Source organism: Eumetopias jubatus, unplaced genomic scaffold (genome assembly GCF_037043125.1).
Source record: "Eumetopias jubatus isolate StellerSeaLion01/CBP00866 unplaced genomic scaffold, mEumJub1_p1.0 scaffold_4, whole genome shotgun sequence".
In the NCBI taxonomy this organism is placed as follows: domain Eukaryota; kingdom Metazoa; phylum Chordata; class Mammalia; order Carnivora; family Otariidae; genus Eumetopias; species Eumetopias jubatus.
This window is the reverse complement of record NW_028274810.1, coordinates 78,184,219-78,254,586: the sequence shown is the minus strand read 5'-3', so window position 1 is coordinate 78,254,586 and position 70,368 is coordinate 78,184,219. Positions and strand designations below refer to the sequence as shown.

The window sequence follows — 70,368 nt, the reverse complement described above, 5'->3', positions numbered from 1 at the left end:
CAGTCATGATTAATTAAGTCATTGGCTGCTGGTGATTAACTCAGTCTCTAGCCCTCCTCCCCTCTCTGAGGTTTGAGGTAAGGCTGAAAGTTCTAAGCCCCCATCCTGAAGCCATCTAGGGGCCTTCAGCCCTCAGTCATCTCCATTAGCATTCCAAAAAATTTTTTGTTTTTTAAAGTTTTATTTATTCATTTGAGACACAGAGAGAGAGAGCGAGAGCATGAGCAGGGGCAGAGGGAGAGGGAGAAACAGCTCCCCGCTGAGCCAGGAGCCTGATGTGGGGCTCGATCCCAGGACCCCGGGATCATGACCTGAGCTGAAGGCAGATGCTTAACCATCTGAGCCACCCAGGCACTCAAGCATTCAAAAATTTCTTTTGTATGCAGTGTATGCCAGTCATTTTATCACTCTGGAGATTCCAAGGGTTTTAGGAACTGTGTGCCAGAGCAGGGGACAAAGACCAAATATATATTTCCCACTATACCACTGTGCTGTATTTACGAAAATCACCCCTTGACACAGTAATGCCGCTTCTGGGACACTATCATATAGAAATAAAAAGTCCATTACAAACAAGCTAGTGTACAAGGAAGCTTACTGCAACACTGTTTATAGTGGCGAAAATGGAGACAGTGTGAATACTCACCAAGAGGGGAGGCACAACCAGATTGCTGGGTATTTTCAGCTTTTGAAAAGAATGTGAGATTATAACAATGGCTAACAGTCCTTACTAGAAGCCAGGCACTGTTCTATACAATTTAAATAGATCTTACCTATAACCCTCAGAAACCTCTACCACTATGATGACCATTTGACAGAGAAGGGAACTGAGGAGGCTGGAGTTTAAGAAACCTGCCCAAGGTCACACATCTAATAAGGGAAAGAGTCAGGATTCACATTCAAAGATAGTTTGGCTCCAAAGCCCACGCTCTTCATCACTACTCTATACACTTCTCTCTGGATGCACTCAACCTGCAGGAGCATATGTGATAAGTGAAAAAGCAGATAATATGTACTGTTAGATCCAATTTCTTTCTTAAAAAAAAAAAAATCCCTTTATGACATAACTAAAATTCCAAGCGAAAAAAAATCCCCAACTCTGTGTGTCTGCGTGTGTGTGTGTCCAGGAGGATGTGTTAGGATATCAAGCTGTTAATGTTGGTTACCCTCAGAACGTTGGGGCTGAAGTAGAACACAAGGTAATTAACCTGTCTCATATTCACCTCTAAATAGTTTGACTTAGTACAATCAGAATATAATACTTTTCTAATAAAAAAAAAAAAACTCTAGCAAAATATAAGAAGATGCGTCTAAAATGGAGAAGTATGATTAGGACAGCCTTCTCTGATAGCCCGTCCTGTTCTTATGTAGGTAAAAATGTCATCTCTAAAACTGCAAATGGTGGAGGCACTGGTTAGGGAGGGAACAGGCTGACGGAGCATGAGGTTACAAAAGCTTTGGATCATAGACAGGGTGACAGAAGGGGCACAGGACTGAGTAGCGGCTGGGCACAGGAAGAGCAGATGAACCAAAAAGGTGGGAGACAAGTAAGAAAGGTAAGTTAGACACAGCAAATTCTGCCTGCATTGCAATTCTATTAAATGGCATTAATGAACCAAACCAACATATTTCCTCATTTTGGACCAGCGGCTATGGGAGTACTGAGTAAATGGATGAGTCCGTCATATTCTATAAGCACCCATGAGCAAACACACACAAAAGAGTGTAAATCAAATCAAAGCCCTATGAAGGGAGAATCCACCGCGCTACTTCTCTGAAGCGGTAACATCCCAGGCAGTAACAGATGTCCCAAAGGACGGATATGGATATTAAGTATCACGGGAGCTAGAGAAGAAAGAGTGGATTATTCAGGAGAAGCTTCACTGAGGAGGTGGAATTTAAGCTGGACCTTGAAAAATGAGAAGCCAAAATAGGTACAAAAGATAGCACAAGCAAAAGCGCAGAGAGAAAACACAAGGTACATTTGGGACAAATGAATCAAACAACATCTCTTAAGCAGATGGCTTGAGAAATGACAGTATGACAGCATAAGGAGAGCCGTGAGTGTCAGATTAAGGGATCTGACCTACGGAGACAGTGTGAGATGGTTAAAAGATGACTTGTTGCTTAACCTTTCAGACCCTGTTTCTCCATCTGTAAAATGGGAAATCTTTCTCTATGCTGAATATCCCTTATAGACAAGGCATTGGGGTCAACACTGGAGCTACGGCAATGTTTCCCACTTTCAAGGAGCCTATAATCTATACCTATCCCTCAAGAAGTAGCTTTAAGGAATAAATGAGATAAATGCAGGTGGCTGAGTAGTATCTAGAACACAGCAAGTGTTCAAGTCTCAATATCCTTGAGATCTACAAACATGCAAATCAAATTCTAAACAATAGACAATTTGCCGTAAAATAGTTGCTAACAGGACATAAGGCAAAGTCATCGAGTATTTCTAAACAGAGAAGTGACATCAAACAATGAATGTTTCCTGAGCTCTCTGTACAAGCCCATGTTTTAGGATTATTGGGCTAGAAGTGGTTTATAAGAAGGACTGTAGCCAGGGAGACTAAACACTGTTAAAATACAAAGTTGGACCACAAAGTAGGAATAAATGACTTTTTTTTTTTTTTTAGATTTTATTTATTTATTTGAGAGAGAGAGAGCACAAGAGGAGGGAGGGTCAGAGGGAGAAGCAGGCTCCCTGATGCAGGGCTCGATCCTGAGATTCCAGGATCATGACCCGAGCTGAAAGCAGACACTTAACTGACTGAGCCACCCAGGCACCCTAATAATTGTCTCTTCTTGGTTCATGAAAGCAGGAGAGGAGTGAGAGCAAAAGAGGTGGGTTACAACACCCCAAAGGGCAGCAGCGAGTCAGTCAACCCTATGATGCTATCACCAGGAAAAGATACCTAAGTTCATTTCTCACTGACATATAAGTAAGAAACTTGTTTTTAGAGTAAAGAATGCCAGATTTTTATTAAGTATAATACACCGACAAATGAGACACTCTACTCATTTAAACAAAAAACACCTACTGAATCGTGCCAAAGCACTAACTTTGATCAGCACAAAAACTTTAAAGGAGGAAAGAAAGATATCCAACAATGCTTCATGCAGCCATTTACTTATCCACTGGAATGATATAAATGCTGAGGAAAGATCTGTTTGATGAAAGCTTCAGGTGAGTCTGATAAAACAAACAGCAGAAACTAGGCTGATCCTTTAAAGGAAACTGGATAAAATCTGCCTGTTTGTTTTTATTCTTCTTACAAAAACACACAATGCTTCACTAATTTGCATAAAATTCCCCTTTGGGGACCGTGCTAATCCACTCTATCATTCTAGTTTGGGTACATAAGCCTTTAGCAGAAAGTAATGCATTTTTAAAGAAAATTTTCAGAATGGTTTGAACTCCAAAATCCTTGAGATCTAAGAATGTGTCACTCAAAATTCTGAGAGAAAAGAATGTGTACTTCATCACCATCAAAAATGAAGAAACAGGGGGCGCGTGGGTGGCTCAGTCGTTAAGCGTCTGCCTTCAGCTCAGGTCATGATCCCGGGGTCCTGGGATCCAGCCCCACATCAGGCTCCCTGCTCAGCGGGAAGCCTGATTCTCCCTCTCCCACTCCCCCTGCTTGTGTTCCCTCTCTCGTTGTATCTCTCTCTGTCAAATAAATAAGTAAAATCTTTAAAAAAAAAAAAAAATCAAGAACCAGGAGTCATTCTGCAAGATTTGTTATACAGAAATTCTGAGACACTGGAGAGATTCTGTACAAAGGAAAAAGAGCAAAAGGTGAAGCAGACCATTCCTCTGATGGAATTAAAGCTTGGTTTGAATCAGCTGGGTCTTTCAGGGGCCCTCAACTTGGTTTAATGGGGTCTAAACACCCAGCAGAAGAAAACATTAAGTCTTTCGAAGATGGCACCTTCATCTTCCCCCTCAAATTATTCTATAAATACTTGAGGTTACAATGAGCAGTACACAGTCAAAAAAACCAGGCACACAGGGAAATTAGACTTCATGAGTAATAACCAGCAGAAGCAACACAAACACATCTTTAAGGACTTCAGAGGTTGAAATTAAACACAGAATATACAACAACTGGGCTTACTCTGCTTAAAGAAATAAAGTTTAATAATAATTGCAGAGAAAGCTACTGAAAAATTACATAGATTTTAGAAATAATTAAGTGGAATTTCTGGAAATTAAAAATGTAAAAAAATTTAAAAAATCAAGGAAAGGTTTACCAGCAAGTCAGACTCAACTGAAAAGAGATTTAGTGAACTGTCGGGTGGCCTAGAGGCAAAGACAGAAGACATGGAAGGGCTAATAAAAGACATAAAGAATACAATGAGAAAGTTTAACATACATGTAAGCAGAGTAGGAGAAGAGATGGGACAGAGCTCAGAGCAAATGAGGTATCTTAAGAGGTAATAGCTGGGAATTTTCCAGAACTGATGAAAATTACTAAGCCACCATTTCAAGAAGTCCAATGAAACCCAACCCAGATAATTACAAAGAAATTCATACTTAGACACATTATAGTTGACTGCAAAAAACCAAGATGAAAATAAACTCTTAAAAATAGCAGGAAGAGGGGTGCCTAGGTAGCTCAGTCAGTTAAGCATCTGCCTTCAGCTCAGGTCATGATCCCAGGGTCCTGGGATCGAGCCCCACATGGGGAAACCTCTGCTCAGCAGGGAACCTGCTTCTCCCTCTCCCTCTGTTTGCCGCTCTACCTACTTGTGCTCTCTGTCAAATAAATAAATAAAATCTTAAAAAAAAAAAATAGCAGGAAGGGGGGGGCGCCCAGGATGCTCAGTCAGTTAAGCAACCAACCCCTGATTTTGGCTCAGGTCATGATCTCAGAGTCCTGAGATGGAGCCCCACATTGGACTCTGCACTCAGCAGGGAGTCTACTTGAGAGTCTCTCTCCCTCTGCACCCTCCTCTAAAAAAAGAACAGCAGGAGGAAATGGTAATGACAGGTGGTAAGACAGAACAGACAGAACGCAACAGAATTACTTTAAAGGGGCTCTGACCATTTGAATTGATAAACTTCACTATTTATGTAATTCTCTATTCTAAAAAGAATTCAAAGCAGTTTACCAAGATTCATATAATAAAATCCAATAAAATAAATTTAAAATGAGACAAGTAAAACAAAGAGGAATAGAAAAGTAAGCTGGATAAAAAATAAATAAATAAATAAATAAATAAATAAATAAAAAAGAAAAGTAAGCTGGATGCAACATTAAGAGTCATTCCCAAAATGCACGCTATAAATACTTGCTTCCTAGAGGAGAACCACTAAACATTTTAGCACCTATACAAAGAAACAGTCCATTATCAGATATTCAGTAAAAACCAACTAGCTGTTCAAGGAAAACAACTATTCCTTTTTTTAAGATTTATTTATTTGAGAGAGAAGGAGAGAGAGTGTGCATGTGTGCAAGCGGGGGCAGGGGAGGGGCAGAGGGAGAGAAACAGATTCCCAGCTGAGTGGAGCGCCCAACATGGGGCTCAATCTACTACCCTGAGATCATGACCTGAGCCAAAATCAAGAGCCAGAGGCTCAACCAACAGAGCCACCCAGGCTCCCCTCAGGAAAAACAACTATTCCTAAAAATCATAATAATTAGTAATGATAGTAAACATTTACAACATTCTCTTACAATAAATACAGTAGCACATTTAACAGGACCAGAATATAATTCATCAAATACAACTTTATAGGGAAGACCAAGAAATATCAATATGACAAATTCCAGGGACGTGACTCAATTCAAGGGGAAGATCTCGGGAATGGATGGCCTACACCTGCTTCAAAAAACCTTTAATACATAAGTGCTTGTCTCAGCCAAGCTTCTGCAAGCTGTGGCTTTAAGACTCCTTGCCTCACGGGTACCTAGGTGCAGCCATTCTGTGTGGGTAGTTAAGTACAAAGCCAGATGCTGAACCATCCACCAAGCCAGGAGGAGGATTATAGGCTTTTGTGAAAACTGAGGAGTCAGACATCATTCCATCTCAACTCACAGAAGTGAGGTCCAGGGTGTTCCTTAACCAGTCTTATGACCTCAGAAAGCAGATAATACTAGCTCTACATTCTACAAGTGGCAATTAATTGAAAAGAAATAAGATTTAACTTACTTAAGCCATAGTAAAAGAAAAATCAAAAGGACTTGGTATAATTGATTAGGTTGGCAGAAAGGAGTCAAAGATGCCTACAGAGTTTCGAATGAGGGAGAAAAGAAGTACTATAACAGAAAAACTGAGCAGACAAGTTTTGAAGGAAACAAAACAGTTTAGTTTTAGATAAAATGTCTGAGCTTGAATATCTGAGCGGAAATGACTAGAAGACATTTTCTAGATATTTCGAAATCTGTACACAGAGATAATAATCAAAGTCACTAAGTAGTTCTAACTCCCAAACTACCAAAATCCCTCTTCCTCAAATCACTGGCCCAGCGCAAACACAAAAACTGGATCCCACAAGATATACCAACTGAAAGAAGTACACAGCCACAATACAAAAAGCAGGTTATGTTTCAGAGTGACCCAGTGCACAGGAAGAGTGTCCAATACAGACAGCTATGTAAAGTCTGACTCAGAAAGATAAATGTACAGATCTATATCCCATCACTAGACATTAGAATAGAATTAGACTATATGGCTTACCTACAGATAATGATACAATTTCCTTACAAAGTAAATACTATCTACTCTGTGTTTTATATTTAAGAATACACAAGTACATTCTGTTCACAGGATCAGATTTTCCTAAGAATTATTAAATTGGAGACATGGAGATTTACCAGATATGTCTGAAATTTTCCATGATAAAAGGTTTTCTTTTTAAATTAAAAAAAAACCCTCCCTGACACTTATCAGCAATGAAGACATATCTTTGTGTCTTTGAGCAGCTAGAGTCAACCTCTGCATGACAGAAGAGGCAGGGAGGACATGGTAGTTTTTCCCTCAAAAAAAAAAAAAGAGGAAAAAAAGACATGATTAAGGAGACTCAAAAGGGTTCCTAACTTCTAGGTAGGATAGGAGTTAAATATAAGGGCTACTGTAGCTTAAAAATAAAGTAATAAAAAAGTAAAAAAAATAAACTTACTCTTTTCAATGAGCTGATCCTGAACTCCTGCCAATGCACTTACTGCCTAAAAGAAAAAAAACACCTATTACTAGAAAAATTATCACAGACCTCCGGAGAGCACTCAGACAGCAGGGAAAGAGAAAACTCGCAGAAATTTAACTGAGGAGTTCCTCCACGATGGGCCACAGAAAGATTCCCCCCACCTCACTTACAGCTGCTGAAGTAACTGAGGATTTACTGAAGAGCCGCTCAGCTTCCTTAAACTTCCGGTTCCTTCGATCGTTTTTGCTATTGGAGTTTCTAAAACACACACAAGAAACTCATAAGCACCAAGCTGTATCTATGGCTCAAGCTGAGGATGGCCCAGGACACATGTAAGGAACTCTCTCTCATTGTCTCTCTTTTTTAAATTACCAACTTTCACACGAAAATACCTCCATACCATTTGGATTGACCAAAACGACCTTTACGCTGAATGCCTACACAGATAGCAACGGTTTCCAACACATGGCAGGTGCTCCACTATGGGACATTAGTTAGTTCACAGTCACTGTCATTTTAATATATATTTATTTTGATATTTTTAAAAACAACTAGCACAGACTAGTGATATGAAATGTTTCTGTCAAGCAAGCTTAACTGAAAAAATTTAATGAACACGGGGCGTCTGGGTGGCTCAGTGGAGCATGCGACTCTTGATCTTGGGGTTGTGAGTCTGAGCCCCAAACTGGGTTTAGAGATTACTTAAAAAAATAAAATCTTTAGGGGCGCCTGGGTGGCTCAGTTGTTAAGCGTCTGCCTTCGGCTCAGGTCATAATCCCAGGGTCCTGGGATCGAGCCCCGCATCAGGCTCCCTGCTCTGTGGGAAGTCTGCTTCTCCCTCTCCCATTCCCCCTGCTTGTGTTTCCTCTCTTGCTGTATCTCTCTCTGTCAAATAAATAAATAAAATCTTTAAAAAAATGAATAAAATAAAATCTTTAAAAAAAAATTAAAGAACAAACCAGGGTTCCTTAAGGAAATGGCTGGTATTAGTTCTGGGATAAGAAAAGGACAAGGTGAGTCTAAGACACCTTGTTGGGACAGAAAGCAACAAAATGCTGGAAGACTGAAGGGTCAAGTCAAAAAGACAAAGGAATCAGCACAAGGAGGCTCCCTCTGTCCACATATGGGGCAAACCAAGCACTGAACATGATAATGATGGGTGTGTTTGCTTGGTCACTAAGCTGTATGTTTATGATGTATGCACTTCTCTGTATATATTTCAATAAGGTCATAGTAAAAAATAAGCCTCTACAATAAAAAAGTGACAGCATTAGATTCCAACACACTGATTTTTTTTTTTTTTTAAATCCATTGGTCTCTAATATAGTAAAGAGAGGGCCAGAGGGCACCTGGGTGGCTCAGTCGTCAAGCTTCTGCCTTCGGCTCAGGTCATGATCCCAGGGTCCTGGGATCGAGCCCCACATCGGGCTCCCTGCTCAGCGGGAAGCCTGCTTCTCCCTCTCCCACTCCCCCTGCTTGTGTTCCTGCTCTCACTGTCTCTCTCTGTGTCAAATAAATAAATAAAATCTTAAAAAAAAAAGAGAGAGAGAGAGAGAGAGAGGGCCAGAGAGAACGAGAGAGAGAGAAGATATGAAGGGAAAATTCTTCTTTCCAAATGCCAGTAATCCACATACAGGGATCAGAATCAGCAGTATATTAAGAGAGTCAGGTAAAAATCAACAATGGATATTAAAACCACTAAATAGAAATTTGGAGGAGCAATATATTCACACTGTCTAAAAGTATAGCCTCCAATTACAATGAGAAAAAAATGAATTTTTACAAGGGAGAAATCATATGCTCAAACTTCGTACCAATAATGGAACAATATGACATATGTGCCTCCCAGTATAATAGAGGTAAACAACACACCAGGCATACAAATCACTTATGTAAAATTTTTTCCAAAAATCCTTAAAGGATCTCTCATGAGGTCACAAAAAGAAAAATATGGAATTGAGGCATTCTGCAAGACAACGTCATGAACAACTTCACCACCAAAAAGGGTAGGAGACTCTCCTAAAAGAAGAGAGGAAAGAGACTTAACAGCCAAATACAATACATGAACACTGAATGGATCAAAACAAGGCAGCAAAGCATGTTGGGGACAACTAGGGGAATTTGAAATAAAGACTATAGTAGATGATACTATTAGTGTAATGCTAATTCTCTATGTGTGATAATTGTGGCTAGGTAAGAAAAATATCCGTAGGAGGTAACTGCTGACATAATTATGGGCAAAGTGTCATGCTATCTACTTAAATGATTAGCAAAAAAAAAAAAAAAGTGGGGGAAAGGGAAGATATAGCGATAAAGGGGTAGCAGGCGGAAGATCTTTGTGGTGATAAAATACTGTATCTTGATTGCAGTGGTGCTTAAAGGAATCTACACACAGTGACAGAACTACACATACACATTGTACCAATGTCAGTTTCCTGAGTTTGATATTCTACTATAGTTACATAAAATCCAACTATTGGGGAAGACTGGGTGAAGGGTACATGGAACCTCTCTAATTTGCTGCAACTTTCTATGTATCTGTAATTATATCAAAATTAAAAAAAAAAATTTAGAGAGGAGGGGGAGGGGCAGAGAGACAGAGAGAATCTTAAGCAGGCTCCACACCCAGCACAGAGCCCAACATGGGGCTCAATCCCACGATCCTGAGATCATAACCTGAGCCGGATGCTTAACTGACTGAGCCACCCAGGCGCCTCTAAAAATTTTAAGTACAGATATAGGTGTGTATATATTTATATACATTAGAGAGAAAGCAAATGTAGCTACATGGTAACAACTGATGAATGCAAGGGAAGGGTATCAAGTGTGCACAGTACTATTTCAACTTGAAGCGTTACAAATTTGAAAATTTTCAAAAAGCTTAGATAGTTTTCAAGAATAGTTATTACCAAATAAATTGTGGTATGGTTAGCACACAGGTGTGGCAAATATTGTAAAGGTCAAACTCACGACTAATTAAAAAATGGAAAACACTAACAAAGTGGTATGTCAGGTATTGTCATTTGCTGCACTTTAACGCCTCACGCAACCCTGTACCACCAGCCCGACTTTCCCTATTTCCCCGACGTAGGATTTGCCCACGATTACTCAGTGAGGCAGAGGCTGAGCCAGAGTCCAAGTGGAACCCCAGACGGCTTTCCACACCACCACTTTACTACTGCCTCCCTGCAAAGTTGCTAGCAAGAACATAGATAGTCCAAAAAACAATTACTAGGGCACAATACCAACACCACAGGCTTCTGACACTCACTTCTGGTTGGTCAGATACCGATCCCAGCCACGAATAATATTGCCATACATCTGAGTGTCTTCCAGGTAGCTTCCTTCAAAAGCATAGATCTGTCTCTCCAAGTTTGCCAGTGTTTCCTGCGAGATGAAAAATAAGGAAATGGGTAATGTGTTTTAAATGCAAACGTTAATTCTGACTAAACCAAACTCTGAATATTAGCCTTACACATTCAAGCTCCACTACATAAGCCACCGTGGTTGCAAAGACAAGACATGGGGAGAGGAAGGCTGTTTTCAGACTAAGACGTCTAGACCATAGACCTGTCTTGTTGGAGCCCTTTGAGAACAGAAGGGAATGTATAGAGCCTGTCTCCAGAAAAATGTGCAAAATTTTGCATATGCTTCAGACGGCTGGTGGCAACCCAGCTGTCAAGAACCCCCGCTCAGGCAGAACGTGAGCAGTCTCCACTCGCACGCACAAAGGTACCGCTACTGGGGAGAGGAAAGGGTGAGCAGCCTTCCAGCGCCAACTCGCTCCCCTCCCCGCAGGCTCTGAGAGAACGCCCGGCACCAGGCTGTCAGTTGCCATGGAAACCTGGGAGGGCAGCTTCGGGTGAGATGGCCCTCCCCGGTGCCCAAACCTAAACACGGGGGGGAGGGGGCGGCCACCAGGGTGTCTGGAACCCTGGGTGCATGTCACAGTTCTCAATTCCCTGCACTGAGTCCTTTCCCCTCGCCTGTCACCTTCTAGATGTTCCCCAAAACATCACAGCCATGCCCGTCAAAAGCCCCATCCAACACATCTCCTAGTCCTCAAAAGGACATGCGCCCCTCCATCCTCCAAAGGCCAGACTGGATGACTGGGTCCCCCTCCCACACTCGCCTCCTACCCCACCCCCTCCAAGCCCACTGGCAAAGCCCGAACCGGTCTCCTACGGCCCCCCAGACACGCCCGAACCCACCCCTCAAAGACCAAAGACCTGCCCGCCCTCACCCAGCCAGCAAAGGCCAAGGACACAACCGCCCCTAACCCCAAAGCTCACAGACATTCGCCTCCCTCGAGCTCCCACACAGAAGCCCCCACCCCAGGCGCCATCCCGCCTCCACTCCCCCGTCGGCCCCTTCCCCCTCCCCCGCTCCATGCCCCGCCCCCCCGGCCCCGGCTACCCGGCTCCGGAGTCGCGCAGCCGGGAAGCCGTGGCGCCGGCGGGCCGCGGAACGCGCAGCCGGCCTCAGGCCGCCGCGTTGCGCCGCGGGAGTAACGGCCTGGCGCAATCGGGCCGGGGCCTGGAGGCGGGGGCGGGCGCGGAGCCACCACCGAGCGCCCCCGCTGCCGGCCCCTCACCGCCAGCTCCTGCTTCCGCTTCACGAGCTCCGCCAGCTCCCGCCGGGTGTCCGGGATCTGCGGCGGCGCCGCCTTGTTGTGCATCGCCATGTTGGGCTGAGGCGGGCGGCGGCGGCGCCAGGCTGGGGGCGGTCCCTGCGCGCCGCCGCCCGCCAGGGGGCGCCCGCGCCGCACTGCGCCTGCGCGCGCGGTTTCCGGAGGCGCGCGCCGCCGCGCCGCGCTCGGGGTCCTCGGGCTCGCGAGCGCCCCGCCTGGACGGACCGGTGAAGGGCCCCACTGTGGGTCCTAGCAGCCTTTGGTCCCTCCGCGGCCGGCTGTGCGTCACAGACACTACAAATTCACCTTGTCCAAAACCAGCCTCCTCCCAAGTCACCTCAGTGAATGACTTGCACTGTCCGCCGAATTGCCCGAGTCAGAAACGTGAATATCATCGTCGCTCTCCTCTCCCCCACAAAACCTGAAGACTCGCCTCCGGAAGAGCCCTCAGTCCACTCGCTTTTGTCGGCCACCTCCCCTTCGTCCAGGCCCTCCCCATTTTTGGCTCCATTATTCCCACAGCCGCCTCTTTCCACCCTTAGCTCTATTTGATCCTTATCCATAGTGGTGCCAGGATGGTTGGTGTTTGGAAAGCACATATGGTGTCACTCCCCTGGTTAAAACCTTTCGATGGCTTCCCATTGCCCTTTAGAGAGACAAGTTTGTGTAGCGGTTAAGGTCACAAACCGAGGCCAGAACTACCTTGTTCAAAATCCTACCTCTACCATTGCTACGCCGCCGTGCCATTTTGCACAAGTAAATTTCACTGGTCTCAACTTCCTCATCTTTAAAATGGAGGTAATAATAGTACTTACCCCGTACAACTGTCCTGAGTAAATCACTTCACGTTGGGGCTTGGCAAGTAATAAGGATTATACAAATACTCGTTTTTATCATTAAGTCCAACATCGTTAACTTGGTTTTCATTTGGCTCTTGCTTACTTCTCCAGCCTCTGCCCTCCATCTTTCAGGGTTCTGCAGTTCCACTACCATGAACGGGATTTTTTTTTTTCATATTTCATTTTTTTTTTCTACCTTGCTTCAAGTCTTTGGGTTTCAACAGTCTGTAGATTGGTATCTTCCACTAGTTCTGAGAAATTTTCAGCTCTTTCTTCAGATATTCCTCTGCCTCATTTTCCTCTCTCCTTATGTAACTCAAATTGAAAATAATAATCCTTTATTTGCCCACGGTTTCCCATCTTTTTGTCTTTCTGCTGCATTCTGGATAATTTCTCTTGTGTGTTGATCTTGTAACCTGAAATCTTGCTGAGCTCCCTTGTTAATTCTAGAAGGGTTTTATTGCAGATTCCTTGGATTTTTTTACATAGACAATCATTTCATCTGCAAATAAGGTTGTTGGGTCCCCCTGCCCTTTCCAATCTTTATGTTTTATTTCTTTTTCTTGCCTTACTGTGCTGGGTAGGCCTTCCAGTTCTACATTGAGTAAGAGTGGTCACAGTAGACATCCTTGACTCCTTCCCTATCTTAGAAGGAAAGTATTCAGTCTTTCACCATTAAGTACATTAGCTGTAGGATTTTTGTAGATGCTCTTTATTGAGGAAGTTCCCCCTCTACTTTTGGTTTACTGATAGTTTTTATCATGAATGGATATTGAATTTTGTCAAATGCTTTTATCTACACCAATGGACATGATCATTTTTTCTCTAGCCTCTTGGGATAGTGGATTATATAGATTTATTTCCATATGTTAAACCAGTCTTGCATATCTGGAATAAAACTCACTTGGTCATGTTGTCTAATTCTTTTTATATATGCTGGATTCAATTTGCTAATATCCAGAATTTTTGTGGCTAAATTTCTGGGATATTGGTCTGTAGGGTTTTTGTTGTTTCTTCTTCCTCTTCCCCTTCTCCCCCTTTTCCTTACCCCCTTTTTTTTTTGTACTGTTCTGTTTGGCTTTGATACCAAAGTAATAGTGCCCTCATAAAATGAGTTAAGAAGGTACTGCCTGATATTCTAATTTCTGGCAGAGATGGTATAGAATGGTGCTAATTATTCTTAAAATTTGGTAGGCTTCTTCAGTGAAACCATCACCATCTGGGCCTGGACACTTCTTTTTGGAAGCTTTTTATTTTTAATTATTTTAGAGAGAGAGAGGGAGAGAGAACCTGAAGCCGACTCCACACTGAGCATGACCTGAGCCAAAACCAAGAGTCTGACGTTTAACCAACTGTGCCACCCAGGCACCCCTGGAAGCTTTTCCAATTAGAAATTCAGTTTCTTAAAAGAGAAATGACCCAAATCTACAAAATCATGAATGAAAGAGGAGAGATCACAACCAACACCAAAGAAATACAAACAATTATAAGAACATATTATGAGCAACTCTATGCCAGCAAATTAGATAACCTGGAAGAAATGGGTGCATTCCTAGAGATGTATCAACTACCAAAATTGAACCAGGAAGACAGAGAAAACCTGAACAGACCTATAACCACTAAAGAAATTGAAGCAGTCATCAAAAATCTCCCAACAAACAAAAGCCCAGGGCCAGATGGCTTCCCAGGGGAATTCTATCAGACATTTAAAGAAGAATTAATACCTATTCTCCTGAAACTGTTCCAAAAAGTAGAAATGGAAGGAAAACTTCCAAACTCATTTTATGAGGCCACCATTACCTTGATCCCAAAACCAGACAAAGACCCCATCAAAAAGGAGAACGACAGACCAATATCCTTGATGAACATGGATGCAAAAATTCTCACCAAAATACTAGCCAATAGGGTCCAACAGTACATTAAAAGGATTATTCACCATGATCAAGTGGGATTTATCCCTGGGCTGCAAGGCTGGTTCAACATCCGCAAATCAATCAACGTGATACCATACATTAACAAAAGAAAGAACAAGAATCATATGATCCTCTCAATAGATGCAGAAAAAGCATTTCACAAAGTACAGCATCCTTTCTTGATCAAAACTCTTCAGAGTATAGGGATAGAAGGTACATACCTCAATATCATAAAAGCCATCTATGAAAAACCTACAGCCAATATCATTCTCAATGGGGAAAAGCTGAGAGCTTTTCCCCTAAGGTCAGGAACACGGCAGGGATGTCCACTATCACCACTGCTATTCAACATAGTATTAGAAGTCCTAGCCACAGCACTCAGACAACAAAAAGAAATCAAAGGCATCCAAATTGGCAAAGAGGAAGTCAAACTCTCACTCTTTGCAGATGATATGATACTGTATGTGGAAAACCCAAAAGACTCCACCCCAAAACTGCTAGAACTCATACAGGAATTCAGTAAAGTAGCAGGATGTAAAATCAATGCACAGAAATCAGTGGCATTCCTATACACCAACAACAAGACAGAAGAGAGAGAAATCAAGGAGTCGATCCCATTTACAATTGCACCCAAAACCATAAGATACCTAGGAATAAATTTAACCAAAGAGGCAAAGGATCTGTACTCAGAAAACTATAAAATACTCATGAAAGAAATTGAGGACACAAAGAAATGGAAAAACGTTCCATGCTCATGGATTGGAAGAACCAACATTGTGAAGATGTCAATGCTACCTAGAGCAATCTACACATTCAATGCAATCCCCATCAAAATACCATCCACTTTTTTCAAAGAAATGGAACAAATAATCCTAAAATTTGTATGGAACCAGAAGAGACCCCGAATAGCCAGAGGAATATTGAAAAAGAAAAGCAAAGCTGGCGGCATCACAATTCCGGACTTCCAGCTCTATTACAAAGCTGTCATCATCAAGACAGTATGGTACTGGCACAAAAACAGACACATAGATCAATGGAACAGAATCGAGAGCCCAGAAATGGACCCTCAACTCTATGGTCAACTCATCTTTGACAAAGCAGGAGAGAATGTCCAATGGCAAAAAGACAGTCTCTTCAACAAATGGTGTTGGGAAAATTGGACAGCCACATGCAGAAGAATGAAACTGGACCATTTCCTTACATCACACACAAAAATAGACTCCAAATGGTTGAAAGACCTAAACGTGAGACAGGAGTCCATCAAAATCCTAAAGGAGAACACAGGCAGCAACCTCTTCGACCTCAGCCGCAGCAACTTCTTCCTAGAAACATCGCCAAAGGCAAGGGAAGCCAGGGCAAAAATGAACTATTGGGATTTCATCAAGATAAAAAGCTTTTGCACAGCAAAAGAAACAGTCCACAAAACCAAAAGACAACCGACAGAATGGGAGAAAATATTTGCAAATGACATATCAGATAAAGGGCTAGTATCCAAAATCTATAAAGAACTTATCAAACTCAACACCCAAAGAACAAATAATCCAATCAAGAAATGGGCAGAAGACATGAACAGACATTCTTCCAAAGAAGACATCCAAATGGCTAACAGACACATGAAAAAGTGCTCAACATCGCTCGGCATCAGGGAAATCCAAATCAAAACTTAAATGAGATACCACCTCACACCAGTCAGAATGGCTAAAATTAACAAGTCAGGAAACGACAGATGCTGGCGGGGATGTGGAGAAAGGGGAACCCTCCTACACTGTTGGTGGGAATGCAAGCTGGTGCAGCCACTCTGGAAAACAGTATGGAGGTTCCTCAAACAGTTGAAAATAGAGCTACCATACGATCCAGCAATTGCACTACTGGGTATTTACCACAAAGATACAAATGTAGGGACCCGAAGGGGTATGTGCACCCCAATATTTATAGCAGCAATGTCCACAATAGCCAAACTGTGGAAAGAGCCAAGATGTCCATCGACAGATGAATGGATAAAGAAGATGTGGTATATATACACAATGGAATATTATGCAGCCATCAAAAGGAATGAGATCTTGCCATTTGCAAGGACGTGGATGGAACTGGAGGGTGTTATGCTGAGTGAAATAAGTCAATCAGAGAAAGACATGTATCATATGACCTCACTGATATGAGGAATTCTTAATCTCAGGAAACAAACTGAGGGTTGCTGGAGAGGTGGGTGGTGGGAGGGATGGGGTGGCTGGGTGATAGACAGTGGGGAGGGTATGTGCTATGGTGAGCGCTGTGAATTGTGCAAGACTGTTGAATCACAGATCTGTACTTCTGAAACAAATAATGCAAGATATGTTAAGAAAAAAGAAGAAGAAGATAGCAGGAGGGGAAGAATGAATGGGAGTAAGTCGGAGGGGGAGACGAACCATGAGACACGATGGACTCTGAAAAACAAACTGAGGGTTCTTGAGGGGAGGGTGGTGGGGGGAAGGGTTAGCCTGGTGATGGGTATGAAGGAGGGCACGTTCTGCGTGGAGCACTGGGTGTTATGCACAAACAATGAATCATGGAACACTACATCAAGAACTAATGATGTAATGTATGGTGATTAACATAACAATAAAAAATAAAAAAAAGAAATTCAGTTTCTTAAATAATTACAGGACTATTTAGATTACCTATTTCACATCAGGTGAATTTTGGTAGTTTATGGCTTTTGAGAAATTGGCCCATTTCATTTGTTAAATTTATGTGCATGGATAATTTCTATCTTCCAGTTCACTGATTCTCCTGGAAGCTTCTGACAGTTACTGTATTTTTCATTTCTAAAAGTTTTGGTTGGTCTTCTAAAAAATTTCCATTTCACTTGCTGCCATTTCTTGTTCCCTCTATTTTCAAGTTTATCATTTCTTTGAGAATAGTACATTTTATAGTATCTTATAATTCAAGTATCTAAGTCTTTGAGAATCAGTTTGTTATTCTTGTTGATTCTCACCTACAGTAACTTTTCTGGTGAGCTTTAAAAAGTAATTGTATCTTTGCAGGAAAAAAAATGTGGAAGTAACTGGAGAGGAGATAAAAATAAGTCCCTTCCTCCAAAAAGTAATTTCATTTACTTCTATCATACTTCTGGAGGCATCAATGGTGCAGGATCATCTCAAGCCAGGTTCAAGCCTTGAATTCTCCTGAGCTCCCAGGCTACAAATCCCTGGAAGGATCTCATTTCTGATCACCTCTTTTACTCTGAAAACGATAGCCCTTTGGCATGCCAGCTTTTTGTGGGAAACAACTTCTAACAGTCTGTTCATTTTATGTGGGCTCTGGGTTTTGATTCTGTCCCATTCAACATAGGGTAAGGTATGATTGGCTAGAATCAAATGTGGTTTGCCATTAGATCAAATGTGGTTTGATCTATGCTCCATTTCTCCCTGAATTTTTATTTATCTTCTCTTTTGACCTGATAACATTTTTACTAATTTGTCAGTTCTTGAATGCTTTCAGAAATTTTTTTGCTTATATTTTATCCAGAAGTTTTGGCTTCTTGCAGCAGGAGGATTCACACACACACACACACACACACACACACACATACACACACACACACACACACACACAATAGCTTAGGCCATCATTAACAGAAACCAGAAGTTTCACTCACTGTTTCCCCTATTGAACTTCTGAGCGCTTCCAAAACCTCATTAGTTTATCACCTCAGGCATTTCTAAGTGCTAGCCTCTCTGCCTAGAAATATTGCTCTCTTTCCTCAACCCCACTGACCTCTTCTGGCTGTTCATTCTTCTCTGACTCCTGAGGCTTTGTTAAATCCTATTTCTCTATGTTTCCACAATCCCCAATGCTGCTCCTATCTAGCACTGTCTGTAGCTGCTACTTATATTGCTCTGCAAGGGCCAGACCTTGTATATCTCTCAACTGCGTAAGAGGGAGTACATCACAGTGGGTAAGAGTGTGGCACCTGGAACCAGAGTAGGTTTGAATCCCGGTGTGACCTTAACTTCTCTTTGCCTCGGTTTTTGCATCTGCAAAATAGAAATAATAATACAAGCTTGCATTAATGCTCATGAAAAATGGTTAGAATTGCACCTGTACATAGAGTGTGCGCCTAAGTATTGGCCAACTTTATTATCGAAGTCTTAGCTCATGGCACTTGTTAGGCACCTGATAATTGAATGTTTATATATTTTTATGAATCAACATGATTTCCAAGCAGCTCTGACTTGGTGATTTGCCTGAGCCACTGTCCCCCTGAAAGGCCCAACCACTGTGATTTCTTTGAACCACTATGAATCAAGAAGACTAATGTACCAGCTGTCTTTTCCCTCAAATCTGTCCACTAAGCACTGCCAGGGAGCTGGAAGGGAATAGCCTAGAGCAAAGACCACTGAACCAGGACTGAGGTGATTTCTCATCCTAGCTCTACCCCTGCCTTGCTGTGGGACTTCAGGGAAACAGCTTCATTTTACAGAACACTTTCTGCATACCCCACTCCAGTCTTGCTGTCCCCCAGACTGCTTGGTCTCTAACAATGCCCTCTTCTACTACTGGTTCAAAACCAACCTGTTCTCTAAGGCACACCGCAAATGCCACCTCTTGAACAAGGTACACTTCCAGATGACTGCTCCATTTCTAACTCACAGCTGTAATTCAGCTGTTAGCACAGTAAACTTATGCAATCATTTGTTGGATTAACTCACTTGAACTTTAGAGTAAATGTGAACAAATCAACTGTCTCTTTCAATTGTTTCCCACTTGATAAAAGGAAACTTAACCCGAAGAGACCAGATGAAGCTTTAAATTCCAAAGCTTTAATTTAAATCAAGCAGGCTTCTCGCCTGTATAAATGCACATACCCAGGAATGTTGTGGGTTCGGAATGCCATCACACAAGCAGGCATTGCTCGCTGATGTCACACTTGGGCTTTCACTAACATGCCTTCACCCCATTCCTCACATCCACGACTAATTTCCGCAAAGGAAAGGATGTTAAAATACATAACCCTCTGTGCACTGTATCAAATAATCATCAACCTGAACTATGTATTTCAGTTCTAAGCCTTTTAAAACCAAGCTATATTGTATACTGGCATATTCCATACACTAATACAAAAATTAAAAACAAAAAAACTCATTACCTGAATTGATGACTCTGCTTTATCACCAGAATACAATAAAAGTATCTGAGAGCTCCGTCACCAGTTGCTCTTAATGAGGTGTCCTTTGTCCATGTCCAAATGAGGGAACTAGGTGACTAGGAAGAGGTTTGATGGGGAAAACCTGAAGATTCTGTCCAACACTTCAGCAGAACTGTAGACCACCACGGAGGATTTGGGAGAGGGGCTCTGAAACAAAGGGCTGCTTTGTAGATGGCTTTTTTTTTTTTGAAGATTTTCTTTCTTTCTTTCTTTCTTTGAGAGAAAGAGAGAGCATGAGCCGGCGGGGGGGGGGGGGGGGCGGGGAGGGGAGGGGCAGGGGCAGAGGGAGAAGCAGGCTCCCCGCTGAGCAGGGAGCCCGATATGGGACTTGATCCCAGGACCCTGAGATCATGACCTGAGTCAAAGGCAGACGCTTAACGACTGAGCCACCCAGGCGTCCTGATACCTTCGTTTTGACAGCAGTGTTTTGCAGCCAGTGGGGAGAACAGGTGGAGAATAAAGAAGTTGCAAATAGCTAGGAGGAACATGAATTTCCAAAGAATTCAAGAAGAAAGCTTTAGGATTATGTCAACTTCAAATGAGAAGTCCACCAGTGATATCTGGCTTTGGAGATGGGCAGTGTCTTTTCTTTGACCCCCCCCCTTTTTTTTAAGATTTTATTTATTTATGGGGCACCTGGGTGGCTCAGTCAGTTGGGCGTCTGCCTTTGCCTAGGGTCATGATCCCAGGGTCCTGGGATGGAACCCTACATTTGGCTCCCTGCTGGGGGGCGGAGCTTGCTTCTCCCTCTCCCTCTGCCCCTCCCCCTGCTTGTGCTCTCTCATAAAATCTCTAAAAAAAAAAAAAGAAAAAAGATTTTATTTATGTATGAGAGCATGAGCACGCACACAAGCCGGGAGAAGGGTGAAGGGAGAGGGACAAGCAGACTCTGCTGAGCGAGGACCCTGATACAGGGCTCGATCCCAGGACCCTGAAATCATGACCTGAGCCAAATTCAGATGCTTAACTGACTGAGCCACCCAGGCACCCAGACCCTCTTTCTTAAAAAAAAAAAAAAAGTATGTATGTGTGTTGGGGGGGCACCTTCCAAGATGTCTGGCATTTAGAATCTCTTAATGCAAGAAGCTATTCCTCCACTAAAACAAGTTTACTTCACAATTGGGACCTCTTACTGAAGAATGTAGGCCAAGTGGTCACCTATCATGCTGCCCAGCAGGATGGGTTTGTGGCAAAGCCCAAGGCTACCTGGAAGCAGTAGTAGGAGCACAAACTGAACAGGAGGCCCTGGAGGCCAGATTACTGCCTCATCCCAGCAAAAGAAAGCCATTGGTCTGGATCCATCAAAGCAAAACCTACCTTTCAGACATGCACATATGCAATAGGGGGTCTACAGCAGATAGGAAAATTAGGAAAGTAGCAGTCACAGTGGCCAGTGTGTAGCACATGGGGGGGGGATGCTAACTGCTCTCTTGTTGTTAGAGCTTCCCTACATCTAACTGACCTCATTGAGTATTCACTCTTTAAGGGGATCTTTTCCTTTTTCTTTTGCACAAACACTAGTCAGCTGCCCCTCCCCACACTAGTCAGCACTTAGGCCTGAGTCCACATGGGTAGGTGGGACGGACCTACTGTGGGTAGGTGGGAGAAAGACAATTTCACAGCATCACAAGTTTCCAAGAGGAATGGTGGGCAGCAGCAGCACCTAGTTGCATCACCTCCCCCCCGCCTCCCAACCCACCACTACCCGAGGACAACATAGCAGGGACAGGGATCAACTGGTACAAGACCTGCTATGTAGAACCTGCCCCAACGCACTATTCTGGAAAGGAAAACCCCTTCACTGCCAATTGAGAAAACACTGCTGCTTCCACAGGACCAGCACTCACTCGCTGATGTGTGAGGGTCTGGCTTCCAGAGCTGCTGCTGGCCCCAACTTCCCTGTTTCCTGGTCTCGCCTCAGCACACCCTCTGCAACTACCTATTTTACCTCAAAAATATACTGATACAAAGATTCCTGTAGCTGCAAATGGACCTATAAACACAAGGTCCTCTGCCAAGAAAAGATAACCCTTTGAAATGGGGCTATATTTACAAATTTTATTATTTTTTATCCCAAAAATACATACAAATGAAAACCTGCTATTCAAATGCAGGGAGGCCTTCGCCTATTTACATCACAAAACATTCTCATATGAAAATCAGTATGCAGCTCTTTCACTCACACTCTTAGGTATACACACACACACACACACACACACACACACACACACACACAGTATGTGTAAGTAGTTATGACTTTGCTACTTACACATATTCCTCTGTGGAAAATTAGGAAACGGCAACTCCCTTGCTTTCCGGCCTTGGGAAAGTAAATACAATCTCTATGAACATTTTTTTAAAAAGATGAAACATGTCAACTATACAACCTCCTTTACACACATACATACATTGTTAGAATAAAGCAAGGACCGTGCTACATAAATGACACTGTTTTGCAAAGAAGGAAAGAAATAACATTTGAATAAAACTGCTAAGTTGAACAGATATGATGATCAAAATTGTTATGTACATGCTCTATGGAGAAATCAGAATTCTCTCACAGGAAACCGATCCATGACCCATTTCAGCCTCTCGTGACGTTGTATCAGCACCCACTGGCGGTAGCCAGGATCTTCCTGTACAGTTGTAGGCTTCAGCAGGTTCCATAAAGCATCTGTTTAAGTCCAACAGTTAATAATGAGGTCATGTGGTAAATTCCCACCCCCCCAAAAATGAAGTGCAAAGTCAACTTCTGTGACTCAAGAGCTCAACCAGGTCAAAGTTTTGGTATATAATGGAGGCTGTTTTGGTGACAACCAAAGCTTAGAGTAAGGTTCTCTGTTCAGGGGTTTGCCCCAAAAACAAAAACAAACCCAGTCCACAAAGCTTGACAACTATATAAATAAAGTAACTGTACAAAGAGAACAAGCCACAATTCCCCTTGAACCAAGGGTTTGTAGTTTCCTAGGCAGCAGTTCTGAAAGCACCAACTAAAGCCACGATGCTTCTACTGAAACACAATGTGTTGGTGAGACTGTTCTGAAAACAAATGCCCACAGGCAAGGGGCTGATGTGCCACAGAAAAAAGTTCAACCAAACAAAAGTCAGTTTTCCTATACTATAACAGAAGGTGGTCAGCAACAGAGGAAAGACTTAAGGCATTAAGAGGCATGACAGAGAGAACCATGGTGCTCTCTGACTCAATCCCAAAACCTTTAAAGAAAGGTCCTTCCAGAGTTTGGGCTGTTTCTTAGTTTGCTAGCTGTCAGATACTTCCTCCTCCTCCTCCTCATCCTCATCTTCTTTCCTGTCTACTTCAGAGGTGTCGGAGGACTCGTGAAGCAGGACATACTCTCTGCTGCTGAACCCAAATTTAAGTACATCCTTTTCCTTTAGTTCATAGTATCTCTGTGGCTCGATGCGCTTGTTGTTCAAGAACGTTCCATTGCCTGAGCCAAGGTCAATGATGTAGGGCCTCACCCTTCGGCCAACTGTCCCATCAGCACGGGTATATTCCACAAGCCTAGCAGAGATAAAAGAGAGAAACTTGTAAGCAAAATCCCACCTCAGACCACCCAGCATTTTGCCTATATTATGTAAATTACCTGGCTTGAACACAGTTCAAGTCCAAACTCTAGGAAATCAAGGGGAAGGGATGGCCTTGGATCTGGAAATTGGGAGCAAGTTAAATATACTTGATAGAAAAGGCGAGAACTGGTTGCTGAGGGTGTAGGGGAGGGAAATTCGTGGTAGATTAAAAATATAAAATCAGAATCCAAGAACTCTTGCCATGATTAAGAAAATACATTTTGTGTTGTTTATAATCAAGATAAACCTGTATTTCAACATATTTTTAGCTCCTGTCCCAATGGGAATGAAGTAGTGGATTTTGACGTCACAGTCAAGGGAGCTAACTTTGAATCAGATCATTTATTAGGCTCTGCTGAGCTTCAATCTTCTCACCCATCGAATGGGGATATTAAGAGCTGACCTATCCTCCGTACGTGTTGTGATGATCACACAGTAACAGATGCCCTACACAACAGTCAAATACAGAATGGCAAACACACGTGCCAGGCACTCTCAGGTACATTTCCATTTAACCCCCAATATAGCCCTTTGAGGTAGGGAGAAACTGGGGCACAGAGAGTGGCTTGCCCCAGGTCAAACCCTTGGGAAGGGGCAGTGGCAGGATTCAAAATCTGGATCTCTGACACCAAATGTGATGCTTTTAGACACATGTAAGTGATTATTCAAAGGGCGGTTAGATTCATAATCCTAAAACGAAGATTAGATCTGAGGAGTATGGGATTCTTCTGCGTCTGCATACACATGCACACAAATGTTAGTAATCCTGAGACTCTCAGCTTCTACGCACACTTCTGGTTCTTCCTGCAAACGTACACTCACCGATACTGAAAGACCGCGTGCTGTTTTGAGCAGGAGGGATGATCGATTGGGATGTCCGCTATGCGGCGGTGCCGGCCCAGGAGGTAGGCGCTCTGCCGATGGATGTACATGACAGGAAGCACCTCGTCATTTTTAAAGGGGTAGAGGCGCCATCGTTTTTTGGGGATACGTGCTTCTGGGGGCTCACTATACTTAATGACAACACCCCGGAAGGTGTTGGTGTCCTCAAGAAGTGCCCCAGAGAGTTCAAAGCTTGGCTTTTCTTTAGCGGGTGCCTCTTTGTCTTTACTGTTGCCACCAGGTCGGGGAACCAACTCCTGAGACTCATTACCACCAACACTAACTTCGTTCTTCTGGCGATTCTCCCGTCTTCGGGCGTTGTAAAACTCCCGCTCTGCATCCTGAGCCTGTAGATTCTGAATGTCTCGGTCCCGTCCCTGAGCCTGCCCACTCCCAGGCCTCTCATTAGAGCTTCTCCTCTGGTGGGAATGGCCCCTGTGTCTGTCGTGGTCACTGTTTCTAGCTCGTCTGTGTTCCTGGCCCGATGATTCCCGGTGCTGCCGTTCGTCCCGTCCTCTCCGGGGATGATCCTCACGTTCCTGAAATTCAAACAGATCCAGTAAATGAAAGGCAGTCCACATTCTGTGAACAAGATGCATTCAAAAAGCCATTTGTGATTTGGACTTTGGCATTCAGAGCAAAATGTCCCACAGAAATAAGGTTAGCAGTGGTGGTTGTATTCCCTTGCAAGGCTACACAGACTATTTCCACACTGTCACCTGACTACAGTTCTTTTTTTTTTTAATTTTTTATTGTTATGTTAATACCTGACTACAGTTCTAACACTGCAAGTCCAGGTTCAGAGCCCTAGAAACTAGAGGAGCTATAGGCACACTCATAGGGAAGCATATACAGAAAACAAAACTAACAGCACTAAATAGTCATGTACAAGATAAACATGTAAAGAAAAAAACTAGTTTTCTCTTATGTCAAAATGAAAATGTAATAATTTTAAAAGATTTCATTTCAACAGTAACAAAAATTGTTCAATACCAAGGAAGACACTTAAGATGTAAGACATGTAAGAAACCTGTAAAAATTTATTGATATTTTTTTAAAGATCTGAAAAAAATTAATAAACATATCATGGTTTCTTGAAAAAGACTCAGTATTGAAAATCAGCCTTGGAGAAACTGCAACACATAACATCTGTTAATATATCAATAAAAAAATAAATCAGTAAGAAAGACAATTCAAAAGAAAAAAATGGGCAAAGGATATTAATAATTTTGCTAGGAAGTAAGTATCTAATGAACACATGAATATAATAAACTTATCCTTATAACCAAAACATCAGAGTTCAAGAGGGAGCCTTGCACGCTATGAGCAAGGCTACCACACCTGGAAAAGGTAAAGAGGAAATCCTGAGCACTGAAATCTCACTGTCTCCCCTGCTCCCAAGGCCTTCTCCCAGCTACACACAGGGGTCAAGTACAGGCCTGCTTGCTCAGAGTAGGACTCAGTTTTTCTAGACTGCCTAGCCTCCAAAGACAAGCATCAAGAGGGAGGCTCAGGCCCCCATCCCTCCTACCTTAAGATACTCACAAGCTTGCCACCACCACCTACAAAACTAATGTCATTATGCCCTTTATCCCTGATTAAATGAAATACTAAAAGAAGCCACAGACTCTAGGTCATCACCCCCACCTCCCTTGTATTCCAATCCCCATAAGACTCTGTACATCCACTATTCCAATGACCAATTAATCTCAGTCCTCATTTTAAAGAGGTGTAGACCATGGCTCCTAGGTGGCTCAGTCAGTTAGGCGTCCAACTCTTGATTTCAGCTCAGGTCATGATCTCAGGGTCGTGAGATCGAGCCCCATATCGGGCTCCAGCTCAGTGGGAAGTCTGCTGGAGATTGTCTCTCCCTCTGCCCTTGCCCCACCCCATCGCACAGGGTAAGTAAATAAAGATGAGTAGACCAGTCAAAATTAGTAAAAGCTATGGAAAAGGATATGACAAATCATATAACCAGATAACACAAAATTACTAAGATTTCAATTACTGGGAAGTAGGATAATATATATAATATGGCTCCTTTTTAAACATTTTTTAAAAGATTTTATTTGAGAGAGAGAGAGAGAGAAAAAGCACGAGCAGGGGGAGGGGCAGAGGGAGAAGCAGGCTCCCTGCTGAGCAGACAGCCTGATGCAGAGCTTGATCCCAGGACCCTGGGATCGTAACCCAAGCCAAAGGCAGAGGCTTAACCAACTGAGCCACCCAGGCGCCCCATGGCTCCTTTTTTGAATTAAAAAACACACAGTGCATGGAAAACACTCAGAGGTGCATACTAAAACAAAGGAAAAAAAGAGAACATAAGTATAATAGAGTCTTGAAGTATAAATATCAAGCTATTAAAATGGTTGCCTCTGGAGACTTAGGTGGTTTTTTTGGGGGGGGACCTGCAATTTTGGGGATAATGGGAGAAGTAACCATACACAACATATCCCATACTCTTTCACTTTATGTACTTCTGCGTTATTACAATGAGCATGCAATCAATAAATTTATTTTTTAAATGGTGGTTCAGGTGTAGAGAAAAGAATGCCTGCAAGCACAAGTGATGCTTAAGTCAGAGGCTGCATGCATTCTCCCTTAGGATTAACCCATGTGAAAGTCACTTAGTGTCAACCGCCTGTCGAGCCCTTTTGCTTGAGAGCCATTTCCAAGTTTCCAGCTGATTAACACACAGAAATTAGCTTTTAAGGAGATAATTTGAGGTAAGGAGGGAAGTTAACAGAGATAAACAAATGAAGATACATCAAAATGGCAATAAGCACAGAAAAGTTCCATTTTAGGGACGCCTGGGTGGCTCAGTCAGTTAGGTATCTGCCTTGGGCTCAGGTCATGATCCCAAGGTCCTGGAATGGAGTCCTGCACTGGGCTCTTTGTTCAGCAGAGAGCCTGCTTCTCCCTCTGCCTGCCGCTTCCCATGCTTGTGCTCACTCTCCAATTCTCTCTCTGACAAATAAATAAATAACATCTTTAAAAAAAGAAAAGAAAAGCTCCATTCTAAAAGTCCCAGGATTTATTGTAAAATGTTCATTTAGAAACCACAGGTAAAAAGCTGCCAGTTGCACACTGGAAAAAAACAAAAAACGAAAAAACGAAAAAACCACAAGTGGATGACAGGCCTCATCCGGGTGGTGTGGTTCTGGGAGCTGCATTCTGAGATAGCTAAAGCAGTACCTGATCAATTCACACTGCACACCACCAAGGCTGTCTGGCTTTATATCTTTAAGATACTAGAAAACTTGCCCACAGTCTCACAAAATAACAGGAAAATCCATTTTTTTTTTAAGATTTTATTTATTTATTTCAGAGAGACACAGTGAGAGAGGGAACACAAGCAGGGGGAGTGGGAGAGGGAGGAGCAGGCTTCCCGCCGAGGAGGGAGCCCAATGTGGGGCTCAATCCCAGGACCCTGGGATCAGGAACTGAGCTGAAGGCAGATGCTTAACAACTGAGCCACCCAGGCGCCCTGGAAAATCCATTTTCTTTCTTTTTTTAAAGATTTTATTTGACAGAGAGAGAGAGACAGCGAGAGAGGGAACACAAGCAGGGGGAGTGGAGGAGGGAGAAGCAGGCTTCCCACTGAGCAGGGAGCCCAACGCGGGGCTCAATCCCAGGACCCCGGGATCATGACCTGAGCCGAAGGCAGACGTTCAACGACTGAGCCACCCAGGCGCCCCATGGTTCCTTTTTTGAATTAAAAAACACACAGTGTGGGGCGCCTGGGTGGCTCAGTCGTTAAGCGTCTGCCTTCAGCCCAGGTCATGATCTGAGCGTCCTGGGATGAAGCCCCACATCAGGCTCGGAGGCTGCTTCTCCCTCTCCCACTTCCCCTGTTTGTGTTTCCTCTCTCGCTGTGTCTCTCTCTGTCAAATAAATAAAACCTTAAAAAAAAAAAAACACAGTGCATAGGAAACATAAGAAAATAGACATTTTCTTAATGTCTATTTGCACATTGTAACATAGAGTTTCTTGAATGCTTGTCGCAAGGTTATCTGCTCTCACTACTCTCATTCAACACAGTGCTGGAAGTCCTAGTTAGTACAATAAAGCAAGACAAGGAAATACAATGCATAGAGATTGTAAAGGAAGAAATAAAACTGTTCCTATGTGAAGATATGAGTGTCTATGTAAAAAAAAATCCCAAGAAATCTACAAAAAACCCTCCTGGACTAAATAAGTTGAGTTCAATGAGGTCACAGAATATAAGAAAAACACAGAAAAATCAATTATACTTCTATAGATTAGCAATGAACATGTGGACCAAAATTTAAAGTATCACTTATAATCACTCCCCCAAAATAAAAACTTTGTGTAAATCTAATAAAATATATATAGAACTTAAGTGCAAACTACAAACGCTGAAGAAAAAAAATCAAAGATCTAAATAAATGACTTATACAGTGTTCATGGACTGGAAGATTTGATATGATAAAAAGTCAACTCTCGGGGCGCCTGTGTGGCTCAGTCGGTTAAGCGTCTGCCTTCGGCTCAGGTCATGATCCCAGCGTCCTGGGATCGAGCCTGGCATCGGGCTCCCTGCTCAGTGGCGAGCCTGCTTCTCCCTCTCACTCTGCCTGCCATTCCCCCTGCTAGTGCATGCACGCTCTCTTGCTCTATTTCTGTCAGATAAATAAATTCTTTGGGGCGCCTGGGTGGCTAAGTCGTTAAGCCTTCAGCGCAGGTCATGGTCCCAGGGTCCTGGGATCGAGCCCCGCATCGGGCTCCCTGCTCGGCGGGAAGCCTACTTCTCCCTCTCCCACTCCCCCCGCTTGTGTTCCCTCTCTTGCTGTGTCTCTCTGTCAAATAAATAAATCTTTAAATAAATAAATAAATTCATTCTTTAACAACAAAAAGCCAATTCTCTGAAATACAGCTTTCTGCAATTTCTACCCAAATTCTAGCAAGATTTTTTTTTATATAGACAAGATTGTTCTAAAGTTTATACGGAAAGACAAAGGAACTAGTATAGCTAAACAATTTTTAAGAAGAAAAGGAGAAGAACCCATCTACCCAATTTCAAGACTTACTATATAGCGACAGTAATCAAGACTGTGCGGTACTGGCAGAATGACAGAGATCAATGGAACAAAACAGAGAAGCAGAAGTAAACCTACACACATATTCCCAACTGATTTCTGATGAAGAAGCAAAACCAATTCAAGGAAAGAAAGACAGCCTTTTCAAAAAATGGTGCCATAGCAAGTGAACATTCATAGGCAAAAAAAATGAACTTCAACCCAAGGCTCATACCTTATATCAAAACAAACTCAAAATAAATCATGGACTTAAATGTAAAAGTTTGAGGAAAAAACATATCTTTGGGATCTAGAGTTAGGCAAAAAGTTCTGAGACATGACACCGAAAGCACAATCCATAAAAAGCAAAGTGGAGGGACACCTGGGTGGCTCAGTCAGTTAAGCCTCTGCCTTCAGCTCAGGTCATGATCCCAGAGTCCTGGGATTGAGCCCAATGGGCTCCTTGCTCAGCAGGGAGCCCGCTTCTCCCTCTGCCTGTGCTCATGCTCTCTCTGACAAATAAATAAATAAAACCTTTTAAAAATAATAAAAAAAAAACTTAAAAAAAAGGAAAAGTTGATAGACTGGACTTCATGACAATTTAACATTTTTACTCTGAGAAAAACCCTGCTGAGTGAAGGAAAAGACAAGCTACAGACTGGAGAGAACTATCTGCAAACCATGTACCCAAAAAGGTCGAGTAACATAGAACTCTACAAACAGAACAGTTAAGAAAGCAAAAAAAAAAAAAAAAAAAGTAGAAAATAGGCAAGACTATGAAGCGACATTTCACCTGAGAGGATATACAGAGGGCAAGTAAGTAGATGAAAAAATGCTCAAAGGGAAATGCAAATTAAAATCAAATGAGATGGGCACCTGGCTGGCTCAGCTGGTAGAGCATGGGAATCTAGATCTCGGGGTTGTGAGTTCAAGCCCCACAATGGGTGTGGAACCTACTTAAAATTAAAAATAAAAAGTAAATAAAATCACAATCACTACACATCTACTGGAATGGCTGAAACAAAAAATAATGTCAATACCAAATGCGGATGAGGATGCAGAGAAACTGCTTCACGCACAATACAGGTGGGAATGTAAAATGGTACAGTCACTGTTAAGGACTGAATCGTGTCCCCCCAAAATTCATATGTCGAGGTCCCAACCACTGTCCTCAGAATGTAACCATTTTTGTGGGTTTTTTGCTTTTGTTTTTGTTTTTTATTGAGATAAGGTCTTTTAAAGACGTGATTAAGTTAAATGACAGCAAATCCCTAATCCGGTATGACTGGTGTCCTTATATGAAGAGGAAGAGACACCAAGGATATGAGCCCATAGAGGAATGGCCACGTGAGGACGCAGACAAGAAGGTAGCATGTGCAAGCCAAGGAAAGAGGCCTCAGAAGAAACAAAACCTGCTGACACCTTGATCTTGGACTTTAGCCTCCAGAGTTGTGAGAAAATTAATTTCTGTTTTTTAAGGTATCCAGTCTGTGGTACTTTTTATGGAAGCCCTAGCAAACTAATACAGCCACTCAGTTTGGGGTGCAACTACCATACAATCTAACAATTGCACTCCTGGGCATTCATCCCAGAAAAATGAAGACGTGTTCACACAAAAACCTGTACACAAATGTTACACAGCAACCTTACATATAACAGCCAAAAACTGGAAACGACCCAGATGTTCTTTAATGGGCAAATGGTTAAATGCACAAAACTGGGTATCACTCAGCAATAAAAAGGGATGAGCTACTGACAGATACAACAACATGAATGAATCTCCAAAGAACTGCACTGAGTGAAAAAAGCCAATCCCTAAAGGTTACATGTATGATTCCATTTACATAACGTTCTTGAAGTGACAACATTATAGAGATAGAGAACAGATTAGAAGTTGCCAGGACTTGAGGGGTAAGGGTGGGAGAGAAGTGGCTAAGACTACACAAGGGCAACATGATGGATCCTTGTGGTGATGGAAATGTTCTGTATCTTGACTATAGCGATGTCAATATCTCCCTGTGATATTGTACTGGAATTCTGTAAGACGTTACCAGTGGGAAAAATAGAGTAAAGAGTATACCTCTGTATTTTTTTTTAACCATGGAATGTAAATCAACAATTACCTCAAAATAAAAAAAGTTTAACAAAACAATCAGAAAAAAACCCCCAAAACCCAATTTTTAGAAAAACCCATTGCAGATACAGGTAAACACATATGATTATGTGTTTGTTATGACGGGAAGAGGTTCTACATTTGGACCTGGTATCCAAACATCTCAATCCACTTACCTGTTTCACTCTGACTGTTGAGTGGTGAGGACTTCGGCTTCTCTTACTCCGAGGAGACTTGCTTCTTCTCCCTGAGGACTTGTTTTTCTTTTTGGCTGGGGACCTTTTCAGAGCATGGTACACACAGGGTTTTATCTCAATTTCCCTTCCCCCATATAAATTCACTTCAAGTATCAGGCTTACCTACTAACACAAACAGCACATTTGTGAAGGGCTCTGCTTTTCATATTAAAGGAGGTGGGAGCTTCACTCTCCAGCCCTGACGTCTTGAGTTCCAGGCCCACATACATGGCTGCCTACTGAACCTTCTCACAGAGCCTAACACTCGCTTCCCAACCCCTCAAAACCCTTTCCTCCCACAGTCTCTGCCATCTCAGTAACTGGTACCACCATCCACCCTGTTCCTCAAGACAAAAACCTAGAAAACACCCTTGACTCTTTTTTCTCTCACCACCAATAGCTCCCCACTCCCTCCCGCCACAACCACACCAATCCATCAGGGAGTCCTCTGGCTCTATCTCCTCCCTCTCCCACCTCACTCCTACCACTGTCCTTGATCAACAGACAATTGTCCCCCCTATTTCTAGAACAATCACATTAATTCTGCTTCAGGTTCTATGCACGTATTGTTTCCTCAGCCTGGCTCTTTACGAGGCTAGATTATTCTTATCATTCGGGTCTCAACTCAAATGGCACCTTTTCAGAGAAGGCCTTCTCTCACTTCCCTTCAAACTCTATCACACTCCTGTTTTAACCTCTTCTTTAATCTAATACTTGTTACTAACTGAAACTATTTTATCGGCTTGTTATTTTGTCTCAAGGCGAGAGCACATCAATTTCGCCAGGGCGAAGACTACAAGGGCCACCCTTGAGGCCCCTGTACCTAGCGCAGTCTTTAGCATGCAGTAAAACTATGCTGAAGGAATAAATTAACGAGTTCAGCTTTCTTCCAAATCCCTACCAGGTAGATCGCCCAGGCTCTCAATATGGAAACCTTTGGGGGCAGATAACTGGAAAGCCAACGCCAGCACTCGATTTGCAGGCAGATAGGGAAAACCTTTTATTTCAACTCGATCAGTGCCAATTGCTGGGCCCTACTCGGCCAAGAGCTGGGCACAGAGATGAAGAGGCGGGATCCTACCCATTAGGCATCAGGCGCTTAACGCAAGTGACAGGTACCAGAGTAAACATTCTTCAGCACAAGCACCACCGGCTCACTTCCACCACCTTAAGATTAAATCCAAGCTGCGGCGCGCAGCATTCAAGGTGTGCTTCTGACGCTAGCCCTGTCTTTTCTCGAAGAGCCGGACCCAAGTCCATCCCAGGCGCCTTTCCACTTACCGGCTACCTCCTCGGGCTCGGTTCCCGCGGTGACCAGGGCGGCCCGGCTCGCCAGCCGGCGGGGACGCGCTACCGCCGGAGGAATCTGGGCGGCGGTGGGCGGGAGGTGCGGCTTCCGGGCTGAGGCGCTCCTGCTTCACCTTCACCACCACCGCCGCCGCCACCATGTCCCCGTCGCGGTGCCTCCGCCGGCTCCCCCGCTCCCGCTCGCTCTTTACCTCCTTCATGCCGAATACGAGCCGAGCGAAGGAAAAAAGATCCGTTGCGCTCCTCTCGCTGAAGGAAATGACGGACTTGACCCCTAGACTTCCGCTTCCGGGTGCGCGCTCTCCCAGAAACCCTCGCGGCGGAGAGCTAGGCACGTGACTACGACTCTGCAGCGGGCGGGGCTGTCAGGACCGGCTCCGGTGGCGGGAGTTTTAAGTGACAGAAAGAAACTTCTGGGAAAAAGCTCCCTTCGAGGCTGTTTGTTGCCGCATTATTAGTAATAACTAAATACGGAGACAATCTGAATGTCCGGCAGTAGGAAACTGTTTAGGCAACTGATGAATGGTCTATCGCCATTCGTAACGCTGTTTATAAGCTCTGTGACAGATGGAGGAATCCCTGATTTGTTCAAGGAAAGAAGCGGGATAAATAATGGTGCGCAAACTGTGATTACATTTAAGTTTGGAAATACGAAGTTAAGGAGAGAGGGAAAAGCAATCACAGATAGTAGCCCGTGGGCAAGTCATTAGTATGCCCCCCTCTGTTCTTGAACTTTGTTATGCTGTCATTTCAACATTTAACTAAAAACACTTTTTTTTAGATTTTGTTTATTTGACAGAGAGAGACATAGCGAGAGAGGGAACACAAGCAGAGGGAGTGGGAGAGGGAGAAGCTGGCTTCCTGCCGAGCAGGGAGCCCAATGTGGGGCTTGATCCCAGGACCCTGAGATCACGACCTGAGCCGAAGGCAGACGCTCAGTGACTGAGCCACCCAGGCGCCCCCTAAAAACACTTTAAAATATTTTTATTCTCAAGTCATCTCTACAGCCAGTGGTGGGGCTCGAACTCACTACCCCCAGATCAAAAGTCTCATGCTCCACTGACTGAGCCAGCCAGACGCCCCCAAAATAAATACTTTTTAAAACCTGGGAACTCCAGATGCCTTCCTCTGGGAATCTTCCCCAAGCCTTCATTGAGGAGTCACATGACTCCCATTTTGCAGGTGACAAAATTGGGGGTTAGCTAAGGGGATCTGCCACCTCATTCAAATTGCGAGCGAGATGCAGCGCAGGGACTCGAACTCCTGTTTTGCATGTTTCCAAGAGTATCAAGGCGACCTGGTGAGCAGGAACCCAGATAAGGTAAGCGCAAGGAGAATTTTTCACGGAGGCTGAGCGGAAACTCTGTGCTGCTGGCCCCGCCCCACTCCGAAGCCCCGCCCAGGCCACCGGGAAGGGAGAGGAGGTTTCCATGGTGACGGCAAACAAGGCGCACACTCGAGGGGCCACGGCCGGGCTGCTACCACCGTGGCCGCCATGATCCCCCCTGCGGACTCTCTGCTCAAGTATGACACCCCGGTGTTGGTGAGCCGGAATACGGAGAAGCGGAGCCCCAAAGTAAGGACGGGTCTTAGGGGGCGGGGGAGCCCGGAAGCTCCGGTGGGGAAAGATCCCTGCGATGAGGATCCCGGGTCCCGAGAGACGTGGGCTGCAGCAACTGGGAGCAAAGGGAATTGGGACGGGGGAAGGAAGATGGGAGAGCGGCACAAGAAGCGCAGATGGGTGACCCCAGAGGGCAGATTTAGGATGAGGGAGGAAGTCACAGAGATGGATGGGGCTCACTCTTTTTCATAGTAGTCTGTTCCAAGAATAGATCTGGTAGTGCTTGCTCGCTCCATCACTACAGGGCTGAGCACCTGTGCCAGAAACATTGGTTCCAGGAGATACAGGCCTTGGGCTAGGATGGAACCAAAGACTCTTCATGGCTTCCTTCAGCTGAGACATAACTTCTGAGAAGAGAGATGGGGAAAGTGAGCTGGGAAGAGGGGAAGGGTGTTTAGAAGACCTGGGGCAACCGAGAGGGCTTGGATATGTGGAGTTCAGTGTCTGAATCACCTCCTGCCCTAACCTATCCATTCTCAGGCACGGCCACTGAAAGTCAGCCCCCAGCAGCCTGGACCCTCTGGTCCAGTTCCACAGCCACCAAAGACCAAGCTCCCCTCAACTTCTTGTGTCCCAGATCCTACAAAGCAGGCAGAAGAAATCTTGAATGCCATCCTACCCCCAAGGTAAAAACATAGGTGCAGTGGCTTCGAGAAACCCCAGGCTTTGCAGCCCAGAACTTGGGAATGTAGGAAGAGGCACCCTGTCCCTCTGTTCCTGGCCCGGATTTCCTCCCAGCATCCCAGAACTCCTAGAGCTTGCAGATGGCTGGATCCTGGAAGGGTGGGGGGAGACCTCTTCTCTATCCTCCTCTTTTCCTGAATGCTCAAACAGGCTCCTGGCTTTAAATACCATCTACATGCCGATGGCTCCCAAATGTGTATTTCCAGCCCTGTCCTTTCCTCTAAACTCCACACCCATGTATTTTACTGCTTCCTCATTATCTTCATGAAGGTGTTTCCTGGGCATCTCAAACTCAGCATGTCCAAACTAAATCATGATGTCCCCCTCTCCCAACCTACTCATCCCCAGTCTTCTCCTTTCTACAAGTGGCTCAGGCCACCCTTCATTCCTTTTGGTCTTTCACATCACATGTCCTATCCTTCATCAAATTATTTTGGCTCTACCTTCAAATTTATATCCCAAATCTAACCACTTTCCACCCCCTCTGCTTCCACCATTTTTTTCCTTGCCACTGTTTGTCACCTACAGTGGTCTCCTATCTGAAAACCTTGCTTCCATTCTTTGCTCATACAATCTATTCTCCAAACAGCCCTGAAATCCTAAGCCAGATCATGCCAGTCTTCTGCCAGGAACTCTTTAATGGCTTCCCATGTCACTCCAACTAAAATCCAAAGTCCTGGGCGCCTGGGTGGCTCAGTTGGTTAAGCGACTGCCTTTGGCTCAGGTCATGATCCTGGAGTCCCGGGATCGAGTCCCACATCGGGCTCCCTGCTCAGCAGGGAGTCTGCTTCTCCCTCTGACCCTCTTCCCTCTCGTGCTCTCTATCTCTCATTCTCTCTCAAATAAATAAATAAAATCTTTAAAAAAAAATAAAATAAAATCCAAAGTCCTTACAATGACCTGCAAGAGTTGGCACGATCTGGCTCCTCATATATCCATGATCTCGTCTCCTGTTATTCTCCTTATTGTTCAGTGTGCTGATGCCACAGGGGCCTCTGCTGTCTTTGGAATACTTCCATCACCCTTCCACCTCAGGGCCTTGACAGTTGCTGTTCTTACTGCCAAGGATACTCTTCCCCCGATGTCCACCTCATTCCCTTCCATCTCTTTACTCAGGTCTTGCTCAAATGTGATTTCCTCAAGGGGGCCTTCCTTGAGAATCCTTATAAAAGAGCACCTTCTCCCTTCTTCACCATCCCCTCACCCTGCTCCCTCCTTCTGCAGCCACGTGTATGACTATCTGACATGCTTAGTCAACTATTTTTAGGTAATAAGTTGACAGTACAGTTTCTAAGACTGTAATGAAAAGAGTGACTGCCATCTCGTCCGAGATGGAAGTCAAAGAAGGGAGGGGGGATTTTTCAGGTGATTTCCTCCTGTCAATAAATGGAAATCCTCTCCCCATGGTGATTCTACCCTCAGGCTCCCTCCTTGTGATTCCAGAACCTGGCCAAGCCTCTGACACAAGGTTTATTGGGGGGAGGGGGGTGGGGTGAGCGGGGAGGGGACCACATAGTTGCACGCCTTCAGGAAGCTCCCCACTGCACACTTGTGCCTCTTTCTGGCTGGCACAAGGTTTAGGGTGCCCTGTGTCTCCCACCCCACAAGTCAGTGGGGAATTCTCACTGGGCCTTCTTTTCCAATCAAGCAATGAGGTCTATGAATCTGTCCTCAACCCATTAGGAGGGTAAGATCTGGAACATGGGTGATGGTTTCACAGAAAGCCATAGGAGGGTAGAGATTGCCCAGCTCCCAGGTAGAGGCCCCGTGGAGGCAGTTTAGTGGGTGTGGCTATGGAGCCCCACACTCCCCAAGGAAGAGAGAGGGATGGAAGCTTCTGGTGGGTTGGTGACAGAGCTGCCCCTTTGTTCCTGCTCAGGCAGAGAACCCAAAGGGCCATCTCTGCTCACGTCCTGAGGCCCCTCTAGCTGTGGGTTTGCTCAGCCTGGCTGTGTCTGTGCCACAGGGAATGGGTGGAGGACACGCAGCTATGGATCCAGCAGGTGTCCAGCACCCCCAGCACCAGGATGGATGTGGTGCATCTCCAGGAGCAGCTGGACCTGAAGCTGCAGCAGCGGCAGGCCAGAGAGACCGGCATCTGCCCCGTGCGCAGGGAGCTCTACTCGCAGTGTTTTGGTGAGTGGCCTGGCGAGGGCTGGCGTTGGGGGAATACGCGGTCCTCTCCTACTTCCTGCCCTTCCCCTTGAGCACAGACCCAAGCCCTGAGTGTCCCTGAGCTGAAGCCCACCCCATCCTGGAATCATTTTTTCTCCCCCTCCCCGACCCCTGCCCCAGGATCTGCTAAACGCGCCCCCCTCCCCCTCATCTGCCAGCCAACGTGACCCCCCAGTTCCTAACCTCTTAGCAAATGTTTGAAGACAAGAACTTCCATTTTGAATTTTTAAAAAACAGTTTTTTTAATAATAAGCATGTTAGTTTTTTAATCAGAAAGACTAAATATTCTGTATTTATACCCATCCATCAGCATTCAGCCCTCTGGCCCAGAAAAATATTTCGGGATAATTTGCTATTAACCGACAGTCACAAAAGATTTAAGTGATAGTGTCAAATGGCTGTCCCCCAGCCCAAACTCACTGGCCCGTGCAGACTCTGACATTCAAACTGTTGCCAAACCCTGCGGCCAGCAGGCTCCCTTCAGTCTGAGGATGACGACGGTCAGCATCCACGGACGAGATGCGAGGGCAAGCTCTGATTCCTACTGTTGGCAGCCCCAAGCCCATCCGGCCACCGGGGCACACAGGATTTCCCAGCTGCCTTAAAGCAGCCACCATCCTCAAGCTGAAAAGTCTGATTTCTCTGACTCATACCATGGGGTTTCTACCTGAGGGTCAGTAAGGGGAGCCTCCCAGCTACAAGCAAACCCGAGGGCTCCTGTCTCCCTCTGCCCTGGGCTCGCCGACTGCCTATCCTCCCAAGTGCCACCTTCAGAGCAGTAGTTGTCTGGCAAGGCTCCTGGGGCCTCTGTCTCCGAGTGGGGAGGACACACGCTACACTGTCCCCAGTAGGAAGGGCGGTGAGCCCCAGACATGGTGCAGTCTCCCTCCCGCCTGCCCTCCTGAACTCCTTGTTATGCGCTTTGGAAGACGAGCTGATACGAGAGGTCACCATCAACTGTGCGGAGAGGGGGTTGCTGTTGCTGCGAGTCCGGGATGAGATCCGCATGACTGTCGCCGCCTACCAGACCTTGTACGAGAGCAGCGTGGCCTTCGGCATGAGGAAGGCGCTGCAGGCCGAGCAGGGGAAGTCCGACATGGAGAGGAAAGTGAGTGGGGCTGACCACGAGGCCTCCGCCCTCTGTGAACTCTTCTGCCCAGCTCAGGGCCACAGGGTTGTCATTCCAGACGAAAGTCTCACCTCCGAGGGGGCTCTGGCCATCCTGTCAGCGGGGACCCTTGGGTTCAGAGTGTGCGGGCCCGCCTGGTGCTTGCCAGTCACCGGCCTCCCACTGGGTGGCAGCACAGACCCTGGCACCGTGAGCCTGGCCGGCTGCGTCCCAGGTCCCCTCCGCCCAGGCACTCACACCGGCCTGTCCTCTTGGTGGAGGCCCAGGATGACCCGAGTTTCCGTCCTCAGATTGCAGAATTGGAAACAGAAAAGAGAGATTTGGAGAGGCAAGTGAACGAGCAGAAGGCCAAGTGTGAGGCCACCGAGAAGCGGGAGATCGAGAGGAGACTGGTGGAGGAGAAGAAGCACAACGAGGAGATTCAGTTCCTCAAGCGCACGAATCAGCAGCTGAAGGTGGGCCCCCCTCCCCAGCCTCCCCCACAGCAGGCCCAGGTGCTGGGGCTCCTGCCTGCCGCCCCCCAGCTGTGCAGGGGCCAGGAGGCAGCTCCGTTTCCTACCGAGGAGTCAGCAGACTTGTCCCCACGTGCTGCCAAGGAGTGAAGGAGTGAAGGAAGCTGATGTGGGGGCAGGGGTGAGGGTTCACTGTGCAGCTTCTGCATGCATCTGGCCCTGGATTCCCACAACACTTCAGCCCGGCTCTCCAGTGGAGGGTTTGTTTTCCCTTGAAAAAAAGTTACCCCTCCTCCAGGAGAGGTGGATATGGCAGAAAGTGGAATTTCTCTCCCATGACAGCTGATACTTTGGAGCCTTCCTAGCATGGGCTGGATCTCTTCAGCAGGCTTTCTGGGAGGCCTTTCCTGCCTGCAGCCCCTCTGAGGCATGGCATTTGGGATGGGAAGGGAAGGCCCTTTGAGAGGGAAGAACCATTTCAAATTAGGAACCTTCCCCAGGTGTGTGGTCAGAGGAGTTCAACGGTAGGTGTTTTTCCTCAAAGTCCCTTTGCCAGTGGTTTACATTTATCCAGCTGAGCTGGAGCGGGGCCAGGCGTCTGAAACTCCAGGCTCTCTGTGGGATCTGAAACTGCTCTAAGGTTGGGCCCTAGACCAGCAGCATCACCGGGGAACTTTTAGAAATACAAGTCACTGGGCCCATCCCAGATCGACTGAATCAGAAACGTTGGGGTTGGGGCCCAACAGCCTAACAAGGTCTGCAGGCGATTCTGGTGCTTACTGAAGTTTGAGAACCATTGTTCTAGATATAGGACCTGTTGATGTTTAGTGGTGGTCTTCCATGGCCCTGGTCAGAGGGGCCCCTGGATGCTGTCTCCCTTTCCTCCCTAGTCTCATGGAAAGCTTACATTCTTGTGACTGGCAGGCTTCTTGGGGCTCCAGCAAGGAGGACAGGCACTTGAGATAAGGAAGGGCTTGTATGAACTGCTAGTGCAGGACAACAGGTTTTCCTGTTGCTGAGTTTAACAAAGAAAAGCTAGAAACTTCACAGCCAGACATGAATCTGTTTACTTAGCAGCTTCTGAAGCTGCGTGCCTTATCTGCCATGTTCCTTTATCATAAGCCCAAGTTCCTCAGTTCCTCCTACAGCACCAGCAGCAGGAGCAAAGTGGAACACCTTGGCATCTTTCTAACATTTCCAAGCAACCTTGTCATCCCCAGGGTGAAGGACTCTTTAGAAGTGAGTTATTTTTATTGGCTCCAAGCTGCACTGCAAATAAAGCAGTGCTTGCTGTCCCTAGGATAGACCTACTTAAAGATCTGTCCACATACCATGATAGTAAATTATTTTCCTGGCTGCTGGAGGAGCAGAGTAAATAACTCCCAAGTGTCTTAAGCTTTACATACAAGATGGACAGCTCCCTACTTACTGGTAGCAATTTTCTCTAATTGGGTGTCAAGTTGTCTAAGTGGCTGAAAAATGGCTGTTTCCAAAATCTCTCGTCCCAACTCAGAGCTCCCAGGATCCCGAACCAGAGAGCCAGATGTTTACCTTAGCATTTCAGGCCTGAAATCTGAGCCATAAAAAACCACTATTTCAACAACTTTTATTCAATTTCCTTTTCAGTGCTTTATATTATACGCAGAGCCATTATTGTATGGAAACCAGGACAGCTCTGGTTTCTCCCAATGTAGCAAGACTGGATGCCAAGCCCGAAACCGGCTATCTAGGAAATATGGAATTGGGAATGGAGGGAAAAACACTTGGCGGGGCAGCATTGGATTCTTCTTCCCAGGGACTTTATCACCTCTCAGCGCCAAGGCTGCAAGCTTCAAATATTAATGGAGTTTGTTTTTGTTTTTCAGGCCCAACTGGAAGGTATTATTGCACCAAAGAAGTGATCATTTCCACATGGGTCTCAGCAAGCACTGCTACCCCATCCTAAGCCTGTTGTAATAAAAATAAAAGCTAGTTTCCTGAGTGAACAGGCCATATCCTCCCCCTGGTCCCCACCTACATGTCAGAAGTCACACGTGGCCCCAGTGGCATGGAACACTTAGGTCTGGCAGCCAGGCTCCTGGCTGGGCAGTGGAAGGTGGTGCAGCCGACAGTCTCTGTATGTGGCCAACCTTGGGATTTGCCAACTCAGAAAGTAAGGCTTTCGGCCATATCCCTCGCAGGTGAAACTGCCTTCCCACCACTGCTCCATACTATCAATTATTTCTAGCTGAATGAGCCGCCTGCCTGTCCCATTTCTGGTCCATGATGCATCTTGTATCTGACCTTGGGCTGCTGAGGCCTCAGTCTTTCCCCTGAGGTCTTTCACCATCCCTACCCCAGTGCGGGTCTAGTGACTCATGCTGGAGTTCTGCGTTTATACTAGGTCATTTTACCCCTGCCCGCCAAGCCCACCCCAGCCTCTTCCCTAGTCTCAGACTGCCCAGGTGAGGCAGCAATGGCAGCCAAAGCCAGGGCTTCTGAGAAAGTAAATGTTTGCTGGGAAGAAACAAGTCACGAGGTCCACTGTGAGCTGCCTGCACCTCAGGAGCCCTGATTTGGTTTGTTCATCTTATTCTGCAGAAAATCACACCCTGACCCTAATACCCCTCTAACTAGCTATGTTTGATGAACAACTGGAGAGGTACCCAAACCTCACGTGCTGCTCTAATTATTAATGAGGAGGCTATGGCCTGTAGGCTGCATTTTACTATTCCTCCCAGGTTAAACTCAAAGTTCAGAGGCCCAGGGCTGCTCCTGGTTTCATAGACCCAGAAGAGTAAGTGAGCAACACAGATCTTCCATTTAGGGCAGTCCAGGGTAGGCTAGCGCAGCAAGATGAGGGACTTCCACCCTTCATGCCCGCTGCACAACCAACACCTAGGAAGGCACGAACGTGTCCGCCCGGCTGGAGCGCCTCAAGTTGCGCAGTATTCCCCAGGAGGTGCCAAGAAGGACCCTCCTTAGTGGAGCTCTGACCCGACATCGTCCCTGTTACGGTTCCAAGACTCCCTGAAAGAAGGGCAGGCCAACAAGAAGAGCTGGATTCCGGGTCAAACATGCCCTGTCCCTCTCATCTCAGACTGGAAGCCAGCTTTTACCCCAACCTGGTGTCCTGAGGCATTCTAAGGCTCCACTGAAATCACCTGTCTGGGCCGCCGTTCTCATGGGAAAGAACTCTGTTCGTTGAGATGCGCCAGTCCCGGGACTCCCTGACAGTAAAGTACCTGTGTCCTGACTGCGTCCATCTAACGGACTCGGAGGGAGAGCTGAAGCGGCATTTTTCCCTCCTATTTTAAAGCGTAGGCCACATACCCTACATCTTCGAGATTTTCTTTTCACACCTCTGTTCCAAACTAACTGCCAGTATAAAAGGTATTCCACCCTTTCCATTCTGTAGACCTCATCTGTTTCTGTCAGAGGTCTGCATGCCATGGGTACGCTCTGGAGGAACGAAGAGGGCTCATTTAAGTGTCAGAAGTGCCACTGGACCCCATCACCTAAAGCCTTAGAGGTGTAGGGACTTTATTTTCACCAGCACCGGTGAAGGGTTTCAACTGTCGAACCTCAGAACAAATGCATCATGGCCTTAGAAATGCCGACTGGGCATGAAGAGAAGGAACACAGTTTCTAATTGCATATTTTTGTATAATTTAATAAACTTTTAAAACATTACTGCTTATGTTTGAATTTTTTGTGTCTGTGTTTCTGTCCTTCAGAGTCATTGGTCTTCTTTTTGTTCCGGTTCCTATTTTTCACGTTGTGGGTTTCATAGTAACGCACACCAACTTTCCTGGATTGCTGCTGCCGCACTGCTCGCCTCCGCTGTAAACAATGGCGAAAGGGGAAAAAAAAAAAAAAAAACCATCAATCACGGCAAAGTCACAGAAGAGGCCCCTCTTTCTCTGTGCTCCCTTCCTGTGCTGCTCCCCCAACAACTAGAATCAGCGCTAGTAACAAGCAAGGGCTCCCCTCACAGACCCAAGTGTGCCCTTCCACCGTAACTCGTGACGCGCCCCGTTCTAGACTGTCGTTTGGTCCGTCCTCCCTGCTGGAATCTCTTCTACTGCACTCCTGACAAGTAGTCCTCTGTCTAAGGGTGAACACTTCTGAGAACAAGCTCTTCCCTTCCCAGCAGGGCCCACCCCAGCTCTGATGAGCCCAGTTACAAAGCTGACGGCAGGGATCCATCTGCCTACACAGCTCTGCTCACAGAAAACCAGCAGACCCTTCTAGAGGATAGTCCACATGTTTGAGGACAGCGATCGAGAACTCAAGGACCGCCATCCACTGGGCCGACTCTTGATGCTATGGAACTGATCTCAACTAGGTCACCTAGAACCGGGGTTCCGAGAATTCAACTCCAGACCATCAGTTTTGGAAAGTGTGTCTCCTAGGAAACTGACTTCTCCTCTCTACTTCCTGGGTAATGTTTAAGATCAAAACCACGTACTTCCTTGGATGTAAGCATCCTGCGAGTTTTATTTGAATGGTCCTCTTCCCTCTGTGCCTTCCTCTTCTTTCCCTTTTTCCCTTCTGGAAACACAACACACGAATACACAGAGAAGAAACAGGACTTTCAAACTTTCAAAACTTTGTGTGTGAATGCTAAGGTAGGAATGAGCTTGATGTGTTGGAGGAAGAAGGCCAGTGAGCATGGAGTGTGGCAGGCACGGCGCAGAGGAAAGCGGGGGGTGGCCAGGAGGGCGCCAAGCCAGGAGGCCCTTGCAGGCCATGCCAGGATTTGCATTTATGCCACGGAAACACACTTTCCACATAGAAGCTGTGAGTCCAATGGAGTTAAGAATAGATACCTGACCCATCCCACCTCCCACAAAAAAAATCTGGCTGACCCACCCCTAGATTGTAAGGTTACTAATGGACTCTTTTTACAGGAAGCTTCCCGAATTAATCCCAAGAGATGTGCGGAATGAAAAGTGAATAATCTGAGCTGTACGACAAACAGTATATAGAACAGGGTCATCTGCCGGTAATGATAAGCACCTGTGCAGGTGACAGCACAATCTCCAAGTTTAGAGGTTAAAGTTACATTTCACATAGTTTTAAAGATGCACACTGCACCTAAGCGGTTTGACGAATTTAACTTTACCTGTGTCTTCTACAACTTCTTCAGCTGCTCTTTGTTCTTCAGATTTTGCAAAAACCTTTTCACTTAGTCCCTTAGATATTCTGCAACAGAAAAGTCAAGTAACAAAGCTGCCCATCACTCCCCTCAGCTGCCCAAATCAGGTGCCAACCTGGGGGCAGGAGGCAACGCCCCGCAGTCCCGGCAGCTCCCTGGGCCTTGGTCAGAGGCAGACCTACGCTGCTCATACTTCAGGGAGTGGCGGCTTGGAAATGGACAGACCACTTCCTGAAAAATGGCATTAACTCCCTTCCACCTCCCAGAAAAATACTGCTCCAGTCCCCATGGCAAGGGTCTCAGAAAGGAACGTGCAAACCACAATTTGTGAGAAGACGAGGATACTACCTGACTGCTGAAAACTTCTTAGCTTTGGCTTTGTTTAAAAACTTCTGATATTTAGCAATCTTTTCATCCAGTGCTTTAATAACTGCCTTGGTGTCATCTGCCGCGTGTTCTTCCTGGGGCTCCGGGCAAGACCCCTCTTCCTCGCCTCCCGGCTGCTTCTGGTCCTCCTCCCCCTCCTCCTCTTCGGAAAAGCTCTCAAGCGCTTCATCGATGTCGGACATCTCCAGAGGGACCAGGTCATCCCCAGAAAACTGAGGCACAACATTGATTTTGCCGAAGTTCTGCCGAACCCGGGCCAGAATCTGCTGCATTTCTGAGTCGGTGTCACAGTGACTGTTCTCTTTCTCCTTCTCAGTGACAGGCTCTGAGGCTTCACCCACAGTTGCTGTGACTTCTTCTTCTGCGTTCTTCTGGCTTGTCTCTGTGGCAACTTCCAAAGATGAGGAGGACGGGAGCTATTCAGGCCAAAGAGGGGTGCAGGTGGGGGAGAGAAATGGGATCAGAAAATAAAAACCATTTCTGGACAGCTTGCTCTCAAGGAGGCAGTCCTCTTCTCGGGGCTAAGGGAAAGAACTGAAGACCCCCACCCTGGAGTCACGGTGTTCATCTACCACAGGCCGAGGTGCATTACACCCAGAAGCTGCTATGCAGGGATCAGAGGCAGTCAGCTGCGGTTCCAGAGGATGAGCCCGCTGTGAGTATCGAACCACTCAAACCATCCGCCATGCACCCTCCCCAAGGAGGGGAACGGACGGGGCTGTGGAGATAGGCACACCCAAGAGGGGCCCACACAACTGCTCTAGAGGGAAAGCACAGCGCTCAGCAGGGGGGCGCTGGGGAGGCCCCTGGAGGAAAGGGATAAGCAACAGGAGGGAAGCTGGCAAGGTGAGGCCAGAAGGAGCCGAGATGTGGGGGGACACTGAAACGACCTGCCTCTCTGAGGTAACGGCAAAGGAGAAGTGGGTGCCAGGCTTTATCCTGGCGCTTCGCATTTATAGCATCATTTTATCCTTACAGCTGAGAATCACAGAACTTCCGGTGATTTCCTGAAGGCAAGAGTGGCTACACAAAGTGCTCAATAAATCAGGAATCCAGAAAATTCAGGAAATTGTATACAAAATTTGTAGGTCCATTTTTATACCTTTTTCCGAAGGTAAAGTTTTTAGCTTTTGGATTCTGAAAGAGTTTCAGCCACTACAGAAAGAAAAAAAGAAAATCGCAGCCTGGGGGAACTAATGATCTAAAACTCAATGACCAGACATGGAGGAAGAGTTCAAGATAACCCCACGGTGTGCACACAGGGTCACAACAGACCCTGCCACACCTCCTCCTTCCTCACCCCTACTGGCTAACGCACCAACGCACCCCCCAGGTGCTTCCCGCCACGTCTCCCGCCATGTCTCCTGCTCTTGGCACCGGGGTCCAGCCCCATGACTTTCCCTCAGCACTCGGGCCATGGCAGGCAGGCTCCTGCCTCGGGCGCTCCAGGTGTGCCACTGCCTTCGCCTGTCCCACTCTCCCCTCAAGACAGGCCCTCGGCTCCTGCCTCACACCATTAAGGTCTCTGCCAAAATGCCACTTCCTCAGAGGCCACCCCCACCCACCCCACATACGAGAACACGCCTCCATCTCCCAAGCCCCTTACCCTGGTTTTGTCTTCCTCACAGTAAGCAGTGCTTCCTGACATTCTCTATCTGTTTACTGTCTGCCTCCCTGTAGTGTCAGAATATATGTCTGGTCTTGGCCCAAAAGCTCTAAACCCCTTGGTATTTCCGGAGCTAAAAAGGGGTATCTGTCGTTCTTCATAACAAGCCCCTTCCCACCACCCCGGAGTTTATGCTTATGAGATGCTCACAGTGGAGCCTCGCTTCAGAACGGGGGCTGGTCACCAGAAAGCCCAAGTACTTGGTGAGAGGGCTAGAGATGGAGTTCAATCACCGATGGCCAATATTTTAATCAATCAGGCCAATATAACAGAACCTCCGTGAGAAGCCCTGAAGGATAGGGTCTGGGGAGCTTCTGGGTCAAATGAACTGATGTGCCACCCACAACCCTACACCCGGCCCTATGCATCTCTTCCATTCGGCTATTCCTGAGCTGTATCCTCTACAATAAAGTGGCCATCATGAACCACTTTTCTGAGTTCTAGGAGTCGTTTTAGCAAATTATCAAACCTTAGAACCTCTGAATTTGTAGTTGGCTGGGCAGAAGTGCAGGGACTTGGGAACCCCATCTGCAGCTGGCCTCTGAAGCGGGGACCATCTTGTGGGGCTGAACCCTTAATCTGTGGGTCTGTGCTAACTCTTGGAGGTAGTGTCAGAATGGAACTGAATTGCTGGATACCCAACTGGTGTCAGAGAACTGCAGAGCTGGTATGGAGACAGTACCAGACGGTACCAGAGCATCCACAGACACAGAAGTGCAAGAGGCAGGGACTCATCTGCTTCCACTGTAGTACCACTAGTGCCCAGCAGAGCGCCCGGCACGCAGGAGCTCCTCAGTGCACGGGTGCCGAAGGAATGAACCAATGAAGGAACGCCACATGAAGAAGATGGGAGAGGACTGGGTTTGGGGTTTTTTGGCTCTTTGGGGGTCTTAGCGGGGAGAGGGCAAAAGTTAACATCCATTTCAGGTATGTTGATTCTGAAATGCTGGAGAACATATTCAACTGGAAGTTTCTAGCTGAGAACTGAAACTCTGGGAACAGACATGAACCCAAAGCATTAGCATGGAAACGAAACTTAAAGCCACCTCTTCCAAAGGCTTGGCAGAGTTCTGAAAAAGAGCCTAGGAATAGAAAAGCAAAGGGCCACAGTTGGAGCCTTGTGGCAGTCCACTGTCAGGGGGAGGGAAACGCAGCAGAAGGGAAGCTTCTCAATCCAGCCCAGAGGCCCCAAATCTAAGGCTTCTTTCCTGGCTATAAACTGTACCACTCTCCTTTCCCACCTGATTATGAGCTTCTTGAGGACAAGGGCTGTGCTATTTACTCCTACATTCCGTGCCTAGCATATAGTTGGGCCTAACAAATAAATGTTAAGTGAATCCTGGAAATGCCTCTGCTCCTCATGCATAAGGAAAGACACAGGATCGGAAGAGCACTTACAGTTAGAGCCCTCTTCATTCAAGGCCCTAAAGACTGGTATTTAGACTTGGTCTTCTATCACAGATCTCCTTTCTGGTCTCCAAATGCTACGCCCCCCCCAACAAGGTCATAGCAACGACTCTATGGGATGGGAAAACAGTGGAAGGAAACACCCCCAAAGAAAACAGGTGCTCCATAAAGGAAGGCAATCAAAGGCACGAGGCCTAGGTCAGTAACCACGCTTTCCAGAAGGCGGGCCCACCCTGTTCTCTTACCTGGGAGGCTGCAGGGGGCTCCGCATTGGGCGGCTTGACAAAGAAAGGAATCCGGCCCCTCTGCCAGTCATTGAGAACCATCTTACCCACAGTCTGCAAGTCAGGCTCTCCACCCTGAAATGTCACAGGAAGACAACCGTTACATTCAAATAACAAAACCACCTCCCAGCACGGAGGCACTTCAGCTGCCCTGGTTGTTCATCACCATCTACTTGCCAAGTTTCATACCGCTCACACAACACATACAAAAAAGGGTCCAGGGGTGCCCGGCTGGCTCAGTCGGTGGAGCATGCGACTCTTCAAGCCCCACACTGGGTGTAGAGGCTACTTAAAAATAAAATCTTTAGGAGCACCCGGGTGCCTCAGTCATTAAGTGTCTGCCTTTGGCTCAGGTCGTGGTCCCAGGGTCCTGGGATCGAGCCCTGCGTCGGGCTCCCTGCTTGGCGGGAAGCCTGCTTCTCCCTCTCCCACTCCCCTTGCTGTGTTCCCTCTCTCACTGTCTCTCTCTGTCAAATAAATAAAATCTTTTAAAATAAATAAACAGAATCCTTAAAACGAACAGACAACCCCCCCCCCGGCCCCCCAAAGAAGGCCCAGAGCACATGCACACGTCTGCCGTGGGTCCTGGTCTATATTTGCACAAACCCTCACTCACCTTCAGTAACTTCCCAGTCCGGAAAGCCAGCTTCTCAAGAAAGTCCTCAGCATTCTCCCAAGAGTCAATCTTGTATGTCTTGCTGATATATTCCGGCTTTGCTCGTTCAAGTACAGCACCAATGTGGTCTTCAGGAGCCTTTATTTTTTCAACTTGAACCTAGATGTTAACAGGAAATTTCTGCCTTACAGACTTTACATGGAAACAGTGACGTTCACATTTGTAACAACATCTGAAAATAGATTTCAACACCATGATGCAAGTGGAGTCTAGCAGGGCCAGTCTCCGAGGTGGCCAGCCGCAGTCGGCTGAAAGGTCCCTGCACGCCAGCCACTGCCACAGAGCCCAGGACTCGACGCTGACCCCTGCTCACCACAAACTAACTGTGTGGTTCTGCAAGCAGTCTCAAGTTGGACCGTCTCACGCTACTCACTTGTAGAAATGGTGAAAAGCCTGCCAATCCCAGGACACAAAGAGAATTCGATAGTTTAAGGAAAGAGGGGAGGAATGTGCACAGGATGTATGGCCAGCAGCCCTGGCTAAGGTTAAGTGAAGCCATTTAAAGGTTTTGGTCATATTCAGAAACAAGTGAGGAAACGCCTGAGTTCCAAAATGACTCAGCCCATAAACCCTCGAAGATGAATGATCACTAAACATAAACAGGCCCTGCTTCCCTCTGGATCCCCTGTGTAAACTACAAACTCTTTTGTGGGATGACACTGACCAGATCTGCCCACGGCTCTACAGACTCCCCAAGCAGGCTTCAGTGGAATGGAGAGGCCGCCCTGCTGAGCGTCGTGTTCCTGAAGTCTGCTCAGACGGGATGACCCCAAACTGCCTTCCCAATGAGTGAAACGCAAAGGTATCCAATGTTCCCCCACAGAATGCTCCCCACAAAGGGCAAACAAAGAGCCTGTCAGGACCAAAAACACTCACCACTCCTTTCAGCACAATGTCTGTCTCCGAGTCTTCAGAGGGGTAAACCACACCTGGACAGTCGATAAGGAATATCCGACGCATCAAGGTGATATACTGCCAGACCTGAAGTCAGAAAGAAAGCTGGAGACTCCCCTGGGTCATACACTCAGAGTCTAATCTCGCAAAGCTACGAAGTCTCTCCTCTACTTGGGCCTTGCATGAGACACTTCCACGGAGTATAAACAACTGTTTCCACCAGCAAAGAGTCTAAAAGTAAGGCAGATAATATCAAGTCAACCTTTCCCTGACTTTTCAAAGTACTCTTCAAAGCTTAATACCGTCTGACCCCTCTTCCTTGCAGTAGAAGCATGCCGCTCCCCAAACACTATGTGCTTCAGAGTCTGTGCCCAACTGCCAGAATCTTCCGTAACACTGAGTTTTCTTTCATAACCCAGGCACCAAATATTCTTGGGTTACTTTTGTTTGTCAAATAAAAAGGCTGGAGTGACAATTTAAAACAGACTTAAAAATGAACAGCACCTCCCAGATCATGCCAAAGGCACACAGTGCCATACAAAGTCCTCTCGGTCTTACCCAAAAGAGCAGAGACAACTCTGGTACAAACCAAACTATCAAGTGGAGACTAAACTCTCAATGGTGGCCTTCATTCAAAAGAAGTAGATAGAAATCTCCATGGCCTAAACCACCACCCTCCATGGAAATAACATATGGAGACATAAATAAGGCCCCCTTGAGCTGGACGTACCTTTGTTTCACCTGCAATGGGGGCCACATTGCAAACTTTCTTGGAGCGCAATGTGTTTATCACAGAGCTCTTGCCAACATTTGGATAGCCAATGAACCCGACACTGATCTGCTTCTTGTCAGTGTGCAACTGTTCAAAAAAAGAATACACACCACATACACACAGTCATGAACATCCCCTGGGAAAAATAGGTTGTGTTACTTTGCTAATAAAACAAAGAATACGGGGCAAAGGTGTCACTAGAACTTGATCTAAAGCTCAGAAACACACCACCTACATTGTCTGAGTGGGCTGCACACACACACTTATTAATAAATCAGAGGTGACTCATTTCCTTGGTCGTCCATGTGTTATTGTTCTTGAATGTTTTAAGATTAAAAGTATGTAGGTCGAGAAGCAAAAGAAGAAAGAACTTGTTTGTCATCAGTTTGGAATACCATCCACAAATACACCAACTGGCAATCCCAAGACCCATCCCTCCTTTTCTCTGCACAATACGTTTTGCATTTTCATTGCCAAAAACAAACGACAGAAGAAGAAAAAAAGCAACCTCATAAGTTAGACCACTGGGTGAGAGTCTCAAGGAGACAGAGCTCAACAACAGTCTATAGCTAGTTGAGGACTTCTGATTAAAGATGGCAGACTGAATGGCCACACTGGCCTCACTCCCGCCACAAACCCCACTATGAAGACGGCAGTGGGAATGAACACATAGAAACCCCCAGAACCGGGCATATAAAACCAAAGAATGAGCTGCAAATGAGACAATAAAAACAAACATACGATGTTAGCAAAATACTAGCAGCTAAAAAGTAGTATCTAACTTGGCCCGCTACAAAGATAAAAGCCAAGGTAGAAAAACTAAAAATCCAGCAAAAATACTGCCAAAGAATCACAAAAACCCTCGGGAACTGGCTGGACAGCTACCGCTAAGGGGTCTGAAATAAGGACTAGCGAAAAGTCTGCGGAGCAGTGACACTGGTCTACCCCTCCCTCCCCCAGCACGGGCACCCAGCTTCTCTGCCCCAGTGCCTTACCAGATACTGATTTTTTTTTTTTTTTTTTGGAAACCCTGCATCTCTGGAAAGTATCTTTCATTTTCAGATCTAAATGGGAACCTAGATTTAGGGATAACAGCAGCTGAATGCAAGCGTTCCCAGTGTGATTAATTTCAAAGTCTTAAATATTGACAACCCTACCCCCGCTGAGTTCCCAGAACCCTGGCAGTCAAGCTTATACATCCCTGAGCTGGAGACTGGAAGACTCCTTTATGGGGAAACTCACAGATCCAAGAGTAAAGACCTATAGACACTGATACCAAGGGTGCCCTCCAACAAAATACTGGGTTTTTATCTAGTTACCCTACAGTGAAGTCCATTATTCAATAGGCCCACCCGCCCCCATAAAATTTCCATTGGCTTTTTAGTGGCTCACCCTTAAATATGAACAAAAAGCCAAGAATAACCAGAAATTTAAAGTGTGACACTAGTACAAGACAAAAAAAAAATACAAAAAAACACAAAAACTGGCAGGAAACAGAGTCAATGTAGGGAGAAGAAAATTTCAAAATACACTATTATCCTTCTCAGAAACAGATGACAGTTCATCGGTGAAACAAGATTAGGGGCAGGGCAATTCTTAAAAATGAGAGGCAAAATAAATGTTGTTAAGAACAGCTAGATGATCAAGTCAGAGAAACGTCCCATAATATAGAGCAAAACGTCACAAAGGCACCGAAATAAAGCAAAGAAAATTCAAGAATTAAACCAGGAGATAAAACCAATTTCCTGAACGAAAACAGATGATGGGGTGGAGGGCGGGGGGATCTCCAAGAAATAATACGGGAAAACAGCAGACAAAGTCCCGTCCAGTGCCTAACTCACTGAACAGTGAAAGACTCACCTTAAAGCACATCACTGTGAAACTTTAAAATGGGAGTTTTTTAAGAGATCCCAGCCACAACAGATCAGGAGTCACAATGGCCTCAGCTTTCTCAATGCCACACCAGAAGCCACCAGAGGACAATGTAGTGGTGCCCTCAGCATTCTGGGGACAAACAGTGTGAAGACAGAATAAAGGTATTTCCAAAACACAAGGTCTCAAAAAAGGTCTCCTCCAAGCACTGCTTCTCCAGAAGCTTTTGGAAAATATGTCCCATTAAAAGGAAGGAGTAAACCAGGGAAGAAAAAAAGACAAGAAAGAAGATCCTGTGTTGGATCCCTTGATCCCAATGAACAAGGGATCCAACCCAGGAGAGAGCCACAGGAATGCTCAGGATGACGGTGAAGGAGATCCCAGGAAGACGACTCTGCAGCCAGCCTAGGAGCAGCAGTCCCAACTGAAAGGGAGGTGCCCCAAGACTCTCAAAGCTCCCACTCTGCCAGAGGATTTGGTGACACGTTAGTGACCAACGAAAAGGAGCTAATTAACACCAGAGAAGACAGAAGGTTCTATTAGAAAGGAATCATAATCACAGCACTGTGTGCATCAGCTGGGCCTGATATTCTATGGTCATAATAATGTAAACGCTGAAGGCAATAGTCATCTAGCCAGATGATGTATAACGACAGAGGGAGAACAGAGGGAGGGGAGTATGTGTGGGGAGAGGACAGCTATAAGAAACTTAGTCCTCATTTTCCATAGCAGAGACTCAGCAAGTGTCTAAAACAGCAGGTGGTGGGGCATGGGGAATGGGGTGGGGGAGATCAGAAATAGAATCGTAAGCACATATTAAAAACATGGAAGAAAATAATGGAGGTAACTAACAGCCACGAGTTGGAAGTGTCCACTTCCGGGAAGTGGGGAAGGGTAGGACAGAGGACGTGTGTCCTTTGTTTGAAGCCAGGTAGAAGGAATGAGACACGCCAACGCCAAGCTGCAGGTACAGAACGTGAAGCTCTGAGAACATCTGCGAGGGCGACCTGGTCGCAGGGCTTCCCAGAGAAAGGGCCATTGGACCAGGGATCAGCAGGGGGCTTCCCGGGGAGGGGGCCGGTGTAGAAACTGCACAGGTCCAAAGTTGGAGGAGGCATGGCAGGCCTCACAAAGCCAGGATGGGAAACACAGGGAGTGTGCGGAGGGGCCCGGCCCCAAGCAGAGGAGGGACCGTCAGGTGCCAGGTGCCAGGGATACGGCAGAAAGGGAAGCAATGCTCGTCAAAGACAGGGGCGCTGGCTGAGCTGGAAGATACTTTCCGAAATCCCTTATAACCCCGAGGCTTTGGAGGTTTTACGGCTCTCAAACCCACACTTCTCATTACCAAGAGGGGGGAAGTGAGGTGCGTAACGTTCTGACGCACACTGGCAAGAGACAGTCTTCCACGGACCCACAGCTCCACACTCCAGGAGAGGCAGGTCAGGTCCCAGTACCTTTCCAAACTGCCGGAGAAGCTGAATAAACGCTCCTTTGCCAAAGGGGTTGGTAAGACTTGCATGGAAGGCAAGGGTCGGATAATCCTGGGAGAGGACAGCCACCCAACGTTTCTAAAGGGGGAAGAGAAGATATTTGTTTATTCATAATCCAGGAAGACTCAGAGCTTGAGTTATAGACCGTTTTTCACATAGACAGCTGTCTAAGGAAAATGTTAGCTGTAATTCTTTAAAATATATTTTTTTAAGGAACGACAGTTAATGCTTTGTCTTTTGTCTGACAAACACGGAACAATTACAAAACCGCCTTCGTTGTGACCGAACGCTGCTAATGTAACAGATGCGGAAAAGGCCTGTGGCTGTGGCACCTTCTCGTCCCGAACGGGCCACATCGCCCATCCCGTGGGTACTGCAGCCGCCCCTTCGCCAACCATCAGAGGGTAAAACCTGACTCTGCCCGCGGTCGGTGAAGCACATTTTAGTTTTGTTTTCAGTGAGAATGCTCCCACAACTACTAGGTCAAAAAGTCCAGCACTTTAATGTCTCAAATCCCAAAAACCAGGAACGGCCTTACTGACAGAGAACTTGGCCTCCGAGGAGCCAAGTGGCCTGGTAGTCTGTTCTGGGTAAGCAGCATACTTACTGTCGCCCAGGTTGGAACAAGGTCACATTTGTTAAGAACAAAGATAAGGTGTTTCCAGGGTTTTTCCTTCTTCAAGTAAGTCTCGATGTGAGGGGAACGGGTACCCATCGGATCTCTAGCATCAAGAACTTGAACTACAACATCTGAAGAATCTATCACCTGTGATTCAAAGAGGTGAAAATGAGTTGCTAATTTAGTACAGATGAAAAGTGGGAGATGGAGGACATTTAAAGGAACCAGAGAAAATAAAACAGTGAGAACTTCAAAACACGGGTAGGTTGTGGCCAATCTCAGTGCCCAGTGATCGGAATTCAAAACTTTTTCCAAATGTTGAGTAGAAGAAACTTGTCAAATTTCAAATAGGAAAACTAACTTAGATATAACCTACCCTACTTTGTGACTACTATTCATTATTGAATAAAATCATTTACTTCTTAGACTTCTAAAAGTTTCTACTGTCACAGGGTTTATGTATTTTACAAAAAAATTAAAACATTTAGTTTGCCTTCAGGGTACTATTTTCCTGTTAGGTTACTGTTGGATTATGGGACTGCGCTTGAAAGCCTTTAGTCGCCAAGAATTATCTCTAGTACGTGGACAAAACTCAGCCAAGTTGAAGAGCTGGACTGAGGACCAGGACTCAGGACACGCGAAGGCTCCTCCACGAACTAGCTGGGTGAGCTGGGTAAGGTATTCAACCTTTCTAGATGTGTGTTCTCATCTATAAATGACAGGGCTGGACTAAATAACTTAAAAACCCCCATGCAGCTCTAACCATGTATGATAAATCTAAAGTCTATGTAATGTAGCTTTTACTATTAAGAAATAAAAAAAAAGGCAGTTACCCAGAACAATGGTAGTATGTGCTTAGCCACACCCGTCCTGGTTTTGGAGGGGAATGCGGACAGTGGAGTTTGTGCTTTATTTGAGAGAGTTTCCATATATCAAGATCAGTTTTCTCATACAAGATCATGAAAGCCAAAGGAAGCAATCAGCAAGAAGGAACTGAAAGTCTTACCTTGTAGAGCTCACCCCATATTCTTTTGGACTGTCCCTTTTTATAAATCTCTTCTTGGGCTTCATTTCTAAATAAGAAAACACTCAAAGTGAGCAACTGGACCCTATAAAGAGGATGTTTAGGGAGAAGTCGACCACGTGCCACAGGAAAGGGCATCAAAACTACTTGGAGATGGGGCAAAAGCAAATTCTGTTGAAAAAGTGACTATACCCAAAATGTCCATCAATGGATGGATGGATTAAAAATGTGTTGTCCATATAACGGAGTATCATTCAGCAACGAAAAAAGAATAAAGTACTGACACAGGCTACACCACGGATGACCCTAGCGACATTCTGGTCATAAGCCAGACAGACAGAAACTGTAGGACTGCGCCTAATATCAAGTACCTCTAGTCAGAGTAGTCAAACTGCTAAGAGACAGAACACAGAATGGTGGCCACCAAGCGCTGGGAAGTTATTGTCTACAGTAAAGACTTTCAGTTTGGGATGACATGAAAGAGTTCTGGAAGCAGACATGGAGCCGTGAAGGCTGCAAAACCACATGGATGTGCTTAATGCCACTGAATTGCAGGCTTCAAAATGACTGAAATGATACATTTTATGTACAGTATACCACAGTAAAAAATTTAATGTAAAAAAAAGGTGACTCAAGAGGGGTGCCTGGGTGGCTCAGTCGTTAAGCATCTACCTTCGGCTCAGGTCAGGATCCCAGGGTCCTGGGATCGAGCCCCGCGTCGGGCTCCCTGCTCCACGGGAAGCCTGCTCCTCTCTCTCCCACTCCCCCTGCTTGTGTTCCCTCTCTCATTGTGTCTCTCTCTGTGAAATAAATAAAATCTTTAAAAACTAATTTAAAAAGTGATTCAAGAAACACCAGGTATTGGCAAGGATGTGGAGAAAGGAGAACCCTCATGCACTGCTGGTGGGAATGCAAACTGGTGTAGCCACTCTGCAAAACAGAATGGAGGGTCCTCAAAAAGTTAAAAATAGAACTACCATGTGATCCAGTAATTGCACTCCTGGGTATCACCCAAAGAATACAAAAACACTAATTTTTAAAAGACATATGCAACCCTACGTTTATAGCAGCATGATTTACAGCAGCCAAATCATGCAGGCAGCCCAAGGGGCCAACAACTGGTGAATGGATAAAGAAGTTGCGGTACACACACACAATGGAACATTACTCAGCCATCAAAAAGAGCGAAATCTCGCCATTTGCAACAACATGGATGGAGCTAGAGAGTATAATGCTACGCAAAATAAGTCAGAGAAAGACAAATACCACAGGACTTCACTCATATGTGGAATTTAAGAAACAAAACAAATGAGCAAAGCGGGGGGGGGAGAGAAAAATAAACCAAGAAACAGATTCTTAACTCTAGAGAACAAATTGATGGTCAGCAGAGGGGAGGCAGGTGAGGGGATGGGTGAAAGACGTGATAGGAGTTAAAGAGTGCACTTATCATGATGAATAAATGATAAAAAATTAAAAAAAATTTTAAACCATAGATCATACATAAAAAATATGAAAACATTTAGAAATTTCAAAAATAAAAATATTTTATTATTTTTTAAAGGCATATTTTCTTTTAAGATTTTATTTTTAATTAATCTCTACACCCAATGTGGGGCTCAAACTTCCAACCCTCAAAATCAAGGGTCACATGCTCTAACGACTGAGCCAGCCAGGTGCCCCCCAAAATAAAAATATTTTAAAAAGTGACTGCAGGTAGGGGCCCCTGGATGGCGCAGTCGGTTAAGCATCCGACTCTTGGTTTTGGCTCAGGTCATGATCTCAGGGTTGTGAGATCGAGTCCCCATGTCCAGGATGGGAGTCTGCTTGAGTTTCTCTCTCCCCTGTCCCTCCCCCTACCCACCACACACTCGCTCTCTCTCAAATTAAATCCTAAAAACAAAAGTGACTGTAGCTATGTGACATGTCACGGAAGATTATGACCTGAGTCAATCTATACTTCATAGGAAGAGAAATTTTTCTAATAAGGCTGAGAATCTGTTTCTCCACTAGCCTCACAGACATTTACCCAGTGTCTCGGAAACAAAAATGGTTGTCTTCTCCCCCATTATCTACTGTACCTTTTGGAGGAGGAAAAATTCCTATCAGCAGAAGCACACAAAGTCCAAATGTTTCTATGAAGAAAAGAGCCGCCTCTCTTGCCTGGCCTAAAATGGCCTAGCATCATCGGCAGGAGACGCACAGCTAGACGTGGGCTGTCCACAGCACCGGGGTGGCCCTGCTGCAGTTGAGCGACAGCACCTCAGTGCTGACGCACCTGGCACACTCACAAGGGTGAATAGGGAACACTGGTCAACCCTTTTGGAGGGTGCCAGGCAGCTGCCTGCCAAAAACACGCACGTTCTCAGACATAGTCATTTCCCCAATAAGAATGTATCTTAGGGAAAGAATTAAGAAGATTCCATCACACTGATGTTTTACCCTAGCCTTACTTACCACAGGGTCAAACTATAAACAGCATAAATGTTCCACAGTGGGACTGTCGATTAAGTACTGACATAGAAATATACTGTTAATAATTTAGAAAAATATTTTTTCTAAATATTTATCTAAAATAAAAGGCAAGCTAGGGTGTCTGGGTGGCTCAGTTGGTTAAGTGTCTGCCTTTGGCTCAGGTCATGATCCCAGGGTCCTGGGATCAAGTCCTGCATCGGGCTCCCTGCTTGGCAGGGAGCCTGCTTCTCCCTCTGCCTGTCCCCCCTGCTCATGATCTCTCCCTCTCTCACACTTCCACTTTCTCTCTCAAATAAATAAAATCTTTAAAAATATATTTTTAAAAAATAAAATAAAGGGCAAATTAAAATACAGTCTTAAGGTATTATATTTATAAGTGAACATGGAGTGTAAAAAAGATCTAGAATAATCTAGATTCTTGACCTTCCTTAGGGTATGAACTCCTATGAGAACACAAAGCTATCGATCCTTCTCCTCCCCTCCCCAAAACAAGTACAAGACCAACAAAACACCACCACCTTTATGCTTGTACGTACATCTTCCACGTTATCTTCCGAGGGTCACAAGAAACTCAAAGGCCATCCGTGAATCTCCAGTGGTCCAGAGTCTCTGTTTAAGGAAGCCCTGACCTTCACAATTTTAACAAGTAACATGGTCGGCGGGATTATGAGTAGTTCTTAGTTTCTTTGTGTTGCATTTCTAATTTAACTATATATTCAAAACTGTCTTTCCTAGACTTTACTGCTATTATAACGAAGTAAAAAAAGTTATTTATTTTTATTTGGGGAGTGAAAAAAGAAACCCAGAGGAAACAAGCCACCTCAAATTATTTTCATTCTGGCCCTAGCTTCACAAATTTTTCTAGTCAAAGGGAAGAAGAGCACTATCAATCTGGGAGTTAAAGCACTGGGGACACCTGGGTGGTTCAGTCAAGCGTCTGCCTTCGGCTCAGGTCATGATCCCAGGGTCCTGGGATCGAGCCCCGTGTCAGGCTCCCTGTTGAGCTGGGGGGCCTGCTTCTCCCTCTCCCCCTGCCGCTCCCCCTGCTTATATGCTGTCAAATAAATATCTTTTAAAAAAAAAAAGGAGTTAAAGCACTGAGCTTCATGTGGGTAAAATAAAGGTAAAGACAATGTTTTGTTGCAGAAGAGCAAATGAGAGTGGTATGAACGTTCAAATTGTACCTGACACCAGTGTCTTCAGTGACCAGGTCACGATCCTTGCCCTGGTCGTAGCTCTCACTGGACATTTCTGCATTTTCTAGAAGAGACTGCATATCACTAACAAATAAGTTTGGTCGCTTCCTCTGTGACTTCGGGCCAAATGTAGTTTCAAAGCTTTCAGTATCAAGAATGTGCACCTTTGAGTTCTAAAGAGAAAAGAGAATTATTCATAAAGCTAAGGAAGGCGCGGAGCAAAAGTGAAAGTTAAAAACCGACCTGGGAAAGGTTTTCTTCCTTTATTTTTCCAAAGCTCAACCCGTACCCAAAACTACAACATGGATGCAGCTTGGTTTCAAATCAGCCTGAAATCACAAAAGCACTTGTTCCCCAATTCTGAAATTCTGTAAGCCTCCTTGGAGAAATACAAAGTAATGCAAATAGTCAAAGCAAGTACGAATAGTTGTGTAAGACTTGCCAAAAACTCTGCTTTATTTCATGTATCATAAATCTCAGTCAAATGTAATTAAGGCTACAATGATGAACATTAACTTAACTTTTCTTTTTTTTTTTGAGCTTTCAGACAAGTGCATAAAATTCGCCAAATTCACAGATTTTGTCAAGGACAATCATACTCAAATTTGTGGGTTTTTTTAAACCAACTGTAAATGCCAACTTTTTCTTGGAAGTTAATTTCTTTCATGGCTAAAAGGAATTGCTTGTTTTGTAAGATGCATTTTAGTTTCAGATAACATTTTCCCTAATTTAGGTAACGTTTTTATTAAATGCACATGGAAAGTCTTCAGATGAAAAACAGCTAGCAAAAGTCCAAAATAATAGTTTAGATGTGATAAAAAGGAACCTGATACTAACTAGAACTTGCTGTGCCTGTAAAGGAGTTACGGGCATAGGAATTTTTGAAGCAGGATAAAAGTCAAAGTTTGAGTTAGAATCTATCATGTAACAGATGTTAACAGCCGGCAGCGAATGCCCTCAAAAAAAAAAAAAAAAAAAAAAAAATTTGCCCTCTGCCCTGCAGTACAAAGCTCCTCTATAAGCACCAGCTACTAAATGCGGATGATGGAGCCACGCCTGTGGCTTCTGACCTTGATTCCCGCCCCCCCAATTCCCAAAGATCCTTAAGCTATGGTCACCTTTTCAGATTCTCTAACCCATCTCCTCTTAGTTCAGTTTTACCCACTCTCTACCCTCCCACAAGGGAACATCCCCAAACAGAAGGGTCAGGTTTTACATGGGAACTAAGTACTCATGTCACTGGGAAAACTGTTTAAAGTTATCCTTGGAAATCTCATAAATCACCTATAAAGCACAGTACACAAGGAGGTGTGCATGGAAAGCTAAACATTAACAAGTACCACACAGTTATAGGCAGTAGGCAATAAAGGACACAAATCAAATGTTACAGTATTTTTGCTCTATTGCTACAGAATTAGTCATTATAATGTGCACAGAGCTAAAAGTTAAAGCATATCTGATTTGACTCCACTGTGTAGCCATCTCAGATTTAAGTTTCATAACCAGTAGTAGATACCGCACTAAAATAAATAGGTAAGGTTTCAAGGCCAAAGCACAAAACTCCTCCCTTACTCTGAGTACCTATCTGCATCAAAATCCCAGCTGATTTGCTGCAGCTGTGGACCCTTCGGCCTACAGATCAGCGATTGAAGTCTGAATTTTAGAAGCACTGAACAACTGGAATGGGCAACAAAGCAATAAATCCATAATAAAAACCTCTCTGTTCTTCTCATAAACAAGATTCAATAGTTTGTTAAAAGATGGCTTTAGGGAGAACAGACAAAAGAGAACAAGGGAAATGAGCAACTTGTCTGTGGTTCATGAATTACACTCATGTGTTTTCCTGAAAGAAAACAGTCATTCCACTAATAGGCGCCATTCTTCTAGTCCGTCATAAAACAAAGCATAATTGACAAAACCTGAGGCAATAAGCAGGCCTTGGTTTTTATTTTGTTCTGCGAGTAAACAATTTTCTTTGAACTGTTTAATCCATGTATGCATGTCAATGTTTCCTTCCCCTCCTTACATTGGAACCAAGGCTTATGTACTGGCTACATTTCTGGGAATTATTCAATGCAAGTAAAAACGTGCAAACATTAGGCCATTTTTTTGGTTATGTGTGAAACTCATTCCACTTCAAGCTCGATTCCATCCTTACTGTCCTCCAACTCCAGCGATTAAGAACCAATCTGACCAGCACCCTTTCCTTTGCTGGAAAGAATTCCAAGGGTCTCACAGAAGCTGAAAGTACACAGCACCAAAGGGCTCCCCCCTATCAACCCAATCCCAATTCCACATTTCCCTAAAGTTTGATGGAGTCACCACTTAAACTAGTTTGCCTAACAAAAAAACGTACAACTAGTGCTAGTAATAGCCATGCTCTATCTAGCTATTAGGCGGTGTGCTATGTGTTCACTATATGCCAAATGCCTCATCTTCATCTGATCACTGAAAGGAGGTAGGTTTCCTTGACTTTAGAGCCAGGGAAAGCTCATGGAGAAACCTAAGGCTCTACACGTAAGGGGAGAGCAAAGACTAAGTCAGGCCTGACTCCCAAGCCTGTGCTCTGATTCACTAGGGACTGCACCTTCCTGACACAGTGTGCTTCATACCAAGGTGAGACCCCTAACAAAGGAGAAAGCTCATCAGTACTGCACGATGAGAAGATCCACTCTTCTCTACAGAAGAACAAAAGACAAAGCTGGTCGAGAGGGCTCAGCATGAACTGTGCCTAAGAAATTCCATTGCCAGGGATATCCTCCAACTTACATGAGGCTGGATCCGATCATGGAGAAGAGACATGGGTAACTTGCTTTGCTTCATGACAACTTTGTATGGATCCTTCATAACTGTGCCCATTTCCTCTTGAAATTTCTGTAACGATGACTGTTTAATCACACGTGTGTTTCCTGTTTTGAAGAAGAATGTTGCCATTTAATAAAGAACTCCTTTTTGCTTCTGCATCCTTCTTCCCGATGACACAGGGAAAAGCAAGACTTTGAATTACCCTGGCTTTACCCAAACACCTGATACATCCATCCCATGGATCCATTTTCAAACTTAAAAGGGGGGGGGGGGGACAAGAACAAAAAAACTGCCTCTCCTGCACTCATAGACTATGAACTAATCCACCAACCCCGACACACAAAGGGTTTCAAGAGTTTTCCAAGCCCAATTTCCTGACTGGATGAAACTGAAAAATCAACATCACTGAATGGAACTGAGATTTGACAAACATCCGACACTTCCTGCTATATCTGGCAAAGAAATTTGGAGCCAATCAGAGCTGATCTATCAGTCTACACAGAGAATCCTGAAGGACAGAACCCGGGTCAGAGTTACCACTTTTTATGGTTATGAGCGTTTGAAAGGACTATTAAATTAGCCAATAAATCCATGCAAGGGAACCAAATAAAGCTATATAACACTACCTGGAGAACACCTGGGAAGCGAGGGGGCCTGAAACACATATTCAACAGAACAGCTCACTGGAGCACAAATGCAGAACCCAAGATGGCGAGGGCTACGAATCTGGTGCCGATGACACTGGGCTCACTGCAGGCTGTGTACGACTCTCAGCGCCGCACACCTGCTCACCCACGGATCTCCCACAGCAGTCCTACGAGATACGGACTGCTTTTAGCCTCATTTTAGAGACCGGAAACCAGTGAACAGAGAGACAAAATAACTTGCCCACGGTCACAGAAATGGCAGAACCAGAATGCACACACAGGTGGTCTGGACCAGTATAGAGCCACGACGCTAAACACCTCTCTAAAAGGTTTTTCTTTGACACTTTCCCCAAGGTGCAGCTTCCTAGAGGGTATGCTGTCAAAAGACAGGCTGAAAGGTAGCTGCCACCTTCCACCAACACAGAGGTCAAGCACCGGGCAAACAATGGGGTCTGACCATCTGACTGGCCCACACACCTAGCAGGGACTAAGGGAAAGCCCACACTGAAAGGAAGGTGCAGTTTCCAAGAAGGAAGCCCCGATCCCCTTCTATTCATTCTTGGGAAAGACCAACAAGAGATCCTTCCACTGGCACTCAGTGCAAATCGCCATTAAGAAACATTTCAAAGGAACGGCCAACGATTGCACTTATATTTCGTGTTAAAGGTACCAACATATCTGCAAGGCCTCTCTCAAACAGCCATCTCTCCAGGCCACCAGAACTGAAGAGATGAGAGTTCTCAGGTCTGTGAAGGTCAGTCAGGATGGCTTTATCTGTTTAGGAGGGTTCACTTACAATTAACGACGATGAGCTCTTTACAAAAAGTATTTATTTTTTATTATTATTATTTTTAAAGATTTTATTTGACAGAGACACAGCAAGAGAGGGAACACAAGCAGGGGGAGAGGGAGAGGGAGAAGCAGGCTTCCCGCGGAGCAGGGAGCCCGATGCGGGGCTCGATCCCAGGACCCCGTGATCATGACCTGAGCCAAAGGCAGATGTTTAACAACTGAGCCACCCAGGTGCCCCTACAAAAAGAATTTATTTATGGAATCCACCACCACTACTGCTTTTCTCAGCACTTTTCCCACTATGGGTACTTCTCAGCCATTTCTCATATAATCTTTGACAGTTCGGCTCACCCCCAAACTTCTGCCCTTTAGACACCTTTTAAGCCTACCCTTTTCCATACAGCACCCGTCGGGTAGAGCAAAAGTGACAGAGGCCGATACTCACCAAACCACTTAATATTTGGTTCCACTCTTGCCACCGTGCCAGAAGCCACTGTGGACTGATACTGCAGAGGCTTAATCACTTTACCACGACTGTTCCTAAATTGAGGAAGTAACAGATTCTGGTTGATGACAGAAGAAAGGCAAGAGCAAAGCCTGGTTTCCAGAACACCCTTTCCATCAAAAGGAGCTTTTTTCTTTTTTTGGTTTTAAATGATCATGAAATACAGATTTCAGTAAACAAAAAGTACTTCTACATTTGAAACAGATTGTCCAAAAGTCATTTAACCTCTTGCAACACAGCACGTAATGATTTCTGCTGGATGAATAACAAATAATGCTGATGTTAAAAAATCTGTTTACTGTTTGCTTTAAAAAAAAAACCCACATACATGAGTTTTTTTGGTAATTATTTGAAGACTGGTTTAAATGAATTTTAAGTAGAGGGTGATTTATGCTGGAATTCAAAATTCTAAAACAAACAGCAGAGTAGGTGACTAAGGCAGATTAAGTTCATTGACGTTTGTGTTTTAGACACATCTTTCAGAACGGATGAAGAATCTAATTACCAAACAAATTAAGACCAGCTAGCAAAATGCCACGCTCAGCAAGTCCCCGTGGTAGAGGCTGCCTCAGCAGAACTCACAGTTGTGATGAGTTTCCAAGTGCCACAATGTTGTGATCTAAAGTCTCGAATTAAAAAACAAGTTTCCCGGCTGCTTTCATAACTACAGGCCTATATGTTTTGTTAAAGAAAACCAGAGTTCTCTTGAGGGATATTTAACTTGAGATTTAATGTGCTATCCGCGAACGCCGAGGCTGTGAGGAATAAAACCTCCACTGGCTGTACAGATTTGTGACACAAACACTATTTCACCACCTGCTACCCATGTCTTGAACCAAAAATTTGCCATTTATCTTAACAGCACCCGTATCAGATGATATTTGAAAATATGGTACTCCTATTTAGGGGATGTGGGGGTGGGAACATTAGAGGTGATTAGGTCTCAGCTAGGAGTCCAGGGCACGAAGGAAAGGAAAGCATGACAACGTGGAATGCTCACCTGCGCTCCTTTTGCCGGTACATATTCAGGCGCCGGATTGTGGCCCGGTCCCTCATGTTTTGGCCTCCTGCTCCCTGCACTCGATCTAGGAAAGACAGAAGTAGACTGCGAACTATTTGATAACCAAGTTTAAGTATGGCCGTTGCCTCAAACACACCAACTAGTTCAGAGTAGGCAAGCTGTCGCCTTGCTACAAAACATCTACTCTCTCCCTCTACCACCCCAACAAAATTATCATCATGGAAGCTACCAAGTGTACCTGGTATGACAAAGCTGACCTAATCTCTGATTCTCAATATGACTGTGTTTGATAAGAGTTAATAATTTTGGGCATTAATTGTGGCCCTGTGCAATCCACATTACAGGCGTCACCTCACGTAATCCATAGAATAATCCTACAAAGAGAGATACATCAGCCTCATTCCTTAGGCTAAGAAACTGAGGCACAGGTGGCCAGACATCTTGCCCAAGATCACACAGCTACTAAATGGCAGAGCCAGAATTTGAACAAAAGCATTAGATCACCACCTGTGCTCTTACCCGTGGGTCTCAATTGAGCAAATACCGAGTGCCTGCTACATGCAAGGCACCACGGAGACTACGATTTTGATACTTAAGTGTTCCTTCTGTACCAGTTTCTTAATTTCCTAATGTTTTTGTTGAATCAACAGCAAAGTAGGTAGCGATTCTTGCCTTACATCTCAGAGGGAAAGAGAAGGACAAATAAGCATGCTAAGACTAGCCTAGCTTTGCCTTTTGGGGATATCTTCCGGTCACCTGTCTACTCCTGAAGTGATGCAGTAGAAAACAGGCTGAAATCCCAGTCCTGGTGGCTCTACCGCTCATCAACTGTACCAGCTTTGATGAGCCACTTCCCCATTTTGGCTCCACCTCTTCACCTATCACATCATAACCTCTAAGGGCCTTTTTGGGTCTAACAGTCTAAGATTCCAGTCTACGCAAATTGAATAATTTATCAGCAATCCAGGGAGAACATTCGATGTGATCAGTTCAAGTCCTCAAAAACTTTAAACCATATTTAAAAACAAAGTGTTATTAACTAAACCCAATAGAAGGGACTCCCCCAAAGATGATCTTGTTCATCCTGCAGGTAGAAACTCAGCAAAACTCATAAACATCTCTAAAAACATCCTTACTGAAATGATCATTAGTTATCTAACTGTAGGGTTTTCTGTGCCCTTTACCAGGTGGGATGACTCGAGAGCCAAGTATACAAACCCTTTCTCATTTAAACGATCAAAGCAAGAGTGGCAGGCAAGTGTGGTCAAGTGTGAAACGTCAGCTGGGTCGGCCCTAACACCACCTGTAATCTGACTTTATCTAATTTACTTCTAACAATTCCCTGAGCTGGAAAGCTGGAATCATACAAGACTGAAATACGTTGGGGGAGGGGCTGACATACACAGGAACGCGAGAGGAGGTCAAGATCACTGCCCTTTCCAACGCAGAGCTTCCCAGTCTCCGCATCTCACAACTGGAGATGCCCCAAGGCTGCCAGACCTGAGTGTTCACTTTCCTCGACGTCAGACCGGGGGCCTGGCACCTGGCCCTGAGGCGTGCAAGATGTCAGCCCTCCTCAGTGCCTCCGAATGAAAAAACCACCTTCTCCCTTCTCGTCCCCAATGGCCACTCGGCGAGAGGCCACTCCAAGCAACGCCGCCCGGTGTCCCTCCTCCCCCCGACCACCTCGGAGCCCTCCCCACCAAGCTTCCTTCAAGCTCCACCCTCCGCGAGCCCCGCCGCCTGTACCAGGGTTTGTGCTGGCCTTGGAGGGGTTGATGGTGCTCCGTCCTTTGTACTTGGGCTTCACCATCTTGCCGACGGGACGGGAACCGGAGCGCTAGATCCGGCCTCGGGCGGGTACACGAGCTCGTAACTTCCCAAGCCCTGCCGAAGGGACCCTCGGCAACCACACTCAACCACGTGTGCGCCGGCGACGTCACTTCCGCTCGCGCCCCTTGCTTCCCCTGGGCGACTTCCTGCGAACGCGCGGCGCGCGCCGCCGCTCTCCTGACTCCGCCCCCGTCCCGGCCGCTTAGCTGTCGCGCGGCGTTGGAGCCCCGCCCCTTTCGTTGCCTAGCAACCGCCAAGCTGCCCCGCCCCAGCGGCTGCCTAGGTGCTCGGCACGCACGGCCCGGAGCCCCTAGTGGGTCCACCCGCACGTCCCAGGTCAATGGCACTAGCTTAAGCTCAATTATCTCCTGAGGTCGTCCTCTAACCCTTCCAAAAGTGCCTGACCAAATATCAGTCAGACCTTGCCACGCTTCTTAAAACTCCGGTCGCGCATCATTACACTTAAAGAGAGAGAGAAAAAGAAACTCAAAACTCCTAGCCATCCCTACAGAATTCTGCAGGATTTGGCCCCTGCCTATTTATCTGACCTCACCTGTACCTCCCTCCCTCTGATTATTCTGACATTTACACTGGATCCGTCCGCCTGAGTCATTCTTCCTTGAACCTTTGCATAGCTAGTTCCCTCTGGTCATTCTGTTCTTGGCTGGGATGTCACCTACTGGTAGGGTTGCAAGATTTCCCAAATAAAAATACAGGATACCCAGTTAAATTTGAATTTCAGATAAACAATAATTTTTAGTGTAAGTATGTCCCATGCAATATTTGGGACATAACTTTACTAAAAAAAAAGTAATAGTTTATCTGAAATTCAAATTTAACTGGGCATCCGGGATTTTATCTGGCAATCCCTTCTACTGGGAGAAGACTTTCCTGGCTGATCTTTCCAAATCAGCCATCTCCTGCCCTTCTGCATTTATTCTGTTTTATTTATTTCATGACATTTATCACCAGCTGAAATTATGTTATTTACAGGTTTATCCGAGCTTCCCCAAAACCAGAATGTAAGTTTTTTGAGAACAGGGACCTTGTAAGTTTGCTCACTGCTGTAACTCCAAGACTTAGAATAGCACTTGACACACAGTAGGGACTCAATAAATATTCACAGAATGAAAGAATGAATACGTGGTGTTTTTAGCTCAGCCTGTTGTAACAAAATACCATGGACTGAGTGCCTTAACAAACATTTGTTTGTCACAGTTCTGGAGGTTGGGAAGTCCAAAGTCAGAGTGCCTGCATAGTTGCATTCCTTTTTTTTTTTTAAGATTTTATTTATTTATTTGACACAGAGAGAGAGTGAAAGAGAGAGCGATCACAAGCAGGGGGAGCAGCAGGCAGAGGGAGAGGGAGAAGCAGGCTCCCCCGCAGAGCAAGGAGCCCGATGCGGGGCTCGATCCCAGGACTCTGGAATCATGACCTGAGCTGAAGTCAGCCGCTTAACCAACTGAGCCACCCAGGCGCCCCCCCCCCTCCCCGCATAGTTGCATTCCTGGAACTCTCTCCCCAGCTTGCAGACAGCTGTCTTCTCACTAAGTCCTCCCTTACAGGGTGGAAAGAGAAGGAGGACTCTGGTCTCTTCCTCTTCTTATAAGGGCACTAATCCCATCACAGGGGCTCCACCCTCACGACCTCATCTAAATCTAATTATCTCCCACAGGCCACACAGCATCACATTGAAAATTAGAGCTTCACTGGGTGAATTTTAGGGGAACACAAACATTTATTCAATAGCAGATGGGAATGCTTCTTGCCCTGAGGGTGAAGAAGGTAAAAACCCAGCCATTGCTATTTCTACAGCCAAAATACGGAAAATCTCTAGATGCCTGCGCTTCAACCAAGAAGGCCTCCCTCTGTTTTTCACACTTCAAGTTACCAGGAAGTGCCCGTTACTGTGCCTTGAGGATAGGCCAGAGAAGAGGTGGTTAGGCAGGAGGGAGGTGGATTCCCACCTGTGGTGTAGCTCAGTCCCTAAAAACAAACAACTTGGTGTAAAGTGAATACTCTGTGGGCTGCCGGGGAGGGGAGGATGATTGAGTCTTTATCTTCTGAGTCTGAAACAAACCAACCAAAAAACATTCTTTCAAGAGCAAAAGCAGGTCACATCCTGGACAACAGCGGGAAAGACCTTCTCTTCCTTGAGATTCCCTTTTATTGCCCCAAGGACAAGCGTCCTGAGATTAAACACAACTTTGCTACAAAGCCCCTGACCCAGACGTGGTGTCCCAAGGGAGCCTCTGAGAGCCAGTCAGAAACAACTTCACGCCCAGTGAGGATCCAGAGATGTCGCCCTCTTCCTCATACTGTCCCTTCAGCCCCCCAAAGTGGCTGCAATAGCCCACTCCTGGAGAAAAGCCTAGGATAATGTGTTTCTGATGCCTCAGTTTGGTTCGAACCAGAATAAACACGAATGGCAAAAATCAGCCCATGAGCTCATTCAGGCTTTGATCAGAGACATAATTTCATTATGAAATTTTGAATCAGGCTGTTGTGAAGTCTTGCCAAGGAGTTTCATTTTCCCAGATGATATGGTGGGTTGTTTCTCTCCTGTTCTCATACTCAGCTGCGTTTATCGTACGAACTTTCCATCTATTTTTATAATCTGATCCATCAATCCTTTTACAAGTATCTGCCGATCCCAACAACCAACCTCAGTTCAACCAGCCAATAATACGTTTGATCCATGAAGGTCAGGCCAAAGTTATTGGTTTGGTTTGCCTGCCCTGCTCACTGCAATTGTAATACATTGACTATTTTTCACCCTCCTTCCTCATGTCATGGTGACCAGAGGAGGCAAGACACACCTCCAGGCCTGTGATTCCTCCGCTTTTAAACAGATGTATTTAGTTAACTACCCCGAAAGGTTACAGTATGGTCATATGAATTACGGTATATGAAAGCATCGCAGACATGCTACACACCATGCAGATGGGCTGTTCGCTCCTTTCCTCCAGACCTATGGTTAGATCCTCCTTTCCTAGAATCTTGCTCCCAGTAACCACAGGTTGGTCAGAATGAGAAGACCGCAACAGGAACTGGCTGGAGATGCCACCTTTCTGAGACAGCCTCAGACAGCCTCGTGCCAAGTTCTGATAGGAAAGATGGGGCTGCCCTTTTCACAGGAAGCGGAGAATCTTGCTTGACCTCACGTTCTTCGTTCTGCAAAAACGTTTTCTTTGGGATCTAATGGGCAAGTAACAGCAGCTTCCTCAGTAGTATTTTTCAAAGTGTGATCTGAAGACCACCAGCATCAGAACCACGTGGGGAAACTGATTACAAATGCAGACTCCTGGGCTTTGCCCCAGAGCTACTGAAATCAAACCCTCTAGAGGGGGAAGGGGGGGAGGATATGCATTTTAATGAGCTCCTCAGGTAATTCTGGTACACGCAAAAGTTATAGATCTGAAAAGCAGTTTCTTTCCCCAAAGTCACCCTGAGGCTTTCTGACCAACTGACCGGAAGGCAGCCCTAGCGCAACCCTGCTCCTTCCCCATCTACCTTAAATCCTCTTTTTTCTTGCAGAGCCAGAGTGAGGAAGGCTGCAGCAGTGTCTAATGTACTCGGAAAATATATGTCTTGGCTCTGCCCCAAATGTCTTGATATTTATGCTGTAGCCCGAGGGTCGTTATCCTTTGGCAATGCTCCATTGTAAGGCCATTAGCTCTTAATTAGTGCCAGCTTGTTGGTTTATCCTTCCCCGTTGAACTGAGAGAGGAGGCTTCTCTATTCAGTCTCTTGTGTCTCTCCTCCGGCAAGTCCATGATGAATTGACTCCTGCCAGCTGGGGCCAAGAGTCGGGCCCCTGGCTGAGTGCTGCTCAATGTGAAACACTTACTGGCCCCCAAGCAGAGGCTCTGGGACCCTGGAAGAACAGAGAAGCACTCCAAAGAGATTTTTCAGGGTTTTG

At 45.4% G+C, this 70,368-nt stretch overlaps 4 protein-coding genes across 6 annotated transcripts in view; 1 reads left to right on the top strand and 3 right to left on the bottom strand.

Moving 5' to 3' along the window:
- The window catches only part of MEAF6 (MYST/Esa1 associated factor 6), a 24,248-nt gene extending 12,379 nt beyond the window's left edge, over positions 1-11,869 (bottom strand). Inside the window, 4 exon segments of the mRNA XM_088022499.1 lie at positions 7,130-7,175; positions 7,324-7,411; positions 10,425-10,540; positions 11,748-11,869. Of these exon segments, the coding sequence (XP_087878625.1) occupies positions 7,130-7,175; positions 7,324-7,411; positions 10,425-10,540; positions 11,748-11,837 (340 nt within the window). The 5' untranslated portion in view covers positions 11,838-11,869.
- A 6,254-nt stretch (positions 11,870-18,123) lies between these two features.
- SNIP1 (Smad nuclear interacting protein 1) lies at positions 18,124-33,132 on the bottom strand. 2 transcript variants are annotated; one of them, XR_003610915.2, is made up of 6 exons: positions 32,857-33,132; positions 31,516-31,618; positions 24,134-24,732; positions 21,993-23,246; positions 19,664-19,870; positions 18,124-18,551 (listed from the first exon to the last, which is right to left on the bottom strand). XR_003610915.2 is itself a non-coding variant. In XM_028113975.2 (4 exons), exons 1-4 carry the CDS (start codon positions 33,081-33,083, stop codon positions 22,982-22,984), a joined length of 1,194 nt encoding a protein of 397 aa, XP_027969776.1. In that variant the 5' UTR covers positions 33,084-33,132; the 3' UTR covers positions 21,768-22,981. The 2 variants fall into 2 exon arrangements, 1 of the variants encoding a protein (XP_027969776.1); XM_028113975.2 differs by lacking the exons at positions 18,124-18,551; positions 19,664-19,870 and having other exon boundaries at positions 21,768-23,246.
- Positions 33,133-34,326: 1,194 nt separating this feature from the next.
- DNALI1 (dynein axonemal light intermediate chain 1) lies at positions 34,327-42,573 on the top strand. 2 transcript variants are annotated; one of them, XM_028113904.2, is made up of 6 exons: positions 34,327-34,459; positions 34,985-35,130; positions 37,155-37,324; positions 38,293-38,471; positions 38,783-38,947; positions 40,810-42,573. In XM_028113904.2, the coding sequence occupies exons 1-6, from the start codon at positions 34,379-34,381 to the stop codon at positions 40,843-40,845; spliced, it is 777 nt and encodes a 258-aa protein (XP_027969705.1). In that variant the 5' UTR covers positions 34,327-34,378; the 3' UTR covers positions 40,846-42,573. The 2 variants fall into 2 exon arrangements, with proteins under 2 accessions (XP_027969705.1, XP_027969704.1); XM_028113903.2 differs by having other exon boundaries at positions 38,215-38,471.
- Positions 42,569-66,546, bottom strand: GNL2 (G protein nucleolar 2). Its single transcript, XM_028113902.2, has 16 exons — positions 66,363-66,546; positions 64,593-64,677; positions 63,533-63,627; positions 61,613-61,752; positions 58,832-59,016; positions 55,158-55,224; positions 54,140-54,298; positions 53,497-53,610; positions 50,129-50,257; positions 49,381-49,485; positions 48,445-48,603; positions 47,790-47,903; positions 44,433-44,887; positions 44,052-44,131; positions 43,395-43,477; positions 42,569-42,766 (listed from the first exon to the last, which is right to left on the bottom strand). Exons 1-16 carry the CDS (start codon positions 66,424-66,426, stop codon positions 42,614-42,616), a joined length of 2,187 nt encoding a protein of 728 aa, XP_027969703.1. The 5' UTR covers positions 66,427-66,546; the 3' UTR covers positions 42,569-42,613.
- Between the last annotated feature and the right edge of the window lie 3,822 nt (positions 66,547-70,368).

Bases quoted from the DNA above. Each gene is read 5' to 3' on its own strand.
- DNALI1 (XM_028113903.2), top strand. From the start codon at position 34,379: ATGATCCCCCCTGCGGACTCTCTGCTCAAGTATGACACCCCGGTGTTG. The intron at 35,131-37,154 runs GTAAAAACATAG...TCTGTGCCACAG, and splicing joins AATGCCATCCTACCCCCAAG to GGAATGGGTGGAGGACACGC. The intron at 38,948-40,809 runs GTGGGCCCCCCT...TTTGTTTTTCAG, and splicing joins GCACGAATCAGCAGCTGAAG to GCCCAACTGGAAGGTATTAT.
- SNIP1 (XM_028113975.2), bottom strand. From the start codon at position 33,083: ATGAAGGAGGTAAAGAGCGAGCGGGAGCGGGGGAGCCGGCGGAGGCAC. The intron at 31,619-32,856 runs GTAAGTGGAAAG...TGCTCTGAAAAG, and splicing joins CGAGCCCGAGGAGGTAGCCG to GTCCCCAGCCAAAAAGAAAA. The intron at 23,247-24,133 runs GTGAGTGTACGT...TATCTCTGCTAG, and splicing joins CACGCGGTCTTTCAGTATCG to GCTTGTGGAATATACCCGTG.
- GNL2 (XM_028113902.2), bottom strand. From the start codon at position 66,426: ATGGTGAAGCCCAAGTACAAAGGACGGAGCACCATCAACCCCTCCAAG. The intron at 64,678-66,362 runs GTACAGGCGGCG...TGTCTTTCCTAG, and splicing joins CAAGGCCAGCACAAACCCTG to ATCGAGTGCAGGGAGCAGGA. The intron at 44,132-44,432 runs GTAGTATCCTCG...TTTCTGTTGCAG, and splicing joins AAGAAGTTTTCAGCAGTCAG to AATATCTAAGGGACTAAGTG.